Source organism: Thunnus maccoyii, chromosome 21, assembly GCF_910596095.1.
Source record: "Thunnus maccoyii chromosome 21, fThuMac1.1, whole genome shotgun sequence".
NCBI classification, from domain to species: domain Eukaryota; kingdom Metazoa; phylum Chordata; class Actinopteri; order Scombriformes; family Scombridae; genus Thunnus; species Thunnus maccoyii.
Window position 1 is genome coordinate 1452508 of NC_056553.1, and position 72089 is coordinate 1524596.

The window sequence follows — 72089 nt, forward strand, 5'->3', positions numbered from 1 at the left end:
ATCGTTTCATCATACCTCGTATAGAGTCATTACCGCGGCGATGAGACAGAGAGTCAGGCGGCGTTGGCTTGATTGACAGAATCCTGAGATAACTAGGTGTGTGTGTGTGTGTGTGTGTGTGTGTGTGTTTCTACTCTACACACTGACCTTGTTCTCCTCTTGTTCTCTGAACTCTTTCACTTCCTTCTTTTCATTTCCTGTTCCCACTGCTGCTCCTCTTCGTTTTCAACACATTTTTCACTCGCTGTGTTGCTTCACACTGTCGTTCATCTGTTAACACTGACAGGTTTTAAATCTGTTTATCACTAGTCATTTATTCTTCTATCAATTTATGAAAGCATTCAGTCCTGTTATTTTCTCCGGGGATAGTTAAGGACAAAGGATGTGCAGTACAAGAGTGAGAATGACACCACAATTTGAAACTGATATATGATAATAAACTGTTTTCATTCTTTTTTAATAACACAAACACTCTTTATCAGCTGATAGTTTGGCCTCAGCACAAGATTTTGGCTGAAAACTAATTAATTTTCCTTATTTATTATTATTTAGGTTCGGCTTCCTGACTGACACATTGAAGTTAAAAATATATATTGTATGTATATATATATATATATATATTAGGGATGTGCAGAGAGCACAGTATTTGTATTTGTATTAGAATAAAAGTGGAAAGAGGCTTAAAAATCCTGTTTTTGTTTTTATTACGCTTTTAATTTTAGAAAATTAAAGTGTTACAATAAGTGTTCATAAATAAACCTTATGAAGGACGTCTTCACACCGGGTCACGAACTGGAGTCTCAGATCATAGACGACTGCGCTGACTGCTGAGATAAAACTTAATGTAGAAGGTGATTCTTGCTTTGCACTTTTCATTTATTGCCTATTTTTTTCAACCTAACTTTGTGGAAAGGAGAAGGGGAACAACAGGTGATGGAGAGTCTCTGGTATTTGACATGTTTTTTTTTTCTTCCCAAAAACAAATCATATGTAAAGTATTTGTATGAAACAAATATTCGTATAAAACCCACTATTTGTGCTTTGCCGAATAACGTATTTGTATTATTTTGTATATATATATATTGTATGTACATACATTTAGCTGAAATGATTAGTCGATCGAAAGAAAAGTAATCGGCAATGATTTTAATATTAAAAAAAAAAACCCACCAAAAATCCTTATCTTGGGTTTTGGGAAGTTTTTCATTACTTTTTGACATTTTATAGACTAAACCAATAATCGATTAAAATAATTAGTAGATTAATCGATAATGAAAATAACCCTAACCCTAATATATATATCAGGTCATGTAAAAGAAAGAAAACAGAAATGACATGTTTCTGTCACTTCTGGTGACGACTGTTAAGTTTTCAGTTCTTCTTCTGCATGTTTAGCAATACTGACATCAACAGAATGGACGGTTGATTAATTATCACTAATTGCAGTAATGGCCGGGTCAAAGGTCACAGCCACAAACTCCTGATATCCTGATACTCTCATCACCGAGAAAGAGAGAAACTGAGAGGAAACCTAAAAAAAATGAATGATAATACTGATGATGTTCTGTTCAGTTCCCTGTAAATTAGTTTTAAACTCATTTTCAGTGCGACACACACACACACACACACACACTGCAGGGTTTCCCCTCCGCTGCAGGAGAATCGAGGTTCAGTCTGAGAGCCAAAAAAGACTGTAAATTTCACCTGAATTTCCTTGAAACACACACAGAAAGCTTTTACCCCACAAACCCCCAGAGCCTTATATAAGGATTAGCAGGCTGAGGCCCGTGCACGTGTACGTGTATGTGTGTGTGTTTGGGCAGATGTTTTATGACTCTTCACGCTGACATTTAAAAGGAGAGAGACGCTGAAAAACGTCTCTGCAGGACGGGCCGATGTGGAACGAGGGAGGAAGAGGAGGAGGAGGAGGGGGAGAGGAGGCAAACGTTCCCACCGTAAATCAAAAACGCAGACGGCTCAACAACAAAAATATTCATCCTCAGCAAAAACACACAAACAAACCTAAAAACTGATGAGATCATGTGTGAAACTCTTCAAACACTCAAAAGTTACAGCGTGATGATGTGGCGTTCCTGTGATGGTAGCGTGTTTCTGTGATGGAAGCGTGTTTCTGTGATGGTAGCGTGTTTCTGTGACGGTGGCGTGTTTCTGTGACGGTGGCGTGTTTCTGTGACGGTGGCGTGTTACTGTGATGGTAGCGTGTTTCTGTGACGGTAGCGTGTTTCTGTGACGGTGGCGTGTTACTGTGATGGTAGCGTGTTACTGTGATGGTAGCGTGTTTCTGTGACGGTAGCGTGTTTCTGTGACGGTGGCGTGTTACTGTGACGGTAGCGTGTTACTGTGACGGTAGCGTGTTTCTGTGACGGTAGCGTGTTACTGTGATGGTAGCGTGTTACTGTGATGGTAGCGTGTTTCTGTGATGGTAGCGTGTTACTGTGACGGTAGCGTGTTACTGTGACGGTAGCGTGTTTCTGTGATGGTAGCGTGTTACTGTGACGGTAGCGTGTTACTGTGATGGTAGCGTGTTTCTGTGATGGTAGCGTGTTACTGTGATGGTAGCGTGTTTCTGTGATGGTAGCGTGTTTCTGTGATGGTAGCTCGTTTCTGTGACGGTAGAATGTGTCTGTGATGGTGACGTGTTTCTGTGACGGTGGTGTGTTTCTGTGACAGTTGTGTGTTTCTGTGATGGTAGTGTGTTTCTGTGAAGGTAGCGTGTTTCTGTGATGGTAGCTCGTTTCTGTGACGGTAGAATGTGTCTGTGATGATAGCGTGTTTCTGTGACGGTAGTGTGTTTCTGTGACGGTAGTGTGTTTCTGTGACGGTAGAATGTGTCTGTGATGATAGCGTGTTTCTGTGACGGTAGTGTGTTTCTGTGACGGTAGTGTGTTTCTGTGAAGGTAGCGTGTTTCTGTGACGGTAGTGTGTTTCTGTGACGGTAGTGTGGTTTAGTGAATGTAGCGTGTTTCTGTGACGGTAGTGTGTTCCTGTGATGGTAGCATGTTTCTGTGATGGTAGTGTGTTTCTGTGACGGTAGCGTGTTTCTGTGACGGCAGCGTGTTTCTGTGACTGTAGTGTGTTTCTGTGATGGTAGTGTGTTTCTGTGACGATAGCGTGTTTCTGTGACGGCAGCGTGTTTCTGTGACCGTAGTGTGTTTCTGTGACGGTAGTCTGTTTCTGTGACGGTAGTGTGTTTCTGTGACGGTAGCGTGTTTCTGTGATGGTAGCCTGTTTCTGTAAAGGTAGCGTGTTTCTGTGACGGTAGTCTGTTTCTGTGACGGTAGCCTGTTTTTGTGATGGTAGCGTGTTTCTGTGACGGCAGCGTGTTTCTGTGACGGTAGCGTGTTTCTGTGACCATAGCGTGTTTCTGTGATGGTAGTGTGATTCTGTGATGGTAGTGTGTTTCTGTGACGGTAGCGTGTTTCTGTGATGGTAGTGTGATTCTGTGATGGTAGTGTGTTTCTGTGACGGTAGCGTGTTTCTGTGATGGTAGCCTGTTTCTGTGATGATAGTGTGTTTCTGTGACGGTAGCATGTTTCTGTGACGGTAGCCTGTTTCTGTGATGATAGTGTGTTTCTGTGACGGTAGCGTGTTTCTATGATGGTAGCCTGTTTCTGTGATGATAGTGTGTTTCTGTGATGGTAGCATGTTTCTGTGACGGTAGCGTGTTTCTGTGACGGTAGCGTGTTTCTTTGATGGTAGCGTGTTTCTTTGATGGTAGTGTGATTCTGTGATGATAGTGTGTTTCTGTGACGGTAGCGTGTTTCTGTGATGATAGTGTGTTTCTGTGACGGTAGCGTGTTTCTGTGACGGTAGCGTGTTTCTGTGATGGTAGCGTGTTTCTGTGATGGTAGTGTGTTTCTGTGATGGTAGCGTGTTTCTGTGACGGTAGCGTGTTTCTTTGATGGTAGTGTGATTCTGTGATGGTAGCGTGTTTCTGTGATGGTAGCGTGTTTCTGTGACGGTAGCGTGTTTCTTTGATGGTAGTGTGATTCTGTGATGGTAGTGTGTTTCTGTGATGGTAGCGTGTTTCTGTGACGGTAGCGTGTTTCTGTGATGGTAGTGTGATTCTGTGATGGTAGTGTGTTTCTGTGATGGTAGCGTGTTTCTGTGATGGTAGTGTGTTTCTTTGATGGTAGCGTGTTTCTGTGATGGTAGCGTGTTTCTGTGACGGTAGCGTGTTTCTGTGATGGTAGCCTGTTTCTGTGATGGTAGTGTGTTTCTGTGACGGTAGTGTGTTTCTGTGATGGTAGTGTGTTTCTGTGACGGTAGTGTGATTCTGTGATGGTAGTGTGTTTCTGTGATGGTAGTGTGTTTCTTTGATGGTAGCTTTTTTTTTTGTGATGGTAGTGTGTTTCTGTGACGGTAGCGTGTTTCTGTGACGGTAGCGTGTTTCTGTGACCGTAGTGTGTTTCTGTGATGGTATCAGTTTATCTGTCAACTGACTGTCTTGACTTTTATTTCTTTCATTTTTCTTCAGAATAGAAAACACATTTTAAATGAGACTGAATGAAAGTGACCTGAACTGAACTATTGATCACATAAACATCCAGAGTTAACAACAAGCTCTGTGATGACGACAGAAAATCTGGAAAATCAGACTCACTGGCAGCAGCAGAAGTCACGTGTCCTCATCTGATTGGCTGTTTTTTGTGCCTCAGTGCTTCCTACTGAAATTGGGTTTCTCTGATGTCTGTCTCTCTCTCTCTCTCTCTCTCTCTCTCTCTCTCTCTCTCTCACACACACACACACACACACACAGCTGAAGCAACATGTTGACCAGGTTGGAAGTCTTCAGCTCTTTGACTTCTGTCATAAATCACAACAAACCTTTGAATAATAATTAACGATGACAGAAAACAACCATATAAATACCTTTAGTCCTATAAAGTGTTGAGTCTCATATCTGCAGAGACATTGTTTTACGACATCAGTGTGTGTGTGTAATGTGTCTAATGACACTTCTTGCTTCCTGACTGTTAACACATCACCTCAGACGGCAGTGATGACTAAAGCAGACACACACACACACACACACACACACACACACACACAGGAAATCCAGTATTGATTGAGTCCAGCTTACTGTTGAACATGTTCGGATGTAATCATCTTAACTTCTTCCAGTTTCCTTCCACTCATTGCTGATTTTCAGAGTTCAGTTCAGGTTCATCTTGTAATATTTTCTGCTACTTTGGATGATGTTCAAGAGTAAATGTTTCTGTTTTCAACCAGACAAACGATGAGAAGAAACTGAAACACACCTGCTGCTGTTTTTATTTTGCACATGAAGCTGAGTGAAAGATGAGCAGCGTTAGATCTTTTAATGTCAAACTTTATTCATTTTCATTTATTTTCTTTTATCAGAAATATGCATTTGAATTGCAGAAAGACTTTAAAATCACTTCTTATAACTTCAGCTGTGATAGAAGGAAGGGGTGAGAAACATGTGCGAAACAGGCTGTCAGTACAGTCTTTGACCTCGCTTTAGACACTGAGCATGTGCAGGAACGCGGTTCTGTTTACAGCTTCGCTAGCTTGTTGTGCTACAGATCACAACCTCCGGATTTTGTACTGAAGTCCGGAGGTGAGAATGAGAAAAAATGTTACAAAATCATGCATGCACAAAAAAAACTCTTAAATAAAGCTAATAACAGCGATCACATTTTCAGTCTCCAGAGAGTAGTTCTGTGTAAGGCAGACGCCACTGAGCATGTGCAGGAACATGGTTCTGTTTACAGCTTCACTAGCTTGTTGTGCTACAGATCAAAACCTCTGGACTTCATACTGAAGTTCTTTAAGAAATGTTGTACAAAGTCATTACATTACAAAGAACTACTCTCTAGAGACGGAAAACATGATGCTGTTATTAGTCTTTGGAGCCGTTTCTAAACAAACTAATGTGACCAAACATGAAGAAAAATATAGAAAATCAGCAGAATGGTCCTTTAATGTGACAGTTTAAAAGAAAGTTAAAAGAACAGGCCACAACAGATATTCTAGAGAAATCTCATCATTTGGTTTGTTTTTTTTCCCTACAAACTGTTTTGTCAAAATTTTGCATAATACTAAATTTATATTCAATCAGAAAATTAGAGGATGAGCATCGTTAGTAATCAGAAAACGTCCGCTGTCTGTAAAAGTTGGATTTGACAGCTTTGAACACACACACACACACACACACACACACACACACACACACACACACTCAGGCTGGTGGAGGGACATGGCATTCTCAGGCAGGAGATGTCAGATACAATCAGTCTGATTGGCCAAAAGTGAACACTGGGTTTCCCATGAGGCCCAGTGGCCGGCGGCGGTCCCAGACAGACAGGAAGTGCAGAGAGAGCAAGAGAGGGAGAAAGAGAGAGAGAGAGAGAGATTGGAGGAAGAAGAAGGTGAAGAAGAGTGAGAGAGATTCAAGATGCAAAACTTTGTGATGAATTTGTTTTGGTGTGTTTAAAACAAAAACTTTTTATCTGACATTACATTATCTGTTATTTTATGAGAACAGTGTCAAGTTTAATATTAATCCTCAGTTTTGCAGATGACGCACTGATAATAATAATAAGACAGAACAAAAATGATAAACATGTACATCATACAAACTCTGCTGTCTTCTCTCACATGACAGTGATCTTTCTCATCTTGTTACACACAAAAGTCTTTGTAATTTGATCTTTTATTGTCTTTATAAAGCTGAAGGGAGTTTCCCTGTGTTGGTATTCATTTATCTTGTAACATGCTAAATACAAACATCATTAAAAGCACACCTGACTGTTAGCTCATGGATAGCGAGCAGAGCGATATCTTAGCATGTATATATCATAGCGTGTTTGTTTACGTTTCCAGAGAATGTGATTGAGATCTAATTTATTAATTTCCCTCTAATCATCCTCCTGATCAACAATGTCTGAATACGTCACATTACTGAAGGACAGTCTATCTGACTTTAACAAAAAAATAAACATACATTAAAATTATATCCAAGTCATATCAATATTATTAAAACTACGACTGTTTTTGTAGTCATCCATGTGGGCTTAAAAAGAGCAAAACGTTTGAACACGTACATTTTCATGACAACTTAGCAACTCCATCTGCTGAGGAAGATCATGTGATACGGTTGAAACCTCATTATTTAGGTTTCAGCATGTCTGATCAGCTCAGAAACAGGTTTTTATTGCTCCTCCAAGTCAACACTTTGGCAGTAACAGCAGGTTACTCTTCCCTCTTTCTCTTCCACGGTAAACAACTAAATAAAACCACTGCATGTGAAGCGCTGCCTCCGACTCTGTCTGCCGTAAATGTCAGACTGTAAATACAATACATCTGCTCCTCAGCTGCCGCATGTCCAGGCTGGTCTGAAGAAGAATGTACAGAACGAACCAGAGGAATGTGACTGAACAAAGCTTCATGTCCTGCAGTCTGGAGCTGATGTTACACTCAGGAAAGCTGGAAAACAGAAGACGGGCTCATGTTTTGAACTTTAGGTGGACAGCGGAGGGATGTTGAGCTTGTCCAATCAGATGCAGGAGAGGTTCACATCAGGTCACCTTTGATATCATGTTTAAGAGAGACTTTATTGAGCCTCAGAGAAGACGGACTCACAACTTTACAACTAACGTGAAAGTGTTGTTTTTTTACTTTAGGATGGTAAATGCAGTGTCATCAGAGCAGCTAAATATGGTCGTCTTTCAGTGAACAAACAACCAATCAGGTGATTCTTACCAATGACAGAATAAATGTTAGTTAAAGGCCAGTTGATTTTCTATATTTTTTCTTCATGTTTGGATCCAAACCAACAATAAACTGATCTACTAACAAGTATTTTGTGTGTATCAGAGCTGATATATCTTATTAAAAACACGTCAGTGAGTCACAGCGCTGCACTGGGTCACATGTTCCTTCATCATGAAGAGTTTGGTCACGTTAGTTTGTTTAGAAACGGCTCCAAAGACTAATAACAGCATCATGTTTTCAGTCTCCAGAGAGTAGTTCTGTGTAATGTAATGATTTTGTACAACATTTCTTAAAGAACTTCAGAACAAAGTCCAGAGGTTTTGATCTGTAGCACAACAAGCTAGTGAAGCTGTAAACAGAACTCTGTTTCTGCACATGCTCAGTGGCATCTGCCTTACACAGAACTACTCTCTGGAGACTGAAAACATGATGCTGTTATTAGCTTTATTTAAAAGTCCCTCTAGGATTTCACTGAGTTTTTTTGTGATAATTGACCAAAAATGCATGATATTGTAATGGTCTCAAAAATTGTGATACAATTTGTGATGTTTTATTTGCTCATTTTGCAGTAAAATTGTGGGAATTGTGAACATTTTCAAGATCAATACCAATGACGAGTCATATGTAATGACTTCCTTGGATAAAAAGCATCCTGCAGATCACAGAAACATCTATATTTCAGCTCTAATGTTTAATGTATTTTATGAACATGAGAACCATGAGGACTCAAAGTTCTATAAAAAAAATATACTGTACTTGAGTTCCATTTATAACCTTTAATAAATAAACTTCCAGCTCAACATTCGCTCCAAATAAAATGAGTCATTAATGCCATTAAAATAAATCCATCATTCAGGTGATTATACACTAATTAAAACATACTTGTGAATATTATATTATATATTATATATTATATTTCTGCCAGTAGATCCTCCTGTAGCTCAGGTGGAGTAAAAAGAGGTAAATTTGATGTTTTTTATCTTTGTTTTGTGGGACTAAAAACTGTTGAAGGTAGAAAATGTGTTTGTTACTTTCTTTCTTCATGATAGTTTTCATGTGATCGACAATATTTTTAGGTGTTTTTGCAGCGACCACATGCTCCGTCTGGCCATCTGTGTGTGTGTGTGTGTGTGTGTGTCTATGTGTATATACAGTACATGTGAATTGGTCAGATGGTCTGTCTAGACGTGTGTGTGTGTGTGTGTGTGTGTGTGTGTGTGTGGGACACTTGTATGTTGGGTAAGGCGTCGTCTATAGGTGCTGTCTGTCTGTCTGTCTCTCTACCAAAGCAGCTCATGACCTGTATCTCTCTCACACACACACACACACACACACACACACACACGCACACACACACACACACACACACACACACACACACACACACACACACACTGACAGCGATCCGCCCACACACCACATCATCACGCACAAACACACAGACGGCCAGACAAACAGAATGACCCGGGAATACACACACACACACACACACACACACACACACACACACACACACACACACACACATATACACACACACACACACACTCACGTGTGAGCCATGAGTAATTGTCTGAATCACGCTGAGAAAGTCAGAGAAAGTAAGTGTACTTGATTCTGTGTGTTGTGATGTTTGTAACGTTCCAGTCAGACTGCAGCAAAATCAGATTTCAAGAGAAGATCTAATTATTATTTAGTAATTTTGGCATCATTTAACCTCCAACCACAGACTGTATATGACTGCTTTATGATTGGTTTCCTGCACAGTTCATATGTTGAACTTTACCAACACACACAAAAACAAATCCGAACACAACAAGTCACACTGAGATAAAAACACTAACAACACATGAGGATCTTTATATGGCCATTTGTGAAGTTACATCACCGTTTTATTATGTTTATAATCTTTTCTGTTTGGAGTCAGGACCTTCTGGAAACACGCCCCGCTACTCGGACAGAAATATTGTGACAACAGTCCGACTCAGTGTGAGTCCCAGAGCTGACTGTCAATCAACATCCACACAGCAGACATCAAAGCCCTCAAATCTTATTAACAGAGCAATCATTTCCAAAATGACCACCAGCACACTTATTAGAGGACCTGAATTTAGAGATTGAGACCAGAATGACTCGTTGAAAACAATGATTGACTTATTTCTAGAGAGAAGTTGAGGCTTTGTGAATGGGAGTCAGTTGGAGCAGCTAGCGGCCGTCTGTGGCCTCAAGATGCTGCTGATTGTTTCCAACATTCTGGTGCAGAGTGAGACCTCTCAACAACTAACAACCAGATATTCAGACCATAGATCATGAATATCTTCTATTAATGTCACATAAGATATTCATGATCTCCAGAGGATGACCGCTGATGTTGGTGACGCTCCGCCGTCGTGCAGAGAGACAGGAAGACAAACAACGCAGTGACATGTTCAAACATTATGGAAACAATGTTTTGCCTGGAACTGTCCTCTTAAGAAAACAACATTCATTTCAGCAAAAATATGACAGCGCCCTATAATGTAAATACTGTAGAAATTATAATGAAAGCAAAGGAAGAAATCTGGTGACGTTATTATAGAGGGACAAAGTCCATATAGGGAGAAGCTCTTTAATATGAGAGATCTCTGACTCAACATGTTCCTTTTAAAACTATGACCCTGATCGTGCCCAAACCTTAAAACGCACATATTCAGCTCATGTCCAGCTCTATATTTATATTCTGGGGCTCTACTGGAATAAAAACTCCTTATTGATCTTCTACTGGTCCTTTATGCAGCCCCTCAGTTCAGCCTCTGTCTGAAACAGGCCGTTTTAGCTCCTTTCTCTTTAAACCCCGCCCTCCTGATGAGCCCACTCTGTTCTGATTGGTCAGCTTCAGGAAGCTTCCTCCGGCTCCGGAGGCTACGTAAACAAACTATAGTAGCAGGATTTCACTTCTTCTTCTCCTTCTTCACTCCAAATGTCAACTTCTCAAATCCATCCGTACATGTTGGAGCTGAACAACACATGGAAACACCTTAGCAACCACCTTAGCAACCACCTTAACGACAACCTCAGCAACAATGATTACAGGACAGACGCATGTTTATGGACATGTGACGAGCTGACATCATCGCGAGGAGGAAGTAGAGGTAACTTTGCAACAAAGGGAGGCGTTCAGGGCAGCTGAACCCTGAGTTTTGACTTGCAGGGAGCATTTTTACGTACGTTCACCTTAAGTTTTGTTTTCGTTTACATCATAGCAGGATAAAAATGACAGAAAATCAATAAAAGTCCCAAACTACAATGTTTCCTGTAAACTAACCATGTCATTTTCTCTCTACAGTCTGATGAGCTGTTTAATACAGTTACCATGTTTATATACATATACAGTAGTATAGCTGATATCCTCTGTGTATACAGAATTATTACAGCTAACTTTCAGTTCATGCATAATGTACAGTATTTGCATTATTGCACACCTATAAATACTGTATATATAGTATATACCAGAACAGGTAGTAATAATGGAAACATTTATAGAGTGAAGCCCTTTTAATGCGCATTTAAATGTTTAATTTCATTAAAAGATGTGAGCAGCACAAACTAGATTACATTCACCTCTGTTGTACTGACAGATAACTGCAAGAGGGAGGTTTATTTTGGGTGAACTGACTATATTTGCAAAGTAGCAGCTTCTCAACTGACCTCTGACCTCTGACCTCAGACGGAGGTCTTGTTGTCTGAGATGACACGAGTAACGATCAGAGCAGATGCATCATGGTCCAGCACCGCCTCCAGACGGCTGCCGCTAGTCATGTCATGTATGTGTAGTGGGATGTTTTTTTGCGTCACGCCCCGGCTGACACAGAGTTTGTTCCTAGGGGGAATCCTGATGACGCAACACACACACACACACACACACAGAGTGAGGTAACACGTTGGCGGTTGCTAAAATAAAGCAGAGACGTGCTGCTACCTGCGGTTTTATTACAGCAGGTTGAGAACATCAGTACAAGACGTGTGTGTGTGTGCGTGTGTGTGTGTGTGTGTGTGTGTGTGTAACGTGACAACAGGACACGCCTCTGTTATTTCTATGTGTCAGCCAGGATGAAAACACAGACACTGGCTTATTTTTTTTAAGGCAAAAACTTATTTTTTACGTTTTTCTTGTAATCAAAAGAAAAACAACATAAAGTGAACTTTGGGCTGCAGAGTCTCGCTGCTCATTTCCTGTTTCCAACTGTGAGTCAGGACCCTTTTATAAGAAAATGTAACAATGACCTTAACCCTGCGGTGTTTACCGTTTCCATGACAACGCCACGCTTATCACACGTTAACAAAGTGATCATTTTAACCCAAACCATCAATCATCTTTAAACCTAACCAGACCTGAACCACAGCGCCGCCACATCACATAAAGCATCATTATAGTTTAACAGTGATGTGTGACGGTTCTATAAAACACAGACGGATGATGTCGTCCTGCTGATAGAGACGCCAGATTAGAAAACGCTTGAGTCACATGATCAAACCATGTATCTGCTTGTTTAATTTGGAGGACTTGTTGCTCCACTCTGTACTTTTAGCTTTAAATATAAACTTTATTCTCCTGTTTTCTCTTATTCTATTTTAGCTTATTTTTTTATTTCCTATTAACTCTTTTAAATTGTATTTAAATGTCTTGATGCTCTTTATGTTTTATGTGAAACACTGTGAACTGGCTTGTTGTTAAAGCTGCAGCAATGACTTTGTGGCCACTAGGGGGCAGCAGAGCTCCACTACAGTCTCTGTTACACAAAATACTGAAGAGACTCTAATGAGAAAAGTATAAAAGAGATTTCATCGATTGAATGTTTAGATGAAATATCAACAGATTCTAATAATAATAGAATGACATCCTTTACCACAATTTCAAAAGCAATGCATTTGAAATAAAATACAATAAAAACAAAAGAAAGCAGGTTATTTCAGCTTGTGTTTAGTTTTAGCTTTGGTTTTGTTCATCTTCTCCAGGACTTTGATGACAATTCATTTGATGAATATAAATCCAATATTCTCTCTGTGTTTAGCTCCGGTTTGGTCTCCACCAGCTCCTCAGTGCTGTGGAAAAGAAAATTATACACATTAACATGGAGGAAGTGATGAGTTTGTATTAACTGGGGAACAGAGGGGATTCAAATAAAGGTGTGATTCTCTCTGCCACTGACATAAATAAAGAATTAGAGAATTTACTGTCATTCTGTTACAGTTTTGAGGTTCTTGTACTTTATTTGACAGCTTTAGTTACTTTTCAGATGAAGATTTGACACAATGGATAATATAACAAGCTTTTAAAATACAACACATTGTTAAAGATGAAACCAGTGGTTTCCAACCTTTTTGTCTTTTGACGTCTTACAAAAAGCAGTGTGTAGTCGGGGTCACATTTCACATGTCTATGAGTTGTTAACAGCTCCACCAAATAGTGATTTTTCCCTCTAAACTTCTCACATGCTTTCATTTCAATAAATGTTCAAATGATCCAATATTTCAGCAAAAATCAAAGATTAGAGAAAAAGTCCAAAAACTGAAAACAGATTTGTGTATCAGAACTTTGTTTTTTCTTCTTTCCTCTCCCATTAATCATCTCACCACCCCTCAGATTTATCTGCTGACCCTTTGGAGGGGCCCGACCCCTAGGTTGGGAACCACTGGACTAAACTAGCTAACTGTATATAAAGTAGTGTAAACTAGCTCCACCTCCAGCAGCTACAACAGTAACATGCTGCTCTAACACTGATGCTTCACTATTAATAATCTAATGATGTCATATATAATAATATATCAGTCAGAGGGACCAAACCACTACTTTTACTGCAATACTTTAACTACATCAAGCTCATAATACTTATGTACTTTTACTGCAATACTTTAACTACATCAAGCTCATAATACTTATGTACTTTTACTGTGGTAGGATTTTCATGCAGAACTTGTAATGGAGTATTTTTACATCACTGTATTTTGTACTTTTACTGCAGTAGATGATCTGAGTACTTCTTCCACCACTGGATATTATTATCTCTGACGTCCATCACCAATAAACCTCCATAAATCCACTTAGGAGTTCAGTAATCAGTGATAGTTGTCTGAACATCATGTTACGCTGCAGACAGGAGCTGTTAACAGCTGATTCACTGGACTTTTCATGGAGACTGTTTGACTAAATGTAAACGTGTCTGAAAGATGAGCTCTGATGAGCTTTCATGGCTTCTTGATGTCAGCATGTTTCCAGCTATCAGATTGGCAGAAACGCTGGACGGAAACAACCGACGTGTCATACTGAAACTTTTTCCCTCCATGTTTTTCTTTTACTCTTGTTATTTTTGGGAGATTGAAAACATGGCTGCCTGTTTTTTCCCCCTGAACCTTTCATCCCTGCTTCTAACAGTGTGTTCTGACTTTTTTTGGGGGGTTTTTGTAAGGTTTTTTATCTGCATGAGGTCATTTGGGCCTCATACAAGAACACACACACACACACACATGCTGGTTCATTCCTGGAAGGAGGTGTGTTGTTGTCCTGGTGTGTTTACTGCTCTAACAGTAGCTTCAGACCACAGAGAGTTTGGCACACAGAGACTCTGACTAACAGAGTTTAACTGCTCACAGACAAACTGATCTTAAAGGTACAACCCACCACTTTTCACTGGTTCTTTGTTGCTTTATTTCTATTCTTTTAACAAAAATAAGCACATTATATTTTTTGTTCAGTCCAGCGCCTGATTTAGATTTAGTCTTTCTGTGTCTTCAAACAGAACATGGGGTGAAGTGTAGAGGTTCGCTTATGAAGTCGACTCCAAGACGCAATTAGATGCAAATTCACCGGGGAAGATGCAAATTGACGCAAACACATCCATGTGAGTTGAAAATGTCTCAGCTTGAGCGCATCTGCTTCATGATCGCGCAGAGAGACGATTGATGAGTTCAGATGAGTTCAGTCAAAGGCTGAGCTGTTTGTACTTCTATCCTTATGAGGACCCTCACTGACATAATGCATTCCCTAGACCCTGACCTGAACTAAACCTAAACCCAGTTCTAACCTTAACTCTAAAACCAAGTCTGAGCCCTCAAACAGCCCTTTGAAGGTCCGTCCCAAAGTGTCCTCCCTCGCCAAAAATGTCCTCACTCCCGAGGTCTAAAGCTCAGACTGGTCCTCAGAAACACAGAAGAACTCTCCCACAGTCAGCTGCATGTGTTGCCAACTAGCTTACAGCTAATGCACAGTTGGTGTACAGTCAGAACACAACTTTAATCTTTTGACAGTAAAGAGATTGTTGAAGAAAATCACTCAAGTCCTTGTTCAAGGTTTGCTGTGGTGGAAGTGAGAGCTGGTCTGAGACGGTAGACTGACCCAGAGCAGAAGGGATGGAAACACTTGATACTGTAAGATCAGATAATGGGTAACCAAAAGGTAGGGAGGGAGGGCATTTACATACAGGATAAAGGCTGCATAGTAAGGGGGGGGGGGATCAAACAGGTCAAATCAGCAGGGGTCAAAGGCAGGAAAGACTCACAGTTGGCATCTTGTTGATCAAGGAGTTGTTTGTTCCCAGACATCACTGGATTATCAAGTCTCCACTCTAATGTGTATTTTCTTCTTCAAGATTTAACATGTAAATTAGTTTTAATGACTCCTGGTATATTATTTTTTTCAACATAAATCCTAACTGATGAAGTGTGTGTGTGGTATAAATCAGTATAACTGACTCTGATACAAACACCAACTCAGTGAGCAGCAGGTTTTTATCTTTATGTACCATGCTAGTCTGCTACATAGTTAGCACAGTTGTTAGCAATAATTACAGTTATTATGAGTGACTCAAGTTAATCTGATTACCTAAAAAAACAACAGCAATGAAAGCCAAAATGTTAACATGTAAGAATATGAGACACGTTCAGGCTGCTGCTGCTGCTGCTAACTGGGTTTGTGTGTGTTTAACTTGAGTCCTGCAGCAGACGCAGTGATGACAGAGAAACATTCAGAGCTCAGACTCTGACAGAGACCAGCGTTTGCTCCAAATGTGGGAGCAGAAATACTGACGGGAACAACAGCAGACAGAACAAAGTAGAGGAAGGAGAAGAAATATCAGCAAACGAACAGAGAAGTGTTTGTTGGTAACGGTTTGTTATACAGGTCTCCTACTTTTAGACTGATTTCTTGGATTTTTTTCATTATTTTTAATTTGCAGGTATTTAACAGTTAATAGGTACATTTGCTAATTAATACATTTCTGATTAAATTAGACTTGACAGAAAATATTTAAAGCTTAAATACTCCTGAATGTAACTGCTGTTAACTCTTAGAACATTTCTTTGACAGGATTTTAAGAAACAAGCTAATATGCTGATATGTAGTTTGACATTTGAGTATTTTCTGTCAGTTAAAGAGAAAAAATAGCAACTAAACAAACTTAACACTTTTAAAAGTTGCTTCTTATAATTTGTGCCAAATTGCACCACCGTCTCTGTAAAATGTCCTTAAAAAATTAACTGTCAAATATCTACAAATTATTTCCAGGATTAGTATAAAATTAAAGGACCTGTAAAATAAAATGTTTATCATGTTTTAATGTTATTTCTAATTGTCTTGAAATGTGTTGTCAATAAAGCTTCTACCAAATGTAGTTACAGATACATTTAAAACATGTCTTTCCCTAAATATCATAAACTCCCTTCAGTGGTTCAAACACTGATTTTGTGTATTAAAACAGTGGATTTAGATATTATATATTTATAGTACATGAAGGGCGTCTGTTAGTTTGACTAATATCAGTTTTAATAACTAGGATCAGTGTCTCAAAGCTGCTCAGATAGAAGCTGATCATTCAAAGGTCACGACATGTATATACATGAATATGTGTTTGTACTGTATGTATGTCTCTGCCTTGATTATGTGTACGTTTGGGCGTATATGAGTACTGAGGTTTGCATGCAATATTCTGCCTGTGTGTGTGTGTCATTACCCACTGTGAGTCATCTCTGGTTGCAGCTAGAAAACAATCCAGTGCAGGAATTTCCACATCAGCTCGGTGTGGTTGCTTCCCTCCCAGAATCTCTTTGTCTGTGCTGGAAAAGAAGAGGCGAGCAGGAGACTAAACACTGAGCTGAGCTTTTGTTTTGTTCTTCTGTGGAACAAATGAACCCAAAAACTCAACGTCAGTCACAGTTCACTTCTTCTGTTTGTCTCAAATTCTCTCGTTTCTGTGAGGAAACTTTATATGAGTCAAAGAATCAACAAGAGAGTTTCACCAAAAGTTCTGCTAAGACACTTTAGAAAGTTTCAGAGGTCCTTGAGGAGGTTATAGAGGTTTTGAAAAGGTTTCAGAGGCCATTGAGGAGTTTCCAGACCTATTTGAGGATGTTATAGAGGTCCTTCAAGAGATTCCAGTGGTCCTTGTGGTTGTAAACATCCTTGAGCAGGTTCCAGAGGTCCTTGAGGAAGTAATAGATGTCATTGTTCCAGGTTTATCTCAGGAGGCTGTAGATGTCCTTGAAGAGGTTGTAGGAGTCCTTGAGGTTCCAGACATATTTGAGGAGGTTCCAGTGGTCCTTGAGGAAGTTCCAGTGTATTTGAGGAGGCTGTAGATCTCCCCAGAGGTCCTAGGGTCCTTTAGGAGGTTCCACACATATTTGAGGAGGTTGTTAAGGTCCTTAAACAGGTTGCAGAGGTCCTTAAGAAGTTTCCAGACATGTTTGAGGTTATAGAGGTACTTCAGGAGGTTGCAGTGGTCCTTGTGGTTGTAGAGGTCCTTGAGCAGGTTACAGTGTATCTGAGGAGGATGCAGGTGTCCTCAAAAGAAGTCCAAGGGTCCTTAAGGAGGTTCCTGGTGTGCTGGAGAAGGTTCTACATATATTTGAGGATCTTGTAGGGGACCTTAAAGAGGTTCCAGTGGTCTTTCAGGATACTGTAGTGGCCTGTCAAGATGTTCCAATAGCCTTTGAGGTTTTAGGGGTGTTTGAATAGGCTACTGAGGTCCTTGAGGAGATTCCAGGGCCCCATATAGAGGTTGTAGATGGTTTTAACAGATTGCAAAGGTCCTTAAATATGTTCCAGACATATCTGAGGAGGTTATAGAAGTCCTTGAGGTTGCCATGAGCAGATTCCAGGTGTATTTGAGGAGGCCTTGGATGTCCTCAGAGAGGTCAGAGTGTCACTTAAGGAGGTTTCTGACATGCTGGAGGAGGTTTCAGTCATATTTGAGGAGCTTTCAGAGACCCTTAAATCTGCACTGACTGACGTTTTGTCCACTAGTTTTCATCAGAAACAAGTCATGAACACAACTCTGACACATCATCATCTTTTAAGTTGATATGTTGAACATGTTAGCAAACAGTTGCTTATTTCCACTTCCAGCAGTTACGGAGCAACATTATCATCATGTGGAGTCGTGTTTCTGTCCAATATTCACTCTCTTTTAGCTGTTTTTACTCTCTACCAACTCCTGAGGGAAATATCTGGCTCTTTAGCTGCTAAATGCTCCACTATGTTCACCAGCTAGTCTACAGCTAACTGTGTCTGATTGTTTGGTGCTGAGCAGGTAGTGTACAGCGGCCCAAAACGACGCTATGAGAGACGCTGAGAGTGAACCAGAACAGCCGGACAGATAAACAATGAGCTGAAACTCACTATAAAGCTCCATAAAGCCGAGAGGAGCTGCTCTCTGATAATTCTCTGTAGGTTCATCACTACGAGCCACAACCAACACATTACACACATTATACACACCAGTCTCATCACTGGGTGTGTGAGTGTGTGTGTGTGTGTGTGTGTGTGTGTGTGTGTGTGTGTGTGTGTGTTAATCCCTGGTATTAAGTGTGTCTAGACTGCAGTGTCTCTGAGGTCGTCTCTCTGCAGGGTCACCTCTCCCCACAGGAAGTGCTGCATCTCTCACTGGACCACAAATATGACATCAGCAACCCTCCTCCTCCTCCTCTTCACATCCTCCTCACCTCCTCCTTATCTCCTCCTATCCTCCCCTCATCCTTTCCTTCTTTCATCTCTTTATCTCCTTTCCTTCACTCACTTCCGTCTCTCCTGACTCCTTTCCTCTACTCCTCCTCCTCCTCCTCATTCACTCATTTTCATCTTTATCCTGCTCAGCTTCCTCCTGGTCCCCTCTTCTCTTTTCTTCATCTCATCTCCTCCTTTCCTTCTTTCCATCTCTCCAAACTTCTTTCCTCCACTCCTTCTTACCATCTCCCTTCTTTTTCTCCATCTCCTCATCCTCCTTTCCTCGTCTCCTCTCTTCCTCTCATTTCCTCCTCTCTTTTCCTTTCCTCCTCTCTTTGTTTTCCTCCTTTCACTTATCTTCTCTTTCTTCTTTTCCTCTCATCTCCTCTTCTTTGTTTTTTTACTGTTTTCTGTTCAGCCAACTTGAATCTCCGAAATGTCTGAACATCCTTGAACGCAACAAAACGTTTGTTGTTGTTGTTGTTTTTTAACAGACACCAGCGGACATCGTGATGAAAATCTGCCCGACAATCGTTGAGTGTATCGGCAGTGTGATGTCATCCAACCCAGTGATGTCATCAGTCTTCTTCTTCCTCTTCTTCTTCTTCTTCTTTAGTTTTCAGATCAAATTTAAACTCCTGTGTGTGTGCAGGCGGGTGAAGTGAGGTGAAACGCCCCGTCTGACCTGCAGCTGCACAGAAAACAGCAGAAATATGCAGAGTAACTATAACATGCAGCACACACACACACACACACACACACACACACACACACACACACACACACACTGATGGTATCTGCAGAGCTTTATTTTGTTTCCTGGTGGGAAAGTTTCCAGCTGCAGTAAGTTTCCAGCTCTGTTGTTTTGGGGGGGAGATTCCTGCAGAGGCTGGAAACAAAAAATCTGCATTTGTTTCCAAAATCAGATCATCTGAAGGAGTCGAGGTGACAAAACGTCACATCAAATTAAACAGGACAGCGATCGACCCGGAATAAAAACACCGGCGTTGTACGGATACGTCGAATCTCTACGTTTCAACGTTATCTCATTTTAAGCTTCTCACGTGTCATTGAACGCCACATTAAATGGCCGTTAGCAGTTGAATAATGATCTTTTATGATGTGAGAACGCTGCGGTTAAAGTCTGGTTAGATTTGCTTTGATGCTTTTGAACTTTTGTGCCAAAGCAGCTAAACTTCTGGTCCCGACCGGCCTCCTCCTCACATGGAGGAGAGTTCAGATAGATGTCATCTGAATGATGTCACTTTCCCTTTCATACGTATTGTAGAGATGTTGATGCACTAAATGTATCTGTGGTTTGTAGAAATGTTACAATTCAAACATTTTATTTTGGCGACTGGACTTCACATCATGTTTTTATTTATCTATAATGTCACTTTATGTGATTAATTAAACGCTACATATGACTGTAATCAAACTGACAGCTTTGATTAAAGTGACGGTTCAACTTCTAAACTCTCTTAAAGGAGCAGTCTGCTGTTTTTACACATCTTTCCATCATTTAGAAGCTTGTTATGTGTTGTGAAACTACATGAAGTAAAAACAGCATCAATCTGTGTGCAGTAATAACAAAAAATACATCATAATAATGTTAAAAAAATATCTTGTTCTAATGTGACAAGGATCATGTTATAATGAGAACACTGAGCAAATGTTTTTGTTGTCTCGGCCAAACGTCGGTACGATCAGTGGCGTCCCGCCGGCTCCAGCCAGCTCGGCTCTACGAGGGTCCGCAGCAGCGGTCGGGGCGAACAACGACGTTGTGTCAGAGTCAGCAGCCGGAGATGAACTGGTAAACAGAGCGATTCTGGAGAATCATTCATCATGTCCGCTGTGCTGGAGTTGGACCGCTGTTGGGCAGAAACATTTGGGTGAGTAATGACTGTCTGATGATATTATTTGGAAAACTCTCAGCAGCGGTGAAATAAAATCATACAAACCATCATAACACAGTAAGTGAATGTGAGCGGCGACCGACTGAAGGTTTAAAAGTCAAACAAAGACGACCGGTATGTGTCAAAAAAAAACAAGACGAAGGCAGCAAATGACCAGCAATCATGACCTCTGACCTTTAAAACAGTAAACAGCGGCGCTGCTGTTTGTCCCCCGAGACCGACTATTATTATAAACAGAAGAAGAAGAAGAAGAGAAAGACTGCCAAAGTCCCACTCTGTGATCTCCAATCCATCTTCAACTGAACACAAACAGATGGTTTCCAATTCAGAGAGGCTGAGAACGCACACAGACAGACGGATAGACGGATAGATAGATAGATAGATAGATAGATAGATAGATAGATAGATAGATAGATAGAGAGGAGAGGAGGAGGAGAGGAACTATGACGAACCTAAAAAAGAAAAGAATGATGAAGGCAGAGAGAACAGATGAGCAGAGAGGGAGTGAAGAGTAATGAGGTGGACGGACAGAGAGCGGCAGTGAAAGTAAGAGATATGTAAACTACTCCAGTTGTATTTACACGACAGGTGCCCGGAGAGGACAAACAGAGCTTTGCTTTAATCCTTCACTTCATAAAGAGGACATGTGGACATCGTCAGCGTCCCGCAGGAAGCTCTCACACCTCCCGAAAAATCACACGTCCGACCGCGGAGGACAAAAGGCCTATAAACAGCCAGTCATCGGTTATAACAGGCAGGTTTTTTTTTATATTGATTTCCTTCCTTTCCAGGCAGCCGCTGGTTTCACATCATTTCTATTAAAATCAACCTGCTGCCTTTAAATAAAATAATAAATCAGTCTTGCTTGGATTTATTTTGATCTGTGTTATCTCTGAGATCCCTTCACAGATATCAGAGTGGACAAAATATTAGGAACACGTTTAAACATCATGCACTCCTGGGTCCTGTTCTTCAAATGTGGCTCATTTAATCCAGACTAACATGCTGCTATCAGAAATCATTCAGTGACTACAGCCTGAGTATCATACTTTCAGCAGTACCTCACTAGTATTTTCAGTAATAATTAAAATAATAATAATAACTTTATTTGTATAGCAGCTCAAAGTGCTTCACATGAAAAACAGACTTTGTTCAGAAGATGGAAATAAAACCCACTTGTTAAAACCAATAAAAATAAAACACATGCATACTTCAGTGGTGGTAATTCAAGACTTAATAAGCAGAAACTCAAGTATTTCTCCATGTGTATACAATCTGTAAATCGGCGCCGAGGTCTCTGAAGCCATAAGCAAAACACAAAACCTCCTTTTTTCCCAACAGACCCCGAACTCACCACCGGTCTTAATTAACTGAAATAAACCTCTTTCAGCTCAACCCGCAGGTTTAACCTCTCATCTCACTAGTGTGTCAGTTGTAGTTTTACACTATTAACTATTAAACTGTGATGTAACGTCACAGACGGCCGCGTGCTGCCTGTTAGCAACCAAATCAGAAACAAAACCTGTAAATGTTGAACTGCTCCTTTAAAAGCTCATGAGAACTTTTTTTGGGGAGAAGAAAATAGAATGAGAGAGTGAGAGAGAAGGAATAAAACATACAGAGTTATGAATGAGAGAAACCCAGTAATGGAAGTGTGCAGGTCCACCGGGAGAGCTGAGTCACTTCTGTCTTTGGCTGACCTGTGTGTGTGTTTCAGGTCTGGGAAATACATCGGAACTGACAGCCGCCACAGACAAAAGGCCTCATCCAGATCACACACACACACACACACACACACACACACACACACACACACACACACACACACTGCCAGAGGCGCTGTCATTAGGAAGTGGCGTCAGAGAGTTGAAAAAAGGGATGAATGAGAAAATCTGAGAGAGAAAATATTCATCGGGAAAACAGAAAACACAGGAAACAAAAAGAGAGAGAGAGAGAGAGAGAGAGAGAGTTCACAGAGAAGGTCTGGAAAGAAAACGATGGGAAAGAAGTGGAGGAATAAAGAGAGAGAGAGATATAAAACAACCGTCTCGCCGGTTTGTCGTCACTAAAGATTAGTTTAGTAGGTTCATGTTTTGGCTTTTTTGTGTTTGTGTCTGCAGGAAGAAGATAAAGTTCAATATGAGGACTCAGTGTTGAACTCTGCAGAGAACCAATCAGAAAACACTAATAATTTCATATACAGTACTGTGTAAAAGTTTTAGGCACTAATAGTAAAGTGAGAATAATTACAAAAATATTACCATGCATAATTTATCAATTATCTTCTTACAAAGTTGAGTAAAGAGCAGAAAGTAAATCAATATTTGCCTTTAAAACACTTGAATACAGTTTTTCATGGTAACTTGCAGGTTGTTGTGATGATCCTGGAGAAAGAATCTTCTTCTGTGGATTTATTATTGATTTGAACATCTCAGGTGCTTCTTCATGTTAATCAGATTGACTCCCTGATGTTGAGATCAGAGACTGATAATAGTTCTTCATGACTCTAGCTGTAAGCTCGGGGTCATCGTCACGTCGTGAATACATTTGGGACCAATCAGACGCCTCCCTGATGGTATTGCATAATGGATGAGAATCTAAACATCTCGGGTGCCTAAAACTTGTGCACAGTGCTTTATGTCTTAACCTGTTGAAAACTGAACTACAGATTAGTTTAGTAGGTTTATGTTTTGGCTTCTCTTGTGATTTTCTGTATTTTTCCTCTGAACTGTTGTGTTTGTGTCTGCAGGAAGGATTTGATTTAACAAACTGTAATAATTTCATATTTGTCTGCTCATTCGATGAGGAGGAGTTTTAAGTGATGGAATAATCGTATTAGATTTATTGCTCAAATGTCGAAGTACCTTGGATTTTGCATTTATTATGAGACACACCGGTAGTTTAAAAAGGCTTTTATTTTGGAAAAATGTTCACTTTGTTGCATCATTTTTAACTAAATAACCTGTAGATTTTTAAAGGGCAAGGCCAGTTGATTATATACATTTTTCTTCTTGTCATGTTTGGATCCAAACCAACATTAAACTGATCTACTAACCAGTATTGTGTGTGTATCAAAGCCTGATAGATCTGATTCCTCCGTTGTCGTCCAGAAACTTAAAAACACGTCAGTGAGTCACATCGCTGCACTGGTTCACATGTTCCTTCATCATGAAGAGTTTGATCACGTAAGTTTGTTTAGAAACGGCTCCAAAGACTAATAACAGCGTCATGTTTTCAGTCTCCAGAGAGTAGTTCTTTGTAAGACAGACACCACTGAGCATGTGCAGGAACTAGCTTGTTGTGCTACACGTCTGGACTTTGTACTGAAGTTCTCTGAGGAATGTACAACGTAGCACAAAGTCAAGAGGTTGTTATATGAACTAGTCTCCGGAGACCGACTCACTGTCAGTAGTCTGACGAGACGTGTTTTCATGTCTGTAAGTTTATAGATAAGAAGGAGACGTTAGCAGGAAGCTAATGCGGGTTGTTGTTGAGAGTCTGAGGAGCAGGATGCAATCAGGCTCAGTGTGACCCGTCTGCTCTGCTGATGAGAGAACAACACGTCATCACTTTATGCGAAGATTTGATTTACTGTGTGGAAATAAAGACTCCAGCTACATAAACAGATGAGGGAACAGCACTTCACTGAAATATTGTAAAACTAGGCGCCGCCATCGTGAACCCAAATAATTCAACATATAAATTTCTCTCAAAGGAGAACACAGGAGGTGATTCACAGAGCAGATATGTTGCTGTAGGAGACAAAAAAAACATTTAATTTCAGCTGTTCCTCTTTTAAAGGTGCAATCTGTATTTTTTTGTGTGTAAATGTAAGATGCATCCACGAACTGATGACGCACGACTGCAAAAATCTGTTTGTCTTTGTTTGGTGTTTTTAGGGGTATTTTGTGTGTTTTCGTTGTATCCCCAGCAGGTGTATTTATGTGTGTGTGTGTGTGTGTGTGTGTGTGTGTGTGTGTGTGTGTGCTGACACCAAACAAAGCTGACCCTCCTGTTTGAACAGTTCATCTCTGAGAGCCTCAGATATAATGAGCCTGCACAACAAGAGCTGAGCTGAGCTTCTCCAACGCCTTCACAAACACGACCGCACCGCCATGACAACAACACACACACACACACACACACACACACACACACACACACACACACACACACACACACACACTCTCCGCTGAGCTGCCGCACGTATAGGAAGGTTTCCATATTCAACTAATGTTATGTAAACAAATGTTACCACCCTTATATTTATGTAAGGCTCTTCAACACACACTTCAGCACTCCCCGGGGTGACTCACCGAACATACATACACCTCTACACACACACACACACACACACACACACACACACACACACACACGCTTTGTTCAAACACGGCCATGAAGTTCAGCTTCCTCTGAAACACTCAAACGATGGTTTCGAGGGTTCATCACTTTGCTCAGGAGCCACTCTGGTGTTCAAACCGACAACTGTTCATTAAAGTCAAACTGTTGAAGCTCACGATGTAAAATAATAATCTGATGAAATATCATTTATATCTAAATAAACACATTCTTCAGCCTTTAAACATAACGTCACTCATATGTTTAAATAAGGACCATCTAATATAATAAACACCAACAGTTTATCTCAGGTTGAGCATTATCAGCCATGATGGACAGAAAAATAATATTTCAATACTTTAATTATCATTTTAGTCCTTTTTGGAGCAAACGTTTGCTGGTCTCAGCTTCTCACATGTGAACATATGAAGCTTTTCTTTATCACACATGAGAGTAACATCGCTGTTTTCCAACATTTAATAGACAAAACGATTAATCTGGGAAATAATCAGCAGATTATTATGAAGACAGATGAAAGAGATCCCAGCTGACTGGTGGCCGAACTGTGTAACTACAACGTCTGTAGCATCAGTGGAAAAGTAAACATTATTACATCATTAACATCATTAAAAATCTCATTAAGACTGCAGTAATTAGTAACAATCCAGCCGGTCGTTTCACATGTGTAGATGAAGATTTCTGAAAAAAAAACATCTGATATTGTATGTTGTATGATTTTTATGCTAACGAACATCGTTTCCCATAAGCCCTAGAGGTTTGTGGGCTAAACGTCTCAGCTCGTCAGAGGAGACGAGTCCGTGAGTGAGCGGACGGGTGACGGCGAGTTCAGACGTGTCTGTTAATAACAGCAGGACAGAAGTCTTTACAGCTGCTGCACTTGTAGTTCTTTTAATGGGAATTGTAGTTTTTTCTGTGTAAAACGTTTAAACTTTGTTAAAAATCACAAATGTCTGACAGCAGCTGCCGTAGTGGAGCCGAGCGCTCTGAGAATACAGGAAGTAAACTTCATGAAAGAATGAGAGATTGTGTTGAGTTAGGAGAAGCTAGACAGGAAGTGATGTCATGTCTCAGACATACACATATTAAAAATAACTCCAGACTTGTACTACCTTTCTCAGGCAGGTCGTTCCAGATTCTGGGCGGCTGGTTTCCTGGTTTCAGGACTACAACTGTCTCGCTTTACTCTCCCGAGACGAACAGAAACGCGCTCAGCTGCTGCTCTCAGACCGCCAACATGGCCGCCGAGCCGCTGGATCCGCTGCGTTTACTGACTGTAAATTAGTGCGATGACAGCTGTCGACGCTGCGTGAACGACGACGAGGTTGTGTCTGCTTGTTCACCGTGTCAGCTCTGCATCACCCGTTAACACCTGCACACCAGTGTGTGTGTGTGTGTGTGTGGTGTGTGTGTGTGTGTGTGTGTGTGTGGAAAATGTTTGTGTTTACGAGGGTGTAAAATAATTTTTCTGCAGCCGCGATGATTCATGTCCAGCATGTTTGCCCAGAGGAAGTGTGTGTGTGTGTGTGTGTGTGTGTGTGTGTGTGTGTGTGTGTGTGTGTGTGTGGAGGTTGAAGAGGACGTGAGATAGGCGAGTGGTGACAGTTTGACCGCCCCCATGTAACACACACACACACACACACACACACACACACACACCTGTTCATCACATACGTGTGTGTGTGTTGATTTTAACAGCCGCGCTGCTTCTCCTCTCAGAGTCGAGACTTGTTGACAGTTATGATTTATAACTGACCAATTAGGGAGCCCCTCAGGTCTGCAACCGACCAATTAGAGACCTCAGTTGATTTATTATCCAGAGCACACCTGTCCTCAGCTCAGCCAATAAGACGTTAGCAGGCAGCCTGTGTGTGTGTGTGTGTGTGTGTGTGTGTGTTTTTGTCTGACCCTCTGATTGGCTATCAGAGATGTTATGGTTACATTTCTAGTAGCAACATTGATTATAAATCCTCAGGAAATAGAAACATATTGAAACGACATCGAGGCAACAACAACAACACAAAAATAATTTCTTTACATTCCAGAAGTCAATATATCGAGTTTCAAACAGCTTTAAACTCTCCTGAATTACAGAGTCAGACTACTGTCACCTGAAGAATAGATCAAGGATTAAAGGACTAGACTCGACTACTGTGACGCCGTCTTCACAGGTGGATCAGACGCTGCTGCTCCACATCAGTCCAGTTCTCAGATCTTTACACTGACTTCCTGTCTGTCAAAGACTTGACTTTAACATGTTACTGTTGGTTTATGAAGCTCTGAATGGTTTCTGATCTGCTGCTACATCATGAACCATCCAGACCTCTCAGGTGGTCTGGATCAGGTCTGGATCAGGTCTGGATCAGGTCTGGATGGTTCAGTCTTTATGCTCCACATATGTGAACAAACTGCAGGTCTGAAGACTTTTCATTTCATTAAACCACATTAAGGGTTAATATTTCACACTGTAACTTGTATTCTCTTGTTTTATGTCTGATTCCCTCTTTAGATTCTTTTTTATTTCCAAATTTAACACTTTTTAATTTTTATGTCTTTTGACTTGTGTTGCTTTTATATTCTGTTTTGATGCCTTTTATGCTCTATGTGAAGCCTTGTTGTTGTTCCTTTCCTGAATGAGGAAGCTGAATGTGATCAGCTCCCAGAGATTCATCAATTAATCGAAAAGTTTGATCATCAAATACTCGTTAAAAGCAAAAAATTGTAAAAATTGACTGTTTCCAGCATCTCAGATGTGAATATTCTCTGGTTTTCATGCTCCTGTGTGATGATGAACAGATTATCTTTGGGTTTTGACATTTTACAGACGAGCACGAATAATCAATGAAGTGAGAAATAATCTGCTGATGAAGAGACGATGAAATAATAATAACTGCAGCTCTGATACAAACATTCAGCGCCGCCTCAAACCTTATTCTGAAGGCTGTTAGTTGGATTTAAAATGTGCATTTCAACAAATAACCACAACTTATTACACCAAACGTCGGTGTTGTTATACAGTGATTCCCCCAAAAGTCCCCAAACTCCACGTTGAACCCTTGAAAATCATCAAAATGCCAAAAAAAAAAAAAAAAAAAGAGTTGTTGTCCCTGCTGTTAGTCATAACTCACACAAGCAAAAAGCAGATTTGTCACGGAGCCCGACGGAGACTCAGAGGAAACGTTTTGTAATGCGGAGGCACGATAATGACATCATCACAAGTTGTCATGTCAGGATAAAGTTCCCAGCCATCGACATGCGAGCGAGCGAGCGACTTCACGGGAAGCTGGAGTGACGTTTTGAGTCACATGATTCACGTACGTCATCGTGTGTTTACACACACACAGCTGCGGTTACACCTCACACAACAGGAAACACTTATGTAAAGACTGTTGTTTTTATTTCTGGCATTTCTTCTCAGGTATTTTTTTTTTTATGCATAAAAACAGATGGATGGAAGATGGAAGATGCACTTCCTGACCTAAAGTTGGCTGAACTGGATCTGAGTCTGGTGCCAGAAGACAGCCGGGTGTGCCGACAAGTCAGCCGCCGTCAGCTGGGGATTTCATTTGTATTTGTGTTTGTGTGTTAATTCTCATGTGAATCTTTCGTAATCTTTGAAGATCCCACAACAAACTACGTCCATATTTCACCAATAAACACACAATGTAATATTTGTTCCTTCCCAGTAATTTACAGTATTTTTCTCCCAGTCTCTGAGGCTGCTGGTGGAAATAATAAAATAAAGCTTTGAATTTGCACGCCGGGTGACAAAAATGCATCAAAAGAGCACAATCGCCCCCCCCCCCAGGGAGGAATATTTTCAGAATAAAGTTGTGTCCTGCTTTATGTATCAGCTGTTTGCTTCGGCGCAGTAAAGACGAGTGAATCACCGACTGTTTATTGTGTCTTAATGCACATCATGAAACACAGATGTGAAGGCTGAATGTGTAAATCACATGAAGTCATCAGAGTGCGGACAGAGGAGTGGTGCAGCTCCACCGTTTCTCTGGAATAAAGGAGGGAATCCCCAAAATGCCCAAATGAAAAAAAAATGGCTGCCAAACAAAGTTAAAAAAAACAAAAACTCAGTTACAGTTTGAACCAAAGACAATAACACGCTGCCTCGTTTTCTCATCACTCCTCCTCACCAGAGAGGTTGTAGCAGGTCGCTGCCAACTTTAAATGTTAAGTAAAGTTTAGAGTTCAGGATGTGTTTACCAGACAGAACAGACCAACCACAGCGTCGTCACACCGTAAAACATCATATAATGTCCTGAAAACGCTGCTATGTGTGTCGTTCTGGAGTCACATGATGGAGTTAATTACTGCTGATTGTGTCGTGTTTACCGTCAAATGCTAATTGAAATAATAAATTCCTGAGATTCCAAATGTGTGAGTGTATAACAGCGAGTAACGTGACTCTGACGCAACAACCTGAAGACAAACAGTCGTGTTCGTTTTAACGTGGTGCATCTCTGACTCTCACATGTATGTCCTGCTGTGTGTGTGTGTGTGTGTGTGTGTGTGTGTGTGTGTGTGTGAAAGGATGAACAACGTGTCCAGACTGCTCGCAGCAAAAAATGGAGAAACAAACAGAAGAAGAACAAAGAGAGGGAAAAACAGACCGAGGGATTCTCTCATCCGTCCACACCCGCAGTCTGACATTTCTCTTCTGTCCAGACACAGCTGCTCACACACACACGCACACACACACACACATGCACACACACACACACACACACGCACACACACACACACACACGTACACACACACACACACACACGCATGCAAACACACACACACACACACACACACACACACGTACACACACACACATGCACACACACACACACACATGCACGCACACATGCACACACACACACACACACACTTTTTAGATAGCATCACGCCCCTATTTTCCCATGGTGCATTGTAAACAGAACACACCCGTCCGCCTGTGGCAGCACTTCAGACAACACACACACTCATCCAAACACTGACATATACATCACACACACACACACACACACACACACACACACACATATACACACACAGCTGAAGCTCATCCAGACGCTGCTTCCTGATGCAAAGGCTCATGGGAGCTGTGCAGTTTTATGACCCACGATGCTTTTGGAGCGTGAAGGTGAAGTTTGGTGACTGACCTTAAAGGACCAGTCTGATGTCAGCCCAGGACCTGTTTAGCTTAGCTGTTTACCTAGCTGTTTACCTAGCTGTGTAGCCTAGCTGTTTACCTAGCTGTTTACCTAGCTGTGTAGCCTAGCTGTTTACCTAGCTGTTTAGCCTAGCTGTTTACCTAGCTGTTTACCTAGCTGTGTAGCCTAGCTGTGTAGCCTAGCTGTTTACCTAGCTGTTTACCTAGCTGTGTAGCCTAGCTGTTTAGCCTAGCTGTTTACCTAGCTGTGTAGCCTAGCTGTTTACCTAGCTGTTTAGCCTAGCTGTTTAGCCTAGCTGTTTACCTAGCTGTTTACCTAGCTGTGTAGCCTAGCTGTGTAGCCTAGCTGTTTACCTAGCTGTTTACCTAGCTGTTTAGCCTAGCTGTTTACCTAGCTGTTTAGCCTAGCTGTTTAGCCTAGCTTAGCACAAACACTGTAAAGACTATATGTGTAAAATAATACTGGCAGCAGAGTTGACAGCAACATACTGTAACTCTACATTATTCATACAGTCTGTTACAGTAAAACTTAATGCTGCATATTTCTGTGTTTGTCTGAATTTACAGTAACACTAACTGGTTTAAACTGTTTACTGCAGACGAGCATCACTGATTATACAGTAACTCAATGTAGCACTTTACAGTATCTAAAATGCAATTAACACTAAAACTTTATTGTTCTGTTTGCTACAGACATCTGCTGAAAAATATGCATCAGTATGAAAATTATGCAACATAAACAGCTGGTACTTGCAAGAAAAACATGGTGGATCTCAGGAAATGTAGTGGGTGGAGACGCAGATAAAGGCGTTGGATTGGGGGGGGGGGGGGCTTTTATTTCACAGTGTGTGTTAGTAGGAACATCAGAGACGCAAATACATACACACAGGCCTCTTTAATGTGACGTGTTGTGTTACATGTTGAAGCTTGTTAGCTCAGCAGCTAACTAACGATCCATCCTGTAGTCCGTTAGCTGACATAGATAGAAAAGATGGATTTTCTCTACGTTTTTCAGTAATCTGCAGTTGGATTTTGAGATTTCTCACATGCTCACAACTAGATCATTTTTAGAATTATGTGAATGTAAGATTTATTTCTGTGCAGCTCATCCACACTTGTCAACATTTATGGGGCCATTTTTCTGTCACTATTTTTTCTTTTTTACCTCTCTCTGCTGTTTTGTTCATTATCCAGAAGTGTCTTTATTATCCATTAATGTCTGTATCTGTTGATTTATTTATTGATTGATTTGATTTATTGAACAGGACAGTGTGCAGTATTAAGCATAAATGATGCACTGCACCGGACTTAGCTTGAAGCTAATTTTGCATCCGTAGTCCAGCACAACAACAAAGTACAAAGCAAAAAAAAAAAAAAGAGGAGACCTACGGTAAGTACAGAGGTTTGTCTGTTTTACCGCCGTGTCACCACGGTGCTGCCGCGGCGGTAAACATGGCGGCTGCATTACCTGACTGTGGACGCTAGGTGGCAGCAGAGGGCTTGAATCCTGTTGACGGGATTTCACTATGTGCCCGCTTTAATGGCAGAGTGGCGCCGTCCGTATCTGTTGTATGACTTCTGAGGAGAGACTAAGTTAATCTTTTCTGCAGGGCTCCTATTTACAGGTACAAATACTGTCCCACCTACATGCACTCACATACTGTAAACACTCTCTGACACGTCATTAACTTGCTAGAATTACATTTCTACTGTAGTCCTGCATCTTTTCAGTCGATTTGTCGATGTGTTTTTTGCCTTCTTGACTTTACTGTCATATTCTACAGTATACAGTACTGTCACTGTCAAGATAATCTCAATAATAAATGATCATTACTGTGACCAAACACACACATGAAGGCTACATCCGTCCTCGTACGTTTCATTTTAAGCTACCGTTGGACATCATGTTGGTGCGTCTGGAGATTTACGCTGTTGTGTCTCCTGCGTAAACGATCACAGTGTCTCTGAATGTGGAGACGCAGCTGCGTATAACTCTGTATTTGTTATATATGTTTGTTCAGACCCAGCACTATAGAGCAAATCATTACCCTGTTATCAGACAAGATGAACTCAGCTCAACAGGTTTGATGCTAATCAGTTTTTTATTGTACTTTTGTGTTTTGTGCAAACGACTGAATTACAAACTCGAGTGGAAGACGATGTTTTATTCAGACGAGTAACAGAAGGGAACCAGTGATAAATCATACTGTGTCTTATTCTGACCAGTTCGAGGTTTGATTCACCAGACAGTTCTGTTGAGTTGTTGAGTTCGGATCTTCTCGTAAATTCGGCAAAAGTCGCCGTGGCAACTTTAAGTCTGCTGTCTATCAGCCTGGAAGCAAACTGTCAAACTAAAAAAACACTAAATATTCCTACTGTATGTTTTTATGGTGACATCATTCTATCAAATGGAAACTCTGTGACGTCTGAGCGTCACTTCAGACTCACTTCCCCCAAAAATTGTGCATCAATATTTTCACCCCACCCTGGATTCCAAATAAACTTGTGAAATTTCTCATGTGTTTGCATATGTTTGGTAAAATACAAACACAACACACCCTCTGATTCACTCACACACACACACACACACACACACACACACACACACACACACGCACTCACACACACTGTTCATACGTCTGGTTGTGTGACTGAAATGAAGAAAGTTGTTTGTGGTTCATTTTATTTATTAACCTTCAAATATCTACATTCATGTATGTAGAATTATTATCATGTTGTTTTGCATGAAAGATATTGATATTGATGACATCACAGCTGTAAAAAGGTACATTCATTGTACATCATTACAAGGTTATATATCATTAAAAATGGAGGTAAATGGAACAAGAGATACATGTAATGATGTATTAGCATCAAAAATATAATCAAATTATGGAAAGTAAAAGAAAGTCCCATTCCAGTGTCATATATATTATATTATTGGATTATTATAACTATAGATGCATTAATGTATAAGCATTAATTAAATGTTGCAGGCGTGTTAGCTTCATCTGTCATATTACATCATAACGTATTAGTTGATTATATTTTGTATAACTGTGTGACATTTCCTCAAGTCTTTATATTTTTTTATTACAGCAGATTATTTTTTTTACAGATGTTACCTTCCAGCTCCAGGAAATATCTTTAGAAACACCTCACACGTGTTTTTTCAGTTCTCGTGGGGCAGCTGAGGTTGAGGTTGAGTGTATATCAGCCTCATTAGGACCCGACTCTCTACGTTCCAGGTCTTCTGTTCCCTCCATCATCATCGTCCTTACGCCGGATGGATCAGACGTTACGGCACCTCTGGTTACGACGGTCTTCACTTCATCGATAATGTCTCCACCATCCCGACAAACGCGGGTCAGAACCAACGTCGGTGTTTTAAGTCGTCATATTTAAAAATGAGAGAAACATAAAGTGCAGTTTGTCTGATTTACTTGCCTTCATGAGGCACCAAATACTGATCAACTGATCATTTTAAAGAAAGCTATTGTAACTCCATTAATTAGTTTGAATTTTAATGTTCAATTATGCTTTTATAAAAGCAGGTAAAAAGATAATTATCCATATGGAATAAATGTTGAATGATGAACCGATGAGGAAAAGTTTAATAGCAGATTTATAACATTTATATCAATTTAATTAGGAGAGACTTTAATATTATAAGTGACAATGATTTTAAACATGCATATCGGATGAAAAAGTCTTCAGGCGATCAGACCCAACTGTGATGTCATCGTATTTAGAAGGTGGCAGTGAAGGCAGGATTTCCCCCTGATGGAGTTTAGATACTGGAGAATGATGGTGAATGATGGGAATGTTGGGAATGTTGGGATGTGGATGATGAGGTGATCTCGGACCTGACGCTGACGAGATGACGTGGAGGTGAACGACAGCTGACGACAGAGAGATTTAAAGTTTGGCAGCTAAGACGTGATTGGCTGACGGGGGGGGGGACTCTAAGTTCAGCTACAGTCTCAGAGTCTCTGAGTTCACTACACAGCTCAGTTTAACCTTCAGCTAGCTAACAGCTTCACGTTAGCATCGAGCTAGCTATGAAGCAAGAACAAAACCGGTTATTAGATTTAGTTTTCAAAATAAAAACAGTGATATATAAAAAAAAATACATTTTCAAAAAACAATTTAACATCTATTTATTGTGTTTTTACTATATGATGTTCTTCTCTCATGTGTTTGTATTTTCTCTTTGATACGTAACGTCTTTAAAGACCAAAACTATCATTTTAACTGTGACTCTGTTATTAATTAAAGTATCTAGAATGACTTTAATTAGTGTTTTAGTGTTCAGAGCTGTTATATTTTACTTACAGTTTGTCAAATGATATCAATCAGATTTTGAAGTCAATGCAGATACACACACACACTGAAACCACAGAGCCCCCCCCACATAACAAATCCCAGTTTAACCCCTGGACATGGGGGGGGTTCAGCGTGTTGCTCGAGGACACTTCAGCAGAACAAAGCCGGCCGGCCGCGACCACGACGACCTGAGAGACAGAAAAAAAAGAAAAAAGAGGGAAAGGAGGAAATCAGGAAAATCATTTCACACTCGCAGGGAAAATGAAAAGCAGGAGACAGTAAAATGAAATCCAGATCTGCTTTAAACTTTATTTCTCCAGAGAGAGCTGACCGAGCTCCACCCTGCTGCACACACACACACACACACACACACACACACATCCGTCAGGTCAAACTAACGACTAAAAACCTTGTTGACAACAGATTTGAACAGTTTCAGATACTTTAATCTGAACTCTTCTTCTACTGTCATTGACAAAGTGACAGAAATCTGACTTTGTGACTTTCTTGACAGAAGGTTTAGTGGTGATTTGAGTCAGTTAGATGATAAACTCTGTCATGATAACATCATAATACATAAATGTAAAGACAACTGATCAAACTGAAAGCTGTAAGGAAGAAAACTTAATGATGTAACTTAATGCACAACATCTACGGAGGCCCCCAAGGGTCAAGGCAAGAATTTATTTATTTATTTATTTATTAGCGTTCCCTCCATAGACTGTATAAAAATATGGACGTCGTTACCGTGACGTCACTCGTCGGTTTCTGAAGAGCGGTTTTAAAGCTCAAAGCGAGCCGCTCCGGCCCGTCGCCATCTTGGCGGTGCGTGACGCTGCCTAACTCCCAGCCAATCAAAAACGGGCAAAGAGGCGGTTGAAATGACTTCCAACTCATATCTTGGGATGTTTGATTAGAAAGAGAACTAATTTTAAACTAATTTAGAACTAATTCTAACTCAAACTGCTCTTTCATCTGTTTCTATCCATTAGTTTACATAGGATTAGCATGCTAGGCTAACAGTCCGTCAGCTGTGTGACTTTATACCGACACTGTGACGTCTTTCAGAGACACACAGACCGTAAACACACCCGTTACCCGCTGTTAAACCAGAAACACTGTGGCTACACTTCATATACTGAAGACTCATTTATTATACTGGCCTTCTTCTCGTCCATAGACTGTATAAAAACATGGACGTAGTTACCGTGACGTCACTCGTTGGTTTCTGAAGAGCTGTTTTGAAGCTCAAAGCGAGCCGCTCCGGCCCGTCGCCATCTTGGCAGTACGTGACGCTGCCTAACTCCCAGCCAATCAAAAATGGGCAAAGAGGCGAAACAAGCCACCTAGCGGCTGGCGGACCTGTCACTCAAAGCAGCCATGTCCTTCATTATGCAGAACTTTACAGCTTATAATAAAATTCACCCCCCCGTACAGTTGTCATGAAAGAGGAAATTAGCTACAGAGACCAAAACGGTTGTTTGTACCAGACTGTAAACATGTTTATTTCTGCTGTAAAGTTTAACATGGGGGTCTATGGGGATTGACTCACTTTTGGAGCCTCAAGTGGTCGTTCAAGGAACTGCAGTTTTCGGTTGCCGCTTGGTTCCTTCACAATATATCTCGTGTTCTCTTGCAATACTTTTTCTTCCTTTCTTCTTTCTGAACCATGTGTCTATTTCTGCTCAGCTGCTCCCAGTGCAACACCCCAGTATAGATCAACTCACTGAATTTTGCTTTGAACTGCGGCATTAATGTAAGTATGCTCATATAGTATTACTGCTCAGTAGGCATGGTTATGTAATTAGTGGGAGTAAACTTGAATGAATTCTCAGATCAAAGGTTTCTCCAGAAGAAAGCAGCGCAGTAATCTGTTACTAGACTCAGGATGACTGCAGGGATACAGACGGATGTTTGCTCAACGTGGAGAATACGGCCTACGAGTAAAAAAAAGGAGGAAGTCCGCATGATTATCAAAGAGCTGGATCACAGAGAGGTTTCACTGAGGAAACACGGGAACCAAAAAACTATTGTAAGGAAATGTCAACTGTGTTCAGTAAAATATTTACATTCTCCACTAGTTGTTCCAACCAAAATAACAACGTATCATCATAAATATCAGAAAAAACAACCATAAAGTCACCTTAAGGTTCGTAGTAAATATTCTATGGAATGATGAAGAGGAAGTTAAAGAATAACAAAGTCCTCCTGTAAATATCATGGAGCATCATTCACACTTCAGTGTTAATGAGACATAAACATGATGAATAATTCTACTGAACAGAATCATATTTTAACCTGAAATACTCACAGGAACATAAACACTGCAGTGTGTAATAAAACATTTACTGAAGCACTGGACTTAAAGGTGCAACATATAGATGTTCAGCTCCACTAGGTGTCTCCACTAGAGCGCCGACGTCTCAGACCAAAACAACCGCGTGTCACGTCCTGCCGGGACTTCTTCTGTGGTTTTTGGACTCTTGTGTGTATTTTGTTCTCTTGAGTTTTCAGTGTTTTTCTCTGTTTCCTCTTGTGTGTTTCTGTGTTTATCTGCTCGTGTGTTGTGTCACATGTTGTCTGTTTTACTTTAGCTCCTGTTTTATTTTGAAATATTTTCTCCTTGTGTCTTGTCACCTTTACTTCCTGTGTTTGATCACCTCATGCTGTGTTTCAGCTGTGTCTCGTTTCCCTCACCTGTGTATTTATAGTCCAGTTTTCAGTTGTCAAGTCGTCTGCTTTGTGTGTTCCGAGTTTTTTCCTGCGTTTTTGTGTTTGAGTTCATTCATTAAATATTCAGCATCGTATCCAACCTGCCTGCCTTCTCTGCATTTGTGTGCGTCGTTTATTCGATAAAGTTTGGAGAGGAAAAGCGCCTCTGACTGGACCGACAGCTCACAAAACTCCGATCAAACTGCCGAACTAGGCGAAGCTGATCAAGATTCTGTTACTGTGATGTCTATTTCTGCCTCGAATGCTTTCAGAAACATATTAGCACGAGTAGCTATCAAAACAAAGAACAGAGAAGCGAAGATAACAACACACACAGAGGGAGTCGTGACTTCATTCTCTGCTCAGGAAGCCATTATATATTATATATCCTTACATAGCTGATAGTTGTTTGCTGAATGTTGTAGAGTATTTCTAATTCTGCCTACTTCAAACTTCTACTTCACAACATTTCTGCAGGAAATATTTGCACTTTATATTCCGCTTAATTTCTCTGACAGCTTTCGTTACTAGTTTCTTTGACTTTACAGACAAAAGATATGACGAATGTATAAAATATGACGCACTGTTATAGATTAAACAAACTCATATAAAATAGTTAAAATTAGCCCCACATTGACATTAATATTCTGTGAGGTAAACACCACAGATTACAGGAAAGACTCGCCAGATGTGCGCTGACATGTGCTTGAGTGACATCATGTTCATTAGTCGGACTGTTTGTTTAAGTGTGTAATGATGATGATTTCAGTCTGTAATGATTCATGAAGCTTGAATCTCTCACTAGTGCTAATAACACACTAGCATAGCACTTCAGGATGTCTGTTGCACAGATTATCTGTAATGTAGGTTCACGCTAATTGCTTAATCTCGATCAAACCCCACTGACCTCGATTTAAAGACGTCACGTGACGCAGCTTTCACAGTAAAATCCTGCATCAGTTCTCCTTCATGGAAGGCTTTTTATTGTGAAGCAGCTTACAGGAAGTGTTCACTTCCTGTTCCTGTTAATCATCCATGAACTCATCTGCACTTTCCTCCCCAGTGCATCTTGCTCTATAAGAGATACCTGTATACATTCCACATAAATGGGCCCGTCTATTACAGCGGTGGAAATGGAGCGGGACAGTTTCCATCCGACTAACGCCTGACCTTTGACCCCACAGCTGGGTGTGTGCGTGCATGTGTGTGTGTGCGTGTGTGTGTTTATTGGTTAGTGTCCCCTCCAGCTGCAGAGCTCACACCCGGCACACATGGAGACCATTTACACACACACACACACACACACATATATACACACATATACATGCATGCACACACACACACACACACACACACACACACAGGGCAGATGGAGGACATTTACACACTGTGTAACTGATATTGTAAATACCTTGATCATATTACCATTATATAACAGGACATGTTCACGCACACACACACACCCTCAGGTCAGTGATATCATGCTTTGAAACCTCCTGTCTGTACGTTCTTGATGTGTGTGTCACTCTGCAGTAAATCCAGTTGCAGCACAGGAAGTCCTGATGTCTCTGTTGGCTGTAGAAGAAGAAGAAGCAGCAGCAGCAGCAGCAGCAGCACGCTACACAGTTACACAAACATTCACAGTTTCCACGTGTAATTTCTTTTCTTCATGTGAATCGAATGTCTAACTTGTATCCATGTTGTTCTGACCCTCACAATCAGCTAAAGATCCACCTTTATACAGTTGCCATTAAGTCTTCTTAATTCTTAATATCATGATAAAATTATTACACTTACCTTAAAGGACCAGTTCCCAGTGTTCCCAGTGTGTCTGTAATCATTCCTCCTGTTCATACTGGATATTAAAAGATCCTTCAAATGTGTTTTCAATGGAAGTGATGGAGGCCTATTCAGCTTCAGCAGTCTGAGTTAGTCATATCAAGTGGATATCTGACACATTTACAGTCTTTTTAGCATCAAATTCCCTCTTTGTGTTTCCTCGGACAGTGTTTCCCTGTTGAGCTGCAGGTGGAAGTATAGTAACAAAAAGGAACTTTGGCACTAAAAAGACTGTAACGTTGAAAGATATCTACTTGATTTGACTCATTTGGACGCTGAAGCTTCATATTAGCTTCAGATAAACTTTTAAATACATTTTTTACACAGAAGGAGGACTGTGGATTTTGTCCTCCATCACTTCCATTGTAAGGTCATTATGAAGGGATCTTCTAACGGTCAGTATGAACAGAAGGAATGATTACAGCAAGATAAACAGCTTTAATGTTAATTTGGGCTCCTGAAGTAAAACATGACTTGACTAAACTGTTTACTCTTTTACACAGGTCTCTTTTTTAAGAAGAGGTCATGATCTCCATATATATACATAAATAGGGTTAAACATATTATTACATATTAGTTTAGTATCCAAAAAGTCCAAAGCACACTGTTAAAACTGTTGAAAGGTTAAAAAAAAGAGAAAACAAGAAACATCTTTGGAGAGGTGTGGCTGTCTGGGAGCCGAGCAGTTTGTTGGGATGAAAGAGGAAGGAAGGGCAGAAAGGAAAAATATGAAATAAAGAAGGGCAGAACAAAAGAAGGAATAGAAGAGAGAAAAGAACAAAGGAAAGGAAGAAAAGAAATAGAAAATAGGAAAGAGAGAACAAAGGAGAGAAATAAATGTCCAGGTGGAGACATTTGAAACTCTTTTGATCATGTTTAGTGAGTAAAAGTTATCTGTATAGTGCTTCTCATAGACATTGTGTACAACATACAAAAAAAAAGAAAGAGAACAGTAGATAAAATGACCCGAGACACATGATTAAAAAGTGCAAAACTGAAATACACAATACACAATAAAAATACACAATAAAAACAAAATGCTGAGCTGTTTCATACAGGTTACCCAAACACATGAACAGGTGTGTCTTTAGCTGCTTTTTAAATGAATCAGCAGACTGTAAGGGACAAAGCTTTGGTGCTCCAGCCTCAAGAGCTTGTGGATCATCTTAAGGCAGTTTAGCATGTTTGACCTGAGAGAGCCTGACTCAAAGCTCTGTAAGTAAGAATGAGAGTTTTAAACTGGATCCTGTATGGAGCCAGTGAAGAGATTTAAGTATAGGGGTAATATGAGGTTGTTTGAGAGAGCTACAGATCTGAGTTTATGAATATTTCTTAAGTGGAATAAACAAGATCTGGTCAGCTGCTTAATATGGGTGTTGAATGATGAGCATTGATCAAATATTACCCATAAATTGTACAGATTGGAATGGGCAGCAGAGGAAAGAGGCCCAATACTACTTCATAATCAACCTTTTCTGGAGCAACAACCAGAACCTCAACGACCATGAGCTGTAAAACATTTCTGCCGTCCAAGTCCCTAATAACGTAAAGACAGTCAAGGAGCCCAGACAACCTGAAAGCCTCACTGGGTTTGAATGAAAAGCGAAGTTGGACATCATCTGCAAATAAATGATAAGCAGTCTGTTTATGATCTGTCTCATTGGCAGCAAATATAAAGAGAATAAGAGGAGCCCCAGACCTGAGCCCTGCGGGACTCCACAGGACAGTGGAGAGGAATCAGACACAAAGTCACCGATAGAAACGGTGAAACTTCTGTCAGTTAGATAAGATGTAAACTAGTCTAATGCTATGTCTGATATGCCCATCCAATAACCTCTTCATCAGGTCTAGAAATCATTCTGCCGCTTAGCTGAAACAAGCTGACATTTCGGAAGTTTTTGACTCCACAGAAGCCATTAATATCTCATGTTGAAAGTAAAATATGAACCTACAGCCTCTTTCACACATAGTTCCTGGTAAATTACTGGGATAACCTTTCGGGCACCGCTAGTGATTTTCACTATTCACACATGCAGCTACATTCAGGTCCATTTCCGTCTTGCTCCTTTTCATACATGCCATGGCAATGCCAGAACAAGTGTCAACCTCCGGGGCTGAAAAATGAAGCCAATGCCAAAGTGCCAAAAACCTGCATTCTATCTAACGGCCAGCAGGGGGCGACTGCACCGGCTGCAAAAAGAAGTCTGACTGTATGGAAGTCTATGAGAAAATGACCCTACTTCTCTCTTGATTTATTACCCCAGTAAACTGTTTCCTGATGAGTTTATGGTCTCAATCACTAGTTTCAAGTCTTCTTCAATACAGCATGATGTTCATTTTGTAAATTATGGTCCAATTTAATTCATATTTGACGACAGAGCAGTGCATGCTTTAGGCCGTGGCTACGTGTTGTGATTGACAAGTCGCTACCACGGCGACAACATTGCTTATGTGACATAATCATCATGTATAGGCGTAGCGTCGCTATTTCACAGTGTTTTCAGTTCAATAAAGTTAATTGTAACATTTTGGTCGCCTAAAAAAAGTCTTGTTCAGCGTTTGGTTGTAATAAAAGACCCATCAGTGAGTCGGGTGATCAGTTTTTCCGGTGAGTACATTTTGTTTTAAAGGTTTTAGGCCTGTTTCCTCTAGCAAAAATTAGCATTAGCATGACCACTGTTAACCATAGATTGTAAATGCACACGCTATGGTCAGCGCCACCCTCTCGTCCAAATATGGTCACTTCTGGCTCCAAAAATCAAACATGGCGATGGCCAAATCCAAGATGGCGACGGTCAAATTGCTGCATTCGAGGCTTCAAAACGGCAGTTCGTAAACCAACAGGCGACATCACGATGACTACGTCCATATTTTTTTTACAGTCTATGTGCCAGAATAGATGGAGCAAGGAACAGTCCAGTATGGCGGTCATGCAACACTTTTAGATGCCAGCTGCCATAAAACTCAACAGAAGAAGAAGAAGATGGGGGTGAGGCAGGATGTACGTGGCGGAGGACGTCTCGTATTATTTTCAGGAACGAGGTGGGTGAGGAGTTGTTTCTGTCCAGTGCCAATGTTCTTGTAATGTATTTAATATTCAACAAGTTTGTGAGACAAATCACCTGCGAAAGCATCAGCAAGGAAACCGTAAACAAGTCACGGATTCAAACACGTCATCAGCGCAGTCTTGTGATTGGTTCGCTCGCCCTTCACGTGTTCGTCCCTACGTGTTCGTACCGCCATTTTCCCTGAAATGTTACGAGGTCTTGAGGTGGGATATTGTTGGTACAGATTTCCCTGAATACGGATCCCTGCTCCCGTTCACACATGACCCCATGCTGGAAATGTTCCTGAACATTTCAGGGTAGACTGCATGTGTGAAAGGCGCTTACAAAGTAACTCCAGATAAATGAAGATGAAGTTCTCTAGAGGTGAAATAACATCAAGTAAAGCATCAGAATCTACAAAGTGGACTGAAGGACAGATCTGGAGTCAGATGTACAAAAATGAAGAAACCCAGACATCAGACCATTTAATGAGCTACAGATGAAACATAACGTGAGACATGAAACCTTAAAACACTGTTTGTTTAGGTTGTTTGATTATATTTGCAGTCTGCACAATGACCAGTAGAATACACAAGCACATGTAATTTAAATAATCATTATTTTTAAATGTTTGTTAGTAGTTTTTTGTTATTAAAGTGAAGAAATATCAGAAATGTATGCCCAGTTCCACAATGACTGAGATGTTTAAAACAACTAAACACACACATGGCTTCATACTTCAGATGAAAACAATGAACATTTCTGTCTTTGTGTGTACACACAGTTTAAGTCTTGAATATATAAGTGAGATTTATGCATCTGGACCCAGATGTTACATAAATCTGGAGGAAAATGTTCATTATTTGCTTCTAAAATGTACATCAGGTTCTTCAGCATATAAAAGTATCTGAACTGCGATAAACTTTTGAAACGTGAAGTTCAGTATTTCATCATTGGCTACAAACGTTTTATGTTATCTCTGATTTATTACAATAAGCTAATGTTATTATATTAATAGTTTAAACACACAATGCAGCGACTGTCTGAATCTGTCTCGGGTTGGACTCACTCACACACGTCCAACAATAGGACCTCAGTGTGGTCTGACAGGCCGATAAAACACAGGACACTCTCTGATGGTACTCACAGCTGCTAAATATTAAATATTATAGCCTCTATTGTTTTCTTTTAAAGTGCGTATTGTGTTGTCACAGTGTCTCGCTCCGTCTTGTCCTCAGAGCTACGAGTTCACACCACTCGCTGAGACTTGGTTCATGATTGAAAGGTTTTTGTAGCTTCGAGACCAAAGACTGAAAAGAACATCTGTCCGTCCAAGAGTTTAACTGTGAGCAGCATCAACTATTGCATGTTTTCATATAAATTACTTAAAGCAGGTCACAGACCATTAAGAGAGGGCAGTGAGTTTTTATAGTGAATGCTCATGTTCTGTTTTGTTTTTTTGTTAGTGGAGCAAGTTTGGAAATGAAAAAACGTATGTGTGGTTTTAAGTGATCAGGGACATAAACATCAAGGATTACAGTGGACGAGCAGTGAAGGATTGAACAACGTACTGATGGAGTTGTTATTCTTAGGCTCTCGTCACATGATTGGCTGTCCTTGTTTTCTTGTGCAGAGATCGACGAACACTGTGCAGCTCCACCTGGTGTTGGACGTACATAAACACTTCATTACAACTCATTTAAATAGAGAATATGCTAATAATAAATGTATCGTTTATCATTGCACTGCTGTAATATTGTCGGGCTCATGATGGACAGTTTTTTTTTTTATAAAAAGAAACCAGACATAACATCTTTTAAATTCCACACATTCTACTTCCTTGTCAAAACCTGGCGCCTACATTACCCACAATGCACGACAGACTGTGGTGTGTTATGCTAGTAGCGGCTAATGTAGCCCGGAGCTGCAGAGATCTGCTTAACCTCACTTCCAAACCTCCAGATTATTTCATTTTCAAACTTGTACTCTTCATCCCCGAAACAACGCGGACTCAAGTGACATCATCAAAAGGCTTTATACCACTTTTTACACCCGGAAACACATGCTGCAGTGGAAAAACACTGCAGTTCACCTTTAAGTTACTGTTTAGTAACACAAACGTTCACTGTCAGTTGTGGAACATTTCATAAGAGATACTTGATATGAGTCCATCCACCTGGTTTTAATTGCATTTTCAATTTGTGCATAAAAAAAATTCCCAAAATACTTTTAATTTAAGTGCTTCCTGTTGTCTGAGGAGTAAAAGTAGCTTTATGGATAACAAGCAAATGTGAACAGACTAAGTGAATAAATGATGACGTTCATGATGTGATGGTTCTGTCACTGACTTCTCTGTCATGTGAGGACTGGACTGTTTGTTCTGAGTTGGACTTTAAGACTTTGAGCTGTTGGACTGTGCTCGTTGTGCTTTTGGTTTTCTGTTTGCTCTGTTTTTCCTCCTGTGTTCATGCACTCCTCCTTACACCGACATTCATCCTCGTTAGCCTTCGTCTCAGTCCGCTGTCACCCTCACACCTGTCCTGTATCGGCCTCGTCAGCCCTGCTCAGCTCCCAGTGTCTCCCCAGCCAATCAGCTCCCAGCCTGTCCTTGTGTTGTACCACCTGTTCCTTGTTGTCTGATTAGTTCGGTTTCCTTGCTGCCTGCTCCGTTGTTGTTTTTTTTTGTGTTCACTTCTTTCAGCTCAGCCAGCTTCTCTTTGTTTGACCTGCTAGTCCTGAAATAAAGCTGCTTTCTGGTCTCTGCATTTAGGTCCACCTGCTCCTCAACACGTGACACATGAATCATGTGAAACCAACAGAAACGTCATATTTCCATCATGTTTTCCGTCGTTTGAGCTTTGACTGTTGGTCTTTTAATGATGTCATCTCATCTCGTCGTGTCTTCTTCTGCAACAGTTTAATGGCACCGACTGGAGAATTAGCGCCACCTGCTGGGACAATGCTGGGACAACTGGGACAGGGAGATCGTGTCTTTGCAGTATCTGCCCCAAAGCTTCCAGTTTCATCCAAGTGTTCCCCTCCAATGACACTTTCAATGATGTTTGGGTGCTCTTAATGGCATTTATAAGCATTTATTTATTTATGAATTTATGAATTTATCTGTCTGTGAAGGCTCTCAGTCATCCAGGTCCTGGTTATCAGAGGAGCAGCTGGACTTGGTTGTAGATACTTGAAGATGTTTCACGTCTCATCCAGGAGGCGTCTCACGGGTCCCAGATATTTAACCTCAGTGAGGTCGTTATCGAGGTCATGGATACCATGATTATCTTACAGTTGTTGTTCTGTTATGTTTTACATTTGTTCATATACTTTGATATTGTCTTTCACTGTAGTTTGCGCAGCACTTTGGTCAACAAAGCTGCATTTACAGCTTGTGGAAGTTTCCCTTTTCTGACATAAATTAAATACTGTTCACGTTAGCATGTTTACATTTACTACATATGTATTTAAAGCGTATATTTGCATGTTCATGTATCTGACCAACTAGTATCCAGCAGAACTTTAGACTTTTGGTTTTGTTCTCTTGTGTATGTTTAAAATGCATCTTTTTCTCTCAGTTTCTGTCGACATGAAGGTGACTTTGTTCTTTAATGGTGTCCAGAGTAGTTCAACGTCTCTCCAGATGTTTGCTGTGATGCAGTTTTTCGGGCAGAACTTTAGTCGTTTTCCTGTTGTTCAGTGTGGAAGGAGATCAGAAGCAACCAGGACACACAGGTTTCACATGTGAATTAGTGTTTTTTAAAAGTACGCTGGCTCAGTGCGGACAAAGTTTCAGTCCAATAATCATTTCTGAACCAGAACAGAAAACATCTTCTGTGCAGCTGAGTCTGCTGCTTTCTCTCACTCTGTCTGTCTGAGCTGCAGACATTCAGACAGATTTCACACTTCATATCAGGTCTGAGGTGATTCAGAGGTTTTTCTTTTGGAGGGAAATCCCTTCACTGAGACTGAATCACAGACAGAGACGTTTTAAATCTTTCCAGGCTAACATGCTACTGCTATCTCTCTCTCTCTCTCTCTGCGCTTGATTAAGACCAGCTTCAGTTCAACAATGTGTTCCAGATTATTCTCACACAATGGATCTCAGTAAGAACCAGTTCTTCAGTCCTTTGGTCCGTTCACTTCAGACCGGTGCTGACCGCCGCCGCCGCCGCCACCATCTTGTTTCCATCCAGTCTTCACTCACTCGCAGCCGACGGAGCATCTCAGGGTGAAAACAAGGCCAGATGGGTTTTAGTCTGAGAGGAAACTGTGACTTTTATTCACATTATTATTCTAAGCTTTATTATTCTTCCATACATTCTTTGCTTGACTACTACTGCTGCACACTTCCAGCTACAGAAACCATTCAGACACCAAAATGTTCAGCTCTGTAAGGACATTTATGCTTTGACTTTTCTGCTTTCTACCTTTTTTATATTCAGCTTTTTTCAATTGTTTATTATAATGTAAGTAAATGGACGAAATGAACAGAATCTGAACATTCCAACAAAGCAGCTTCAGCTGGTTTTTCATTTATTTTCAACTCTTATCTACACTGTAAATAAAGTTCTGTGTGATTTATTTTATTGAATATTGGCAGCTGTGATTGCCAGAACATCACCGTAAAAATACGGTGACAATGTATAAAACATTACAGGATGCTTTGTTTGTTGGGAACTGTTGTTTGTTTATGGTAAATTGCTATGAAAAAAACAGATATATTATAAACCTGTTTACAGTAAACTATTTTAAAAAGAACAGATACTGTAAAGCTAATTCTATCTCAGTGATAAACAAACAGTTTGATATGTTACAGTATTTTAGTTCAAAGTTCAACTGCCAGAATTTCAATGCAAAAAAAATACAGAACAACACATAAGACATTTATAGCCAACAGCTACTTATGATAATTAATAATAAAGCTCATTGTAAACCAAGATACAATGTTTTTACATTTACACGTTCTGTTAAAAACAGATTGATCTGATCCAATAACTGTCCAGTAGACTCATGAAGCAGAGTTGTATGTGTCCATATATATATATATATATATATATATATATGAAGGATAATCCATAGTGGAAATGAATAAACACCATGAATAAAAAAATCAGTCACACACGCTGGAGGCCTTTTTTTTGTTGTCAGCTTTGGTGCAGCTGTCATGCAGTATGTTAGGAAGCTCTCTGCGGTGCATCTGTAAACGTTGACGAGCAGCTTTTTCGGGGGGAAGTTGGCTCTCCTCGGTCTCATCTGAATATACAGATGCTGTTGAGCTTTATCCTCCACCGCTGAGGTGTTGTCAGCCCAGGAGACGTCTCCTCTGTGATGGTGATACAAACACGCTGATGACTGCTTAGAGCTGCAACACGTCGACCTGATACTCTAGTAACTATAAAACTAGATTCCAGAGTTCTGGCTCCTTCTATGTATGTATGAAGCTGTTGACTCGGACTGTGCACCTGAGGAAGATGGACTCAGTGGAGTTTGAGTATACCACCGCTTACCTCTAATTAGTCTTAACGAGACAGACGACTGAAGACCGGCGGGACAGAGTCTCATACAGACGTCAGGAAACTGGAGCTCTGAGCAGGTGTTGTCATCGTTTCTGCTTGAAGACTCACAAGTTGTCAATCAGGTGTTTACTGTGGATGATCCTCTCTGCAGCCAGAAAAACACAACAAAGAAAACATTATTAATAACCTTAATAACAGTAACAACAATAATATAAATATATAGCAATTACTCAGTTGCAAAGTGCTTCTCACAGCAAAAATAAATTATAAATAATAAAAACACAAAACATTGTGAAAGTAAATTGAATAGTAGGTTATCATTTTATAAATCTTTTGTATATATGTTAATATGTTTTCAAACGAAAGAGTCCATGTTTGTTATCAACTGAATGTGATGTAATGTCATTGTCATTTTGGGGACACATGTTGGTGAAGAAATCCTGCTTGCTGACCTCTGGGGTTAGCTAGAGATATCTTTGTCTTAAGCCTACTATGGGTTAGGGTGGGGTTAGGGGGTTAGGGTGGGGTTAGGGTTAGGGTTAGAGACTGTGAGGTACCTAGACAAGCTAAAGTTGAAGGATTGCCATGTTTGAAGGTATTGATTGACCATGAGGTCTGTTAGATTGTGTGACCATTCTTGTTTGTAAGAACGGTTTGTTGAAGTGTCCATTAGGGACCAGACTGTTTTAACTTCTGGAGAGGTATGAAGCTGTCTAGTTTGGGTTCACAATCTTGCTGAACAACATGCTTTCTCTCCAAAAATACAAGATGATTGTATTTTTGTTTGTGTTTGGACGTTTGTATAATTGTTACTGATGATGTGATGGATTGTACAGCGTCTACAACGGCTTCAACAAGTAACAATGTTTAATGCTTTCTTTATGTCTCTGTGTGGTTCTTGAGCAACGAAAATTTGTACAACATTAAAGAAGTTAAAACAGAAAAAAAAAGATGAAACGGTGAACAAAGAGTAAGTTAAAAATTTCATAAAAACTTATAAATATGATTTCTGGAGCTGCTTAAATTAGCAGATCTAACAGACTGATGGAGAAACTGTGGAAGCTCCTTTTGGATTTAAAATGAGAATAATGGACAGAAATAAGTCCTTGATCAGTCTGGGACGCCGACAACTACAGAAGGACTCAACGGCTCAGCAATCATGAACAATGAAGAAACATCAAGAAGCGGTTTCCACCATCGCTACTGTACAGTGTTTGTGCCGCTTTCCACATCCTCTGAACCAGATTAGACCATTCAGAACCAAGCCGAGACCACCTGACCTGCTCTCAGCCTGCCGTGACAGAGTGCCCCCCCCCCTCCTTCAGCCAGTGTGTCTGCTGACCTGTTTACCATCGCAGTTCACCAGAGGTATTGTCTATGCAGTGCTGGGATGCTCCTCAATAAAATGAATAGTTCAACTGCAGGCCTGAGTGAACATCCTCAAAGACAGAATTACACTGGCTCCGTTGCTGGTCACATATTTTGCTCATCTACCTATTTCAATACTGAGCATCACGCTACAATATGCTAATTTCCACCAGTCGTTGTTGTTATTGTGTTATTGTAGGTTGTGGTATTTCCAACCCAGTTAAATATGTCTGATATAATCTTTTTATTTAGACTATGAACATGGCCTGAATGTATAATAAATACATTTTACCTGAGAAGTTTGTCCCTTGTTCGTATTAAGTTTCTTTAATAAAAAGGTCACTAAAGGCCTCATAGAAACAGAATGTGGTGAATGTGTTTAGTAATATTAATCTCTAAACCCATATTCTGTAAAACTGCAAGAAATAAGACTGAAAACTTTAGTAATGTGATGTTCCAACTTCAGATGTTGATGCGAAAGAACACCAAGATTGTTAGAGGAGGTTTTGATGTTCTTAACATAACGAGTAACCTCGTTAGCAAAGCAGTCAGGCTCAATCATAAGGACATCAAATCAGTGATACAGTACAAGCTAGACAGTCATGAAGGATGGTGAAAATTCTACCTGCGTGTTTTCACCATATTAATAACAGATACTGTTGGAATAGTGGCCAAAAGGTCACATGTATAAAATGAATAGGAGAGGTCCGAGGATAGACCCTTGAGGAACTCCAGATAACAGGGTAGCAGACACATAGGCACATGATTATTGATGTCAACATGTAAGTATTTGAGAGGTATGAAGACAAACAAAATAAATAAACATGTAAGGGCAGTATCAGTGGGTAAGGGTTAGGGTTAGAGTGCTGGTCTAGTTGGCAGCCTTGCATCCTCCGGCTGCACCGTGCTGAGGAGAACGTTAAAAGGTTTTCTAGTGTATGTGTAAAAAATGTATGGCTAGGGAGTTAGAGGAATCATCAGTGTAAATGTTGAAACCTTGAAAAAGGGGCAGAACGGAGGTGGTTCCTCTAAACAACCGTAATGCCCCCAACGCAGCCTGTAGACCTCAGGGCACTCTGAAGGTTGTAGCTCGGTGGACAAAGCAACACCAGGGGGTCCATAAGGAATAAAATATCTACTTCTGGTGGTTAATTAAATCACTAAGAATAAAAGTTGCCTTGACCTTATTGTTCAAGTAATCATTAGGCATTAGTGATTCCACCTAAATGTACAATAAGCCAGTTCACATAAATCTACAATACAATTCGTTCCCACATTTTTGGCCTATTTGTGGGCTGAATGTACTGTACGAACGATTCAGTCACTATCATTTCATCTCACTTGATAAATACTGGTTCGTTTACTAGATTAGGATTATCAGTCACTATGTGTCTGCTATAGTAGGGCCTTAATAACAGCTAATTGGCTTTACAGGGTTACATCACGGTACGTTCTTTAAAACACTCTGAACACTGACAATTAGAGACTAAAATATAGAATGAACCTTAACTTGGCATCACTTTCTTCACCATAATGAAGCCATAATATCTGCCAGCTGTATCTTGTGCCCACATATTAATCGAAATATGGGAATTAATTGTATCTCATGCTCTATGACCACTCTGGGTCTCCGTAGAAAAATACTGTTCTGAATGTCAGTGGTTACCAGTTAAGGTACAGTAAAGTGTAAATGGTTCCATACAGCTGGTGATGTGATGAGGGTGAGGAGTCTGGGATTCACTGTCAGTTGCTTCTTGTTTTTCTTTGTTTGAACTTTTGTGTCCTTCTCTGGATTGATGATGAAGAAACACCACACAAGAATTCACAATCAACCACTATATATACAGTGATTTGTTCTAAAGGAGACATTTAAAAAAATATGTCTTTACCTCTGAAGGAACTCAAGTGTGGAGCCCAGATCCAGAGGATAGTGGATATTAAGGCAGTAATAGCTTCCAAACATCAAAGACATGGCAGAGATGAAGGTGTGGATTTGGTCATTCACAACCTCGAGGTCTACACTCAGCAGGAACTGCCTTCAGGGGTGAATCTGGGAAATATTCATGGGGTGGCAGGAGGGTGGCATCGAGACTCTAAGGGGTGGCAGAAATATATATATATATATATATATAATCACTCACCGGCCACTTTATCAGCAACACCTGTGCAATCTAATGCATCCAACACAACAGCTCTGCCATAAATTCTACATTTACGAAGTTTTTGTTGACGTTGTCAGAAAGGTGATAATTCTAATGGACTCCAGTACACCACCAGCACCCACTACGAGCTCAATAATAAACATAAAGTAGAATTATCACCTTTCCGACAACATCAACAGAAACTGCAAATGTGTAAACTTTGTAAATGTAGAATTTATGGCAGAGCTGTTGCATTGGATGCAGTAGATTGCACAGGTAATCCTAATTAAGTGGCTTTTATATAAGAATATATATATAAAATATACCATGGTCCAGGGGAATACTCTTTTCTGATTGGCCGGCAGGTGTGCAGTAAAACCATTTAATGCACACGTAGTGCAGCTCAAGTTTAATCACTGTTCGAAATTCATCCTTTTCATACAAAAAAGCAACAACATGGGCAGTTAATATACTGACAGACTTCCTCTAACAAAAACTAAAGAACTGGAGATGAACTCTGCTGCTTAATGACACCTTATGTGAATTTTAAGCCTCGGTTCAGGCTGGCGGCGAGTTGTCGTGACAATGTTAAGCTCTTGCTTCATAACCTTTTGATTTAGAGTGCAAAACTTGCATCAAAAATTTGCGGATGCTTTTATTTTATATTGTTGGCAAATTACCCTGATATAAATAATGAATAATCAATAAGTAAGAGTGCGTTAAATGTATCGGGTGGTTCGCCTCCATGAAGTTGATCACTCTGGTCATCTTTGCCTTCCACACTTTCACTTCCCTTCTCTCTATCACCAGTTCTCCTGATGTATATCTCTGTTCATTAGTTGGTTTCCTCTTTAGTAGAAGAAAACTGGTGATGTCATGCTTCCTCTTCATTTTTACAAGTGTCTCCTACAAGATTCAGAGTGATTTAACGACCATGTTTTGCCTTTAATAATCCTGAACAACTTAACACTGAATGTTGTGGAAAGTTTGAGTGAATGTGTTTTTCTGTCTTTAAGGGTTTAAATTGGCTCCGAGGTATATATATATATATATATAAAGACAGTATTTGCCAGTCATGTCACTTACAGTCTGTGAAGCCAGAAGTGTTGCCAATGATCCAATACATCCAGTGTTTATCCAGTAACGCTGATTAAACGGCAAAAGTCCTTTTTCTCTGAGCTTCAACCTGGAAATATGGTGAAAGTGTAAACTCTCAGGGAAACTTTGAATGAACTGTCACTGCATCGCTGATTAATGCAGCTTCTCTGGGAGGTTTGGAGTGATTTTAGTGTTTTTTTTAAACTGGCTGCTTTTGTGTGTTGCACTTGACTGATCTGAAATTTGGACGTTTGTCTGCAGAATGAGCAGTTTCAGAGATGTTGGTAGCTGCAGGCAATCTGGAGCACCAGTGAATATTTGGGTTCAGCCAGGTTTAATCCATTCCTCACACAATCAAACATGGGTTACTATTACTAAACAAAACACGTTTCAACAAAACAACCCTGCCACTATCCATCTGTGGCTCCTCTTTATTTCTACAAGTGGCAGTTGGTAATCCTACAAACACATTTAGCAGGAAAAAAAGCCATCAGCAGGCGTTTGTGGCCAGAAACGGAGCTGCTACCTGCTGCAGGGACAGCTAGCAGCAGCATACATGGCTCTGGTACTAATGTACTGTATGTTTTACATCTCCTCAACAATGTTCTGTTTGGTCGAAGCAGGCAGTAGGAACTGACCCTGCAATTTCAAGTAGAATAAACAGATGTTTCTAAGAAAAAGATCACTGAAATGTTCTGATATATCCACATCACCTTCGTCTGTACCTGCCTCATACACTTGAGGGCTAAAGTTATCTGATTCAGTTGAAACAGATGATGACTGAGAAGCAGATTTTCTGTGCAAGTCACTGATTCTGCTGTCTGCAAAATCCCTGTTTCCGTGACATGTGGGCGGTAAGTGAAGATTTGACCTCAAACATTTGTGCATCCTCTCACTGGACAACTCACAGCACGTCCTTCCACAATATGCTCCTTCAAGTGAGCTATTAGATCTTTAGTATCTTGACACTGGCGTTCACACAACACCATTGAGCATTTAAAAGCGGTAACAGCTGCCCGGACAGTAATGTTAACAAGAGCAGATACATTATGCCTCAGTAGAAATGAGCCTTAAATGCTTGCAGTGAATCACATAACCCCTCAATGTCTTAACCGACTTGCCACTGAAGATTTCCTTAGCCGACCTTGGGTAGTGTTAGCTAGCTAGTTGTTCAACAGAAAAACCCCTACTGTTACATCGACAGTGTTAGATAAAAGTCAACTCTCAATTCGTAAGATAGCTAAGTCAACTTACCCTTAAATAACTAGATAGTTTTTGCAAGGGCAACACAGAACTGCAGAAAATCCAAATGTTATGTGTATTCTTATCCTAACAACCACCCAGTACACCCAAGCAACCAACAAGAACATCCCAGCAGCCCCCTATTAACCACCTAATACGCTTAGCAACCACCTATAAACACCCTAGCAGCCTCTACATACACCTTTACAATCACCTGGACAAACCCTTGCGACTACCTGGTGAAGTAAAATTTAGTAACCACCTATAAACACCCAATCAGCCATGTAGTTCATCCTAGCAGCCCCTTAGAAACACCCTAGCAACCATCTAGAAACAACCTGACAACCACCTAGTAAACCCTAGCAACCATCTAGAAACAACCTGACAACGACCTAGTAAACCCTAGCAAACACCTAGAAACACCCTAGCAACCATCTAGAAACAACCTGACAACGACCTAGTAAACCCTAGCAAACACCTAGAAACACCTTAGCAACCATCTAGAAACAACCTGACAACCACCTAGTAAACCCTAGCAGCCACCCACAAACACCTTAGCAACTATCTAGAAACAACCTGACAATGACCTAGTAAACCCTAGCAAACACCTAGAAACACCCTAGCAACCATCTAGAAACAACCTGACAACGACCTAGTAAACCCTAGCAAACACCTAGAAACACCTTAGCAACCATCTACAACCACCCTGACAACCACCTGGCAACCACAAACGATTGCTAGCATTGCTGCACTGCAGTCACCTGACCTTCTTTAAGAAATGCATCTTTGTAGTTGTTGTAATTTTATCTCATATACCAAATTGCCAGATTAGACACATATTTACATGACATAATTGATCATAAAATGATCACATAAAACGTTCCACATCTTGCATACATTAGGAGTTTTATTCAACTTTTAAATCACTTGTAAACACAGCTGATTGAGATTTACTAATCTGACCCACCCATTTCCAAATTCTCCAACTCATTCATACCCCTTCAATTGCGTCTTCATCCAAATTAAAGCCAGCAATCCAGTTTAGCGTCAGCCTTTCAACAGCCACCATTTATACTGCAATTTATTCAGGAATTGCATTTTCTAGTTTGTCTTTTTATTTGGTTTGTTCACATCACCTCTTAGGAACTACATCCACCTCGTACCCATAATACCATGTGTTGGGGACATTTGCGTTAGTTCTGTTGTTGATTTCTTTTGTAGCCAGCAGGGGCATTGCACTTCAAAGGACCCATATTCTTCACATTTCCAGGCTCTACTGGAATATTTTTGCATGATTTCCAGTTAAAAACTCCTTATTTATCTTCTACTGGTCCTTTATGCAGCCCCTCAGTTCAGCCTCTGTCTGAAACAGGCTGTTTTAGCTCCTGTCTCTTTAAGACCCGCCTCCTGATGAGCCCACTCTGTTCTGATTGGTCAGCTTCAGGAAGCTTCCTCCGGCTCCGGAGGCTACGTAAACAAACTATAGTAGCAGGATTTCACTTCTTTTTCTCCTTCTTTACTCCAAATGTCAACTTCTCAAATCCATCCGTACATGTTGGAGCTGAATCAGATCTGAAATATGAGAGTGAACAACACATGGAAACACCTTAGCAACCACCTTAGCAACGAAGGCTAAAGAACAGACGGACATTCATGGGAATGCGCAATGAGCCGACGTCAGCTCGTCAGCAAGGTATAAAAAAAATGTTTTGAACAAAGTGTCGGAGCAGGTTGAAGACCTGACTTTTGACTTACAGGCAGCATTTCTATTTAAGCTTTGGAACTTTGACCAAGTCTAACATCCAACATCAGAACAGGATATAAATTACAGAAAACCATAAAAAAAAGCAGAATATGCACTCTTTAAGGTACTTCTGCATTAGCTTCAGCCTCAAGTGTGGTAGTTGCTGCATGCTGCAGGTCACGGCCTGATGAAGCCAACAGAACCACATCATCTGCAAAGAGTAAAGAAGCTTTCCTCAGCTCGCCAAACCAAACACTTTCCTCTCCTGGTGTTCACGAAGATCACAAACAGAATCAGAATCAACCTGGAGAAACTCTGTTATGACAGAAATGTCTCTAAAGAAAATATGATAATTGGAGTTCAATTTCAGACTTAGTCATGTGACTTTGCATGTGTTAATCATGAAACGTATTAGTGGGAGACCTGGTGTTTGTTGCAGTGGTTTACCAGGAAAAACTCATTAATATTGAAACTTTGCTGCTGTTGTGAGAAAGAAAATCCATCACTGCTCGTTAATCTCAGAGCTCAGATGCAAAATACAGCAGCAACACATATTTTTCTGTCAAATCAGTTTTAAAAAAGATGAGGTGTAATGTTTTTGTGGTACAGCGCTAGATTTTAAATGTTTTTTTTTACTGAATAACATCTTTGTGTCCTGTTTCCTTTGGTTCAGTTCATGCAGGGGTCTGTATTGTTTCTTTTTTAAATGGACGAGTCTTTGCAGGGTTCAGGTGAGGTAAGTCTGACGTCCCTTTTTTAGTGTTTGAATGTTTTGACTATTGCAGACCTTTAGTGTAAATAGATTGGAGTGAACCGAGGCTGCGACACGATGGCTCACGAAGGGTTTAATGAAGCTTGTTGGCCGAGTCAGGCTCAATATTTCAGCTTCAGATCTGAAACATAAACATTCTCTGTTTGTCTCCAAAAACATCACAAAGGTCACCTGTTCTTTACACAAAAGGGAGCCGAGAAATGTTTAATTCATAACTTATATTATTGACTCGGTATGAGAAACCGCTCTCCGCCGACAGACGGCCGGTTCATGTCCTGTCTGTGACTGACTGTTTGTTTTCTATGCATAATGGTGTGAGGCCCAGTTTACCCAGAATAACCCTCTCCTCCCATCCCTCCGTCGTTCAGTCTGTTCTTCAGTTTCTGGAGGTCTGTGTGCTTCAAACAATCGAGAGGAAAGGACTGAGGAACAGCCAGGAAGACACAGAAGTTTCTTTATAGTTTATTTAGGTCAGTTTTCATGTTTAATATTATTTTGGGCTGCACTTATGTACCGTATGCATCAGTTTCAACCACCCAGTGCTCCACTGGTTGCTGAAACTGTGACACAACGTGTAATATATGTAGAGCTGCAATAGATGATTAAAAGATAAGTTGTCAAATATTAAATTAATGTTAACCTGTTTTGTCATTTTTTAAGAAAAAGTCCCCCTTCTCTGCTTCCAGCTTGTTAAATATGAATATTTTCTGGTTTCTTTAGTTTCTTTGACCGTTGACTGAATGTCTTTGTGACATTTGAGGACGTGGACGTGTCTGATTGACACCATTTTATGAAATGTAATAGACCAAACAACTTATCAATTAATTGACAATGAGAATAATTATTAGTTGCAGGCCTCAATATGTGTCCATAGATTTGACTCTTGTCTCTTCCGTCATGGTATAGTACGCAGCAAAGCAAACATCTAAAACCAAAAATAGATCTGGAACGATCAATCAGTTAATCAATAGTAGATCTATGTAAAATTTAGGTTTAGAACTTTTTGTTGAGTCGAACTACTTGAAGGTTTATGTTGTTGGATTCTTTCCTCCTATTGTTTGTTCAGTTGTAGCATGCTATGCTTTTCTTTAGCTATTGAAATAAAGTTTGTTTATTTTATGGTTGGTGCATATAATTATTGATTATCCAGAACTTTTTCTCTAGTTTTTTTCCCCCGTTTTCTTCTGTATGTTTGTGCAAATGTGTATATATGTATGTAGTGACTTGATTTCGACAAAACAAAGAAAAACCTAAGCCCACAGTGAGGGGCTGTTACCGAGATATAACGACGGCTCCATGTAGTAAATCAAACATCTGCAGACTTGTGCTTAAGATGTATTTATTTACCACCGTGTATCAATAAAGCCTTTGCTATACACACACTTACACCAATAACTTAGCTAAAGATTAGCCTCTAAACAGCGGCCAAAAAACTGTGTGTTTCTCCCGGTAAGCAGCACACCTGAGGAGTGATGACCTCTTCTTCTACATCTGCATTTCCATATGCTGCTGTCCAATACGCCACCTACTGCAGCAACCAGGGAATGACCTTAACACACACATCGATACAAATGGCTCTAACAATGTATATATATATATATATATATATATTGCTTTGATAAACTTGAATTTTAGATGTTATTGTTGGACATTTTTCATGACTTGCTATGTGGTCCAGCCTCTTTCTCTCCTCCTCCGTCTCCCTTCAGTTATTCATCTAATCATCACTGCACGCATTCAGACCTTCTATTGCGCTTCTTCAACAGTCCTTTTTCTCATTGTGTTGCTCATCTCGCAGACACCCACTGGCCACCCCGACTCCACCAACCTGCCACCAGAGCTCAGTCACACTATCTGCACCAAAATGTCCTGACTAAATCACATTCAACTCATATTCAAGTCTCTTCTAGTTGAATTTATTCTAGGTGGACCACCAAATGAAAAGGAGGTTTTCTCTTCTACTAACTGAAGCTGCAGTTTGACATCAGTTCACAGACTGTATATAAAGATGGTAAATGTTGGGTTTCACTCTCCGCTCTGGAAACATGTCACAGCAGCCAATCAAAGCTACTATAAGTCCTTAAATCTTATTAACGGAGCAATAATAACCTAAATGACTACCAGCACACTTATTAGAGGGTCTGAATTTAGAGATTAAGACTAGAATAACTCAATGAAAACAATGATTGACTCAGTATTTCTAGAGAGAAGTTGAGGCTTTGTGAATAGGAGTCTAGCAGCTGTCGGTGACACTTTAAGGTACTTCAGCCTCAAGCTGCTGCTCGGTTTATTACCACAAACACAAAGTCAGCTGTAACACTTTGAAAAATTAGAAAACTGGAGGCAGAGTCTGTCTCATACGGACCCAGACCTACAGCCAAGACAGAAGGTTATGATTTAAAACCTGACGGGGAGCTTCTATTTGAACTGGCGCAGCTTTTGTAGTCTTTACGGTAGACGGAGAAAGGGAGAGAAAGTCAAGATGTGAAACAGAAAAGGGGAAATTCAAGCTTTTCCTCCCTTTATTTTATTTTTCTGAAGTTAAGCACTTTATTTGAACATTTTATTTATTTTTTCTTATTTTCAAATGCAGCCCTACACCTAATACCCCTGATCTAAACAATGTGAAGGACTGTTGGGACCAAAACTGAACCCAGTAACTGAGGTGAGATATGTTATCTGGAGATAACAGGACTGATAAGTTTTCCTCCTGCTATAAGAGAAATCAGAGTTATCTAAAGTCAGAGTGGAAACAGCATCAGTGAATCGGGGACATCTGTGTCCCAGCAGAGTCAGAGAGGACAAGCAGAAACGTGACCATCGTCAGCGGGGACAGACTCACACAGGTCACGACCTCGGTATTGTTCGGTGGAAGAACGCCGCCTCTGATCCTGAACGTTTGCTGTCAGAGTTCAGACTGAGGGCGGGGGGGGGGGGGGGGGGGGGTGGGGGGGGTCAGGATGTAAAGCCTGTGGGGTTATAATTGGATGGAGAGTCACGGATAATGCTCCGGATTGTTGGAAAGCAACAGCGTTCAAAGAGATTCTGGTGAAGAAAGAAAGAAAAGAAGAAATAAAAGCGAGGCAGTGACTCGTGGACGTCCTCACATCATGTGAATCAGCTGGACCTGAAAGAGTCCAGCAATGAAGCAAATACAGATTATATTCACGTTCAGCTTTACAGGAAGTGGTTAACGTGACAAACAGGGCTCAGTGTTTCTGCTCATTTTGAGTATTTAAAAACAGATTTATTTGCATTTAATCTTCATTTTTCTGTCCCGCCTTCATTCGAGTGCTCTTCATAGACTGTATAAAAATATGGACGTAATTACCGTGACGTCACCCGTTGGTTTCTGAAGCTCAAAGTGAGCTGCTCCGGCCGTCGCCATCTTGGCAGTGCGTGACGCTGCCTAACTCCCAGCCAATCAAAAATGGGCAAAGAGGCGGGGCCGAATGGCTGAAACAAGCCAACTAGCGGCTGGCGGACCTGTCACTCAAAGCAGCCATGTCCTTCATTATGCAGAACTTTACGGCTTAAAAAAATGTAAACAGGTGAGTTATAATAAAATTCACTCCCCGTACAGTTGTCATGAAAGAGGAAATTAGCTACAGAGACCAAAACCGTTGTTTGTACCAGACTGTAAACATGTTTATTTCTGCTGTAAAGTTTAACATGGGGGTTTATGGGGATTGACTCGCTTTTGAAGCCTCAAGTGGTCGTTCAAGGAACTGCAGTTTTTGGCTTCATTTTACAGCCCCGGAGGTTGCTGCTTGGTGCTCTTTTACATTGTTTTTACATATATACATCATTTCTTGTGCGTTACCTCTTTGTTTCTACGTTTAAAAAAAAGTCATCTGCAACATGTCGTCTGAAGGTAAACGTAGACAAATGATGCACAGTGACTCTGATGACGTGTACGAAGGTGTTTCTCTGTCTGTATATGAAAACGGACATAGTGAGCTGAATGATGACAGCGAGGAAAAACCTGTTTCACAGTTCATATGGACACCTGACTGCTGGTTTAAACACACACTTGTAAAATCGTGAACTCGTCCTTTAAGGCTCTTTAATCTCAGGACGTTGTAGCTGCTGGTTGGAGTATTCAGACTGAAAACAGCCCTGCGTTAAAATAAATAAATGTTGCTTCAGTTTGAGTGACAGATCCATGAGTTTAAAGGTTTATCAGACACCAAAACACTGCATAGAAGTCTATAATTAAAATAGTTTATAATACTCCGGTAAACAATAGAAATGCAGCATTTTAGTTACTGTGCATTACTGATTAAACAAGATGTAACTGTTTTAGCGGTGCTAGTAGCTTGATATTCTTACTGTAAAACGATGCTAATATCCCTGTTTCCAGTGTTTATGCTAAGCTAAGCTAAGCTATCCAGCTGCTAGCTCCACATGTGGATGGAACGTACAGATGTGAGAGCGGTATCAAACTTTTTTTATCCAACTCTCAGCAAGAAAAATATGTCAAAATATTCATTTAAAATCGTCCCAGAGCAGCATCCCGAGACAAAAGCTGCCAGAGTTGACTTCACTGAAGGATTGCTAAAGTTCCTCTGAGTTTATTTTCATCACTCTGAGTTCATTTTATGATTTATAGGCCGTCTCATCTCAGTGTGACTAAGGAGAGTCTGTGTGAAGAGATAAATGCAGAGAGAAGAAATAAAGACAAAACAGGAAACACAGAAAAGATGGAATAACTTTTAAAAAAAAAAGATCAAACATGTGAAACAGTGAGAAAAAAACATGAAACAGTGGTGAAGTGAAGACAGACCGAGGAGTGAGATGAAGAAGTGCAGAGATGTGTGAGGATGAAGGGCGGGGTCTCACTGACCGTCATCACAGCTGAAAACAGGAAGCGTGAGTCACCTTCAAACTCTGAACATCACGACTCTTCAGATGAATTTAAAACAGTGTGAAAAACAGCTGGAAGACACAGATCATATCTGGTCAACACTTTATAATATGGGTACATTATTATCAGTAATTAATGTGTTAATGGATTACATCATCATCTCATGAGGGTTCAACACCAGAAAACCAAAAAAAAAAACAGAATATGTCCCTCAATGCAGACATGAAGGAGATGTGGAGCAAATCGAGGTAAAGACGCCAGTAAAAAATGTGTTTATATCAATGAAACTGGAGTTCTTCTGAAATCTGAGTCTGATTAGTCAGATTTCCACTTAAATGTAGTGCAAGTTTTCACCAAATATCCAGAAAAACCATCAGAAGAAAATGTTTTTTGCATCCTCTGCTTGTTGTGTGAATATCAGCAGATAAACAGCAGGAGGCGCTAATCCTCCAGGCGCTGCCGTTAAACCGCTGCAGAAGAAGAAGAAGACACAACGAGACGGCGTCAGTAAAAGAGCGGCGACAGTCGAAGCTCAAACGATGGAAAACGTGGTGGAAACATGACGTTTCTGCTTGTTTCATGTATCGATGTGAGGAAGGTTACAGTCTCCTCATCATCGCTCCACACAGATCTGATGTTTTCAGCTCTTCGGCGACGTTTCGGTCGTTAAGTCATAAGTCAAATAACATCTTTAGCTCTAAAACTTTCCCCTTTTATACACTTGAACGACTTGAAGTTCATCACTTCCTCGAAGCAGTCTGGCTGTAAAAAAGTGTTTTCATTTAGTCGACCACAGAAACGCTCCTGATGTGTTTTTACTGTTTGCCATCAATCACCGCCGCCGTGCTTTCAGATGACGGCGGCGGCTGCAGGTCCTCATGTTGGAGCTGAAGCATCACTTCAGGAAGACTTTTCATTTAGCAGCTGCTGAGCTGTTTGGCAGCCGGACACATGGAGCTGCTGTGTATCCGTGGAGACAGGTGGGTTCCTCATTCCTCTGCTCTCTGTTTTCCAGTATTCCTCTTTTTTTTTTCTCTCCGCCTGTTTTATCGTCTTCCCTCCTGCTCTCACGCCTGATGGCGGCGTCACCTCTCCTCTCTCGCTGCAGCTCCAGCGGGACCAGTGCAAACAGGCGGACTGATACTGGTCAACAAACAGCTGCCATCAGAGTGGTGTTTGTGTCCACCTGATGAAGTCCAACATCCTCACTGTCTACACGCAGCAGCGTCTCACACTAATCATCCGACGGATCGCTACGACATTTTGGCGATCCGCTGATGTTCCCTCTAGCGCCATCATGAGGTTGACGTTGTAGCTTTCGATTAAAAATATCTGCACAACACATCGATGGAAAGACTCGTCTGTTTCTGCAGTAATGGAAGAAACTGTTGGAATCTCTGGGAGTCAAATATAATTTGGACTTAAATGGACAACAGCTGTTCACAAATGACTGAACTGGGAACATTAGGCATGAATTGAATCCATGTACCAATAATTATCATTTTATTTCACTGTATTTTTTCTCTTATTATGTAAGAGTGCTGTGCTTCCTTTTTTTTTCTTTTATGGGCCGGTCCTGTAACGTCCTGCTTTGTTTGTCTTTGGGAAACTTCTGATTAACATTTGATAAATAAATAACAAGTTGAAATCTAAATAAATAAATATCTTAACAGCTATTGGATGGATTCATCTGATCCTCTGACTTTTCATGTATCACCACCATCTGGTCAACATTTCATTTTGTTCAACACTTGTGCTTCAGCTGCACTTTGCTAGTTAGCAAATGTTAGCATGCTAACACGCTAAACCAACACAGTTAACAAGGTAAATATTATACCTGCTAAACTAGCTTCTCATCATCATCGTCATCATCGTTATTGTGATCAGAATGAAACATGAGTTTCATTTTCGTTTAATTTAAAACTGAACACTTTATGACCAAAAACCTGCAAAACTAATGACATCAAGCCTCAGCTGCACTTTGCTAATTAGCAAATGTTAGCATGCTAACACACTACGCCAACACAGTTAACATGGTTAACATTATATACATTATAAGTTAACATTATACTTGCTAAACTAGCTTCTCATCATCGTCATCATCATTATTGTGGTCAGAAGAAATCATTTGCTGCTCAGAGTGAAACATGAGCGTTTAATTTAAAACTCTACTAGACTTTATTAGGACAGTTTTGCAAATTATTATTTTTCATGATTCCAGGGCTGCAACTAATGATTTCTTTCATTATCAATGATTCTGCTGAACATTTTCTCAATTAAATGATTAATCATTTAGTCTATAAAATCTTTAAAAATGCTCGTCAGTTTCCTAACATCCAAGGTGACATCAGTAACTTGCTAGTTCTCCTGAACAACACATGAAAACCTTAAAATTTGTAGTTTACTGGAGAAGAAATTAAAAAAAAAACAACAAATGTGTGAAATTGAGAAGCTGGAACAAGAGAAAGTTTCTGTCGATCGATTAATCGACTGATTGTTTCAGCTCTACATGATTCTGTAAAAGAAACATAACGTTAGCATCAAGCTAACGGTGGGGCGGCGGTTCCGTGTAGACAGATTCGATGGAGCAGCTGAAGTGGATCTTTTAGTTTGTAGATTGTAAACTTTATTTTAGTGACATCTGATGACTATATGTTCAACATTTAACTGTTTTTACTTGCAAAAGTACTTTACAGACATTACAGCGTTGCATGCTGGTTATAAGTGACGGTTTGTTTACGTCCGTCTGCACGTGTTGAAACACGGATGATGTTGGATTTCCTGCAGATCTTTGTATCATTTTAAGGATCAGAGAGTCTCTCTAAAGTCTTTCTGTTGAATCCATCTCCGTCTCGTTTTCCTCCGACAGAAACAACAACGGAAAAAGAGGAAGAGGAAAAAAGACGAGTGAAGCAGCGCTGCCACGGCAACCAAGTGTACACATCCTGTCCAGACTGGAGTCGACAGGTGTGTGTGTGTGTGTGTGTGTGTGTGTGTGTGTGTGTGTGTGTGTGTGCTCGTCAGACAGATTCTGTGCTTGTCAACTTCTTATTGGCTACCGGCGTGCAGAGCAGTGCATCCTGCTTTAATGTTAAATCCAGCTGCTGCAGCTGCACAACACCCCCCCCCTACCCCCCCCCCACCCCTCTATCCGGCCCACATCAGGAAGTGGTTTCCAAAGAAACTCCCGCTGGACGTCATATGAGGGAGTCCCGAGCCCCGTGTGTGTGTGTGTGTGTGTGTGTGTTTCCGTCATAAACACCTCACACACTCTCCAGGCTGCAGCTGAACCTGCAACTCGTCCCTGTTGCCTTTAATTTACAGACTGAGTCGCCCTGCTGCTTCACACTGATCTGTGTGTGTGTGTGTGTGTGTGCGTGTGTGTGTGTACTCGTATATCTATCTTTCTGAGGACCACCGCTAGGAGGACATTTCTGCAGTGTTTGGTTGGCTGTTTGGGGGTTTCAGGGTTAAGTTATGTAGTTGTGATGGTTCAGGTTGGGGGTCGGGGGGGTTTGACCCGGACTGCTTTAGAGAGATACGTCGCTGTCACATGACCTTGTGCCTTGCGCATCTTTCACCAGTAAACAAGGTTGTTGTCAGATGATGGAGCTCCACTGGAGAAAGAGTAAGAGTTGATTTTATAGTTGATCAACAGGTTTAGAGCTCCAACTGATGATTATTTTCATCAGTGATTATTCTGTCAATTATTTTCTTGATTAACTGATCAGTTGTTTGGTTTATAAAATGTTTCCCAAAGTCCAAGACGTCTACAAATCAAAGATCTTCAGTTTACTGTCACAGAGACTAAAGAAACCAGAAAATATTCACATTTAAGAAGCTGAATCAGAGAATTTATTTCTTAAAAAAATAGTCAAAACTATTATAAAAATAGTTGGCAACTAATCAATTAAGTATTACAGCTCTAAACTGGTTCTTGTTGATCCACTGTCAGAAGGAGAGTAAACCACCTGATGGCTCCATCAAAACCAGCTGATACAGAAGAAGAAAGGTTGACAGTTTCAGGAAGAGTGGACATGCCCTTTTTAAACAAAACTATCCCAAACACATGAAGAAGAACCACAAAATTGAAACAGCTGAAGTCTTGATATCAAGACTGCAGCAGAATAACTGTAAAATCAAACATTTTCAACAACGAAGACAGTGAAGAACTCACTGATGAAGACTCACAGTGTTTCCACCTGCACATCAAGGACTCAGTTACACAACAAATTAATACAGAAACACTGTTCATGTACATAAATATCACCATGTAGTGCAGCCTCACTGGACCTTTGATGTGGTGATAATTGGGTAAATGGACCTTTAAGTCTCTGTGAAGTGCATATTATGGTCCTCACATGTATAGAAGTGTGTGTATGTGTGTGTGTGTGTTTCTCGTCATTGTCACTCAGTGTAATAATAACTCCTGATCCAGAATAATCAAGCATGGTATTGGTTTTAATGATCATCTGTCATCAGGTTACCGAGGCGGCGACATCTGGATTGACAGGTGGTGTCGATCCTCTGGCGGCCATATTGGAGGTCCTCAGCTCTCTGACCAGCTGAAGAAGCCGAATCCAAACGTCCAGGATCCATTTATTCATTCATATCGCAGCTGCTGGGTGACAACAATCTGCACAGAAATACAGAAAATACAAATGTTACGTTTGTCCTGAAGGTGGCGCTTGAGGAAAAACTCATTCAGAGATTTTGTAGTTGACAGGATGTCTCACTCTGGATATAAGTTGCTGGATGAAATAACAAACTTACCAGTATCGTTATTGTTGAGGAAACTGGAACATTTTTTCTTTTCACGAGGGTTTGAGCAGGTTCACACAGACGTGACCAAACCACTGGTTTCATCTTTAACAATGTGTTTATCCATTATCCACTATTATCCATTGTGTCAAATCTTCATCTGAAAAGTAACTAAAGCTGTCAAATAAATGTAGTGGAGTAGAAAGTACAATATTTCCCTCTGAAATGTAGAAAGTAGCATCACATGGAAATACTCAAGTAAAGTACAGAACTTGAGTAAATGTATTTAGTTACTTTGCATCACTGGGTTTACAGGCGAACCCACTGCGGCTACAGTCAGTATTATATAACCCTTGAAACTATAACTATCATTTATATGAACTGATGTGAAGTCAGACTGTGACCTGTCAGTGTTACCAAACGTTATATTAGTCTTTGTCTCTCATATAACTGTGTCTGTGTTCAACATTAGGCTGGACAAAAAGCCTTCAGTTTCCTACACACACACACACACACACACACACACACACACACACACACACACTCCAGATGTCGGGGAATAAGGGACACTTAAAGAGCTGGTGAGTTACGTACATCCGAATTTCTCTCTCACACACACACCGAGTTCAACACAGAGGCAGCCAACTGGGCGGCCGAGCATGACGAGAACAGAGAGAGAAAGAGAGAGAGAGAGAGAGATGAAGACCCTGCAGCAGCAGCAGCAGCAGTGTCTGTACACAGCTTTCTGTTCTCACCATCTGCAAAACACACACAAACAAACATCAAACAAACTGTTTTCCAAACTGCAGAAGATTTTTCTTATTTCCTACATACACTACATGGTCAAAAGTATGTGGACAGTCCTGTTCTGTGCACAAATCCAGCTCCGTTTCCCCCAGTTTTTTGTGGAGGAACTTCAGCTGTCCACATACTTTTGGCCATGTGATGTATTAAGGGCTTCAACAAATCATTCTTAAGCTAGGATTTTAACTCTGAACTCCCCAAATCATCACTGCTGCTCTGCCTCGTTAAGCTAAAAGCGGTGAGTGATGAAGCTGTTGACCTTCAGTACGTCGACTTTAACGCTGCGTTCATGTTGACGTCATGTGAGACGTGACGTCACGGCGCAGCTCATGAGGGTTGTACGATTACTGTCACAAAGTCCTTTACAGTAAAAACACAAACGTCTTTATGTTGATGTTAAAGCTGTTTACAGTGACGCTGATACGACATGAATGCAGCATAGCGACTCATATTCAGCGCTACGGCAGGGAAGCATCACTTCATCACATGTTAAAGTAATGTGATTACTTTTTTTTAATAACAGCAGTGTAAGAGACTACCATTTGAATCCAGTTATCCCAGTAATCCTCCATTATTTGGATGGTTTTGGGGTTGATATCAGTGAGACCTTTGTTGCAGGAGCAGCTGGTCTCTACCAAGAGACTGACCCCGGGATTCCACCGGGCGCATGTGCACCGCGTTCCGGGTCCGACGCGGTTTTGCTCCGTCCTCTGCACGGCGCCCTATTCCACCAGGAGCGTGTCAGAAGCGGAGCATCTTCACTGCGGGGAAGCCATCCGCTGTTTAAAGTCAGTTGCACTCCTACTACAGTACTTACAACAACCTAGTCAACGCTGATAAAGTCCCTTAAGGCTACCGTAATTACTGTAGTAGCAGGGCAACTAAACTGCCCAATTTTGTTAACTTGCTCAGCTTTCGTTGATTTGGTCATTTTCCTTTGTGCTTCTACTATGGTTCAGTAGGCTAAGTAGTTAAAGGAGTCTGCACGGGGTGTTTTATTTTGAAAATTGACCAGATGCTCAATGCTGTTTCTGTGTCTGACTTCCTGCCCAGCTCCATCTGCTCTGTGCTGCTTGACGCAGCCTCCGTAAAAAATAGACGAGGCGCCTATCTTTAGCGCAGCGGAGCGGAGAGCTGCCTCTGGGACGCTTCTGAAACGCGGCGTGCCCGGTGGAATCGGATGCATTGACTAGAGCGGCCGCGATCAGCTCCGGCAGCCGCATCGCGCCCGGTGGAATTTAGGGGTGAGAATAACTCCAGACCGTCAACCCAAGAAAAACGACACAACAGGTCGCGATGTGTAGTTAGTTTGAGTGACAGCTGCCATCTAGCGGTCGTAGTAACTGTTCAGATGATGTTTATATATCAGGGATGTGCAGAGAGCTCAGTGTTTGTATCTGTTGAGGCCACAAAATTATTTGTATTTGTATTCAAACAAAAGTGGAAAGAGGCTTAAAAATCCTGTTTTTGTTTTTATTACGCTTTTAATTTCAGAAAATTAAAAATGAAAATTAAAGTGATGTCCAAATTAAGAAAATGCGCGTCATGTAGCAGGTGGATGTGACTCCCCTCATTGAGACCTGCTGATATGCTTGTCCTGCTGCTATTTTTTTTTCTTCCCCAAAAACTAATAATTTTAAAAATATTTGTATGAAACAAATATTCGTTAAAAAAAAACAAAAAACAACACTATTTGTGCTTTGCTGAATAACGTATTTGTATTCGGGCACACCGCTAGTTTATATATATGTGGACAGATTTCCTCATTCAGAGGAGGAAGCTGGAATCGTCCCCTAACCTTTAACCCCGTGGTTATTATTGTAGCCATGACGACGAAGGCGGCCTAACTTTAAGGAAGTAGTAACTTTAACCCACCACACGTTCCTCTAACCTTTAACAAAGTGATCATTTTAACCCAAACCATCATCTTTAAACCCAACCAGACCTGAACCACAGCGCCGCCACATCATCAAACATCATTATTGATTAACAGTGAGTCGTTCTGGAGTCACATGATCGAACCAGGTATCTGCAGGTTCATTTGGAGGACTGGTTGAGTAGCTCACAGGTTGTTATATTTATTAACTAATGACTGAATCAGGATTAAAAAGCATCAGTTTTATGTGAGGGTGTGTGAACCTGCAGAGTGTTAAACCACAACGACTCCTTTTCTTCTTCTACACCTGTTAAACACAGAGGACGGAAAATCTGTGGAGGCTTTCAGCTGTAGAATGACAGAGGAAGAAATACGAGGATTTTTATGGAGTAACAAAAGTAACTTCTTCTGTTGCATAATTAGAAAAGTAAGTAATTATTTGTACGATGAGTAATAGATTACATTTCTCAGGTATCTCGCCCGACACTGCTCATACTTACATAAACATGAGTTTATATCGGGTTCAGGTGATGTCACAGACATATGGCTGTTATACAAGTGTGTGTGTGTGTGTGTGTGCATATGAGGTGTGATGAACACTGCCTCTTCCCGTCATCACCTCCAGAGAGATGAGACATAGAACAGGAAGTCACACCCTGTCACCTCCATCACACACACACACACACACACACACACTTAAACAGCTCATATGAGGCTTAAAGATCTCCAGACATTTATTAAGACATTTAGAAATAATCTGCTTGGAACAATAATGTGTGTCGATATGATTTTTTCCTCAGAAATTGGAGATGCGTTCAAGAGATCAGACTGGTCAGGCTCCAGCAGCAGTTTGGACCAATCAGCGTCCTGTGAGGAACGACTGGCAGCTACAGATGAAGTTTAGCTGTGATGACAGTGAGAAGTCAGCCTGTGATTGATGGTGATTGATAGTTTTTTTTTTTTTGGAAAGTTCCCGCCCTTTTCCAGACAGTTTCCAAGGACGACTTCTCAGATGGTTCTGTGTAACAAACCATCTGGTGCGTCAGGTGTAATTACCACTTCTGAATCTGTAAATTTATAAAGTTTTCCTGCTTATATCCTTCAGTCTGAAGTTGGTCCTCAGGGTTTGTGCTCTGGAGGCTTCAAGCTTCTGCATCATACTTGTGTCAGTTGGAATACTGGACCGTGATTGGCTCCAAGCTAGCTGTGATGTCATAAATCATGCTCATAAGCCCGCCCCTTAACATCTGATTTCCTCCTTCAGCAGATGAATGAAAACAAACAGAGAAAAGAAAAACTATAGTCGCAGGATTTCACTTCTTCTTCTCCTTCTTTACTCCAAATGTCAACCCCTTACAAAAAAAAACACACTTGAGTTATCACATGTGAAACAGCACTTCACATGTGATAACTCACATGTGTTTTAACATGTGATGCATTCAAGGGCACATGTGATGCATTCAAGGGCACATGTGATGCATTCAAGGGCACATGTGATGCATATAGGGGCACATGTGATGCATTCAAGGGCACATGTGATGCATTCAGGGGCACATGTGATGCATTCAAGGGCACATGTGATGCATTCAGGGGCACATGTGATGCATTCAAGGGCACAGGTGATGCATTCAAGGGCACAGGTGATGCATTCAAGGGCACATGTGGTTTTCGGGCGTTTCACATGTGATGCATTCAAGGGCACGTGGTTTTTTTTCGTATGGGACTTCTCAAATCCATCCGTACATGTTGGAGCTGAATCAGATCAGAGACACATGGAAACACCTTAGCAACCACCTTAGCAACCCCTGCTATGAGCATGTGCGACGAGCCGACGTCAGCTCATCAGCACGGTAGAAAAAACCATCTCAAATGGGCGCAGGTTGAAGCCCTGAATTTTGACTTGCAGGCAGCATTTCTACATACTTTCACCTCAAGTTTTGGAGCTTTGACCATGTTTAACATCCGACATCAGAACAGGATATAAATAAATATGTCTCCTTGAATAAACTGTTTGTGTCTTCATCTGCTGTCTTATAACTGTCTATACTGTGTCTCCTGTGTTGTTCTGTTGCAGAAGAGTTTTATTCAATCTGATGGTGACACACAGCTAATAAGCTACGTTAGCTTCCTCCATTTATAACTCTCCATGTGCTTAAAGCTCAGATCTGTCAGGACGGTTCGTTGTCGGTCACCTCACGAGTAAATCCACCGACATGAACTGATTTGACATTTTGTTGCTGGTGTGAAGTCGTTGTTTGCTTGGATTTGATTAATATTCTCCACACTGTTGTTCTATGTTGCTCTGTAACGTTCGTCCCTGCTGGACACACAACTCATCACACAACAATCTTCCTTCCCTCCTGTGAGTTTTGTATTCTCAACATTCTTCCAGTAAAACATTTTATGGATTCCTGACTGACAGAAACATCCAGGTTTCCTCTGATAGCTGTAACATGTAACCTCACAGTCCTGGATCAGAACTAATGGCTCTCTGGGTTCAGACTCTCGGGGCCAAAGAGTCGCTTCTCTGCAGTTAAACGTTGAGCTGCGGAGCGTTTTCGTTGCAGCCATTTTAAAAAGAGCTGTTGTTTGGTTTCACATCAGAGGTGTCGCTCCGTTCAGACTGATGACATGTGATCCCGCAGCAGTGTTTTGGGTTTTTTTTTGGATGGTGAGACTACAGTAAGTCCCTGGTTTGTGATGAATCACACCTAGCCTCCCGCTCTCTCTCCCTTTCTCCCCCCTCTAAAACTCAAACAAACATGTCAGTCTGCGTCTCCCCCGACGACTCCGCCGCCGTCCAGATGCGTCACGTTTCCTCCGATCCAGTAAACATCACGTTCATCCGATTCATCCTCGTTCTACCAGAGGATTTCTTAACAATTAATCAAACTGTCAAGCCTGCCTCTCCTCCTTCCTACGACACCATCCTTTCCTACAGCGAGACGCCTCCACACGCAGCCGGATGAATCAATCTGCTGGGAGTTCACTCCTTTATTTTCTGATGTGTCTCCGTGTTCTGAGCGATGATCGAGCTTTATTAATGTCATAAACAAGCTGAGCTGCAGCCAATATTTTTCTGCTTGTGTCCCAGAACAATATCTGCAGAGGCGGTTGGGAATCACTCATTCGACATCCAAACTGTTTACACACTTCATCTACAGTTTTCTCCCAGTAGAGAGAATGAGAGATGCTAGTTGAAAGCTGCACTAATCAATGTTTTTATATCAACAATGGATCAAATGACTCCACCGAGCTTTTTAGCCTCTTTTAGTTTTGGTTTTGCAGCAGTTAGTGGATAAAAAAACCTGCGTTGAAACACTGGAAATGTTTTTAAAAAGGTGAAATACCTTTAAAAACCAGTTTCATGAACAGCAGTTGTGTGGACTGAGTGATGTCATGTCTCACATCAATACATGAAACTAACAGAAATGTCATATTTCCATCATGTTTTCCATCATTGGAGCTTTGACTCTTTTAATGTGGCCCCTTCTTCTTCTTCTTCTGCAACGGTTTAATGGCAGCGACTGGAGGATTAGCGCCACCTGCTGTTTATCTGCTGATATCACACCACAGGAGTCTTGTTGGTTTATATTTGGATGTGTCACATCTTGCCTGGACTTAAGGTGTTTTTTTGGTCTTATGTTGTGTTCTGTGGGGTCTCCTGGTTTTGCACGTCTGTTTGGTCCCTTGGTTCATGGGGGTTTTCTTGTGTGATTTGGGTGGTGGGTTTTGGAGGACTGCATCATTGGTTTGTTGGTTTGTTGGGTTGTGTGCTTGGGTTTGTG

General features: G+C 40.7%; 3 long non-coding RNA genes across 3 annotated transcripts; 1 reads left to right on the top strand and 2 right to left on the bottom strand.

Annotated features, from left to right (window-relative positions):
- The first annotated feature begins 19137 nt into the window (after window positions 1–19137).
- LOC121888591 lies at window positions 19138–28967 on the top strand. The gene is made up of 3 exons (XR_006093278.1): window positions 19138–19453; window positions 20444–20625; window positions 28455–28967. It is a non-coding gene; the product is annotated as an uncharacterized LOC121888591 (long non-coding RNA).
- Window positions 28968–34595: 5628 nt separating this feature from the next.
- LOC121888592 lies at window positions 34596–39060 on the bottom strand. The gene is made up of 3 exons (XR_006093279.1): window positions 39021–39060; window positions 38649–38798; window positions 34596–34699 (listed from the first exon to the last, which is right to left on the bottom strand). It is a non-coding gene; the product is annotated as an uncharacterized LOC121888592 (long non-coding RNA).
- A 7553-nt stretch (window positions 39061–46613) lies between these two features.
- Window positions 46614–47758, bottom strand: LOC121888226. The gene is made up of 2 exons (XR_006093162.1): window positions 47620–47758; window positions 46614–47435 (listed from the first exon to the last, which is right to left on the bottom strand). It is a non-coding gene; the product is annotated as an uncharacterized LOC121888226 (long non-coding RNA).
- Between the last annotated feature and the right edge of the window lie 24331 nt (window positions 47759–72089).